The sequence below is a fragment of the Echiichthys vipera genome (genome assembly GCF_963691815.1).
Source record: "Echiichthys vipera genome assembly, chromosome: 20".
Taxonomy (NCBI): domain Eukaryota; kingdom Metazoa; phylum Chordata; class Actinopteri; order Perciformes; family Trachinidae; genus Echiichthys; species Echiichthys vipera.
The window spans coordinates 14,628,474-14,700,242 of record NC_139845.1 but is presented as its reverse complement, the minus strand read 5'-3'; the positions used below and the strand labels follow the sequence as shown (position 1 = coordinate 14,700,242).

The 71,769-nt window shown below is 41.2% G+C and overlaps 4 protein-coding genes across 7 annotated transcripts; 2 read left to right on the top strand and 2 right to left on the bottom strand.

Annotated features, from left to right (window-relative positions):
- Nucleotides 1-30,967: 30,967 nt before the first annotated feature.
- Nucleotides 30,968-46,089, bottom strand: brd1a (bromodomain containing 1a). 3 transcript variants are annotated; one of them, XM_083935331.1, is made up of 13 exons: nt 45,791-46,089; nt 42,440-43,850; nt 41,862-42,018; nt 41,409-41,540; nt 41,182-41,310; nt 39,259-39,571; nt 38,754-39,128; nt 36,635-37,219; nt 36,339-36,480; nt 36,009-36,142; nt 34,654-34,763; nt 34,086-34,240; nt 30,968-32,531 (listed from the first exon to the last, which is right to left on the bottom strand). In XM_083935331.1, exons 2-13 carry the CDS (start codon nt 43,831-43,833, stop codon nt 32,348-32,350), a joined length of 3,810 nt encoding a protein of 1,269 aa, XP_083791457.1. In that variant the 5' UTR covers nt 43,834-43,850; nt 45,791-46,089; the 3' UTR covers nt 30,968-32,347. The 3 variants fall into 3 exon arrangements, with proteins under 3 accessions (XP_083791457.1, XP_083791458.1, XP_083791459.1); XM_083935332.1 differs by having other exon boundaries at nt 36,635-37,216; XM_083935333.1 differs by having other exon boundaries at nt 32,356-32,527.
- Nucleotides 46,090-48,826: 2,737 nt separating this feature from the next.
- Nucleotides 48,827-56,912, top strand: zbed4 (zinc finger, BED-type containing 4). 2 transcript variants are annotated; one of them, XM_083934947.1, is made up of 3 exons: nt 48,827-48,941; nt 52,141-52,375; nt 52,574-56,912. In XM_083934947.1, the coding sequence occupies exons 2-3, from the start codon at nt 52,334-52,336 to the stop codon at nt 56,120-56,122; spliced, it is 3,591 nt and encodes a 1,196-aa protein (XP_083791073.1). In that variant the 5' UTR covers nt 48,827-48,941; nt 52,141-52,333; the 3' UTR covers nt 56,123-56,912. The 2 variants fall into 2 exon arrangements, with proteins under 2 accessions (XP_083791073.1, XP_083791072.1); XM_083934946.1 differs by having other exon boundaries at nt 52,141-56,912.
- A 153-nt stretch (nt 56,913-57,065) lies between these two features.
- Nucleotides 57,066-61,401, bottom strand: alg12 (ALG12 alpha-1,6-mannosyltransferase). The gene is made up of 9 exons (XM_083935340.1): nt 61,240-61,401; nt 59,981-60,113; nt 59,707-59,880; nt 59,423-59,617; nt 59,213-59,336; nt 58,888-59,109; nt 58,165-58,334; nt 57,767-57,842; nt 57,066-57,685 (listed from the first exon to the last, which is right to left on the bottom strand). Exons 1-9 carry the CDS (start codon nt 61,396-61,398, stop codon nt 57,442-57,444), a joined length of 1,497 nt encoding a protein of 498 aa, XP_083791466.1. The 5' UTR covers nt 61,399-61,401; the 3' UTR covers nt 57,066-57,441.
- A 418-nt stretch (nt 61,402-61,819) lies between these two features.
- On the top strand, nt 61,820-66,828 carry creld2 (cysteine-rich with EGF-like domains 2; the record flags this gene model as incomplete). Its single annotated transcript, XM_083934891.1, has 10 exons — nt 61,820-62,072; nt 63,186-63,268; nt 63,682-63,792; nt 63,984-64,075; nt 64,508-64,684; nt 64,809-64,907; nt 65,014-65,097; nt 65,230-65,325; nt 66,344-66,484; nt 66,770-66,828. The coding sequence occupies exons 1-10, from the start codon at nt 61,926-61,928 to the stop codon at nt 66,826-66,828; spliced, it is 1,089 nt and encodes a 362-aa protein (XP_083791017.1). The 5' UTR covers nt 61,820-61,925.
- Between the last annotated feature and the right edge of the window lie 4,941 nt (nt 66,829-71,769).

Genomic DNA, 71,769 nt, shown 5'->3' with positions numbered 1-71,769 from the left:
TATGGTGTTAAAATACAGTAAACACCCTGAAATACTAAGTAGGTGACCCAAAGTAAAAGTATTCATTATACAGACTGGCCCACTTCAGAACAGTATTGGATTATAATGATTGATGTATAAATCTGTTCATCATTTTAATGTTGCAGCTGGAACAAGATGGAGCTCCCTTGAACGTGTGCTGTCCCCATTAACCTATAATAATACATAGTAATGTATTTAATATGACTTACAGGGCAATCATTGCCAGAATTTTTTTTTTTATATATAGCAATTTAGACTAGAGCTGCTGCCCCCGCGACCCGACCCCGGATAAGAGGTTGAAGATGAGATGAGTAATTTAGACATAGGCTGTGGTATTTTTTAAATTATAACATAATTATTTACTATTGCAAGCTTTTTGGGAGTTATCTTTAGTAATAATGCAGTAAGATTGCATATCCCCTATAAGTGAAAACTACCCAGAATCCAAAGCAGTAAAGCTCCATAGGAACTATAGTGTGCACAGAAAGGGGACTGAGGCAGAGCTGTAGTGGACCAGAGAGAGAACTGAGTCCTCTTTCATATGAAGTGACAATGTGAACGTCAAAAATAAAAAACAAGTCCCTTTTCTGTCGGTCCACTTTTTGGTCCACTTTAACAGGACTGAGTACAGTTTGTTTACACTGAACTATGTGAAAACACCATAAGTTTCCTGCAGCAACTAATCCACGAACACGCTGAAATGACTTTCACTACATGTTTTGTTTTTTGTGGTATACCTGTTTTCTCCCGTGCCTTTCCTTTTCCTTGACCTTTCCTGTCTGCCTGATTGCTTTCCTTCCTGTATGCCATCGCTGCATTTCTGGTGCCATGTTGGGGCTTGCAGCTTAGTCGGTCAAACGGCAGGTGTGCAATCTCATCAGCTTCTCTTGTTGCGTTTCTCATCTTGTGCGTGTGAACCGATGTGCTTGTAAGCATGCGGTGGCACTCCTACGTCTATGTGCACCCCGGTTAGAGCGGCATTGATGTTCATTCGGGTCGACCAGTGGCTCCAGCCTTATTAGAGAAGCACTAGATTGAAGGACCCTGACCCAACCCCCGAGAGCGTGGAAAAGAGGAGAGGGAGGGGATGGAGGGTGCAGCCGGAGTAAGACCAGAGCGAACAGCCACATTATCACATTTCCTGCCGCTATTTTCCAATTAGCTCGCTATCGATCAGCTTGCAAACCTCTTGACGCGGTGTGCCTTTCACCGACTGGGCTTGAAGCCACTTTCTGTCCAAGTTCTGCCGGGGTTTCACCCTAAAGTGGAGCTGGACAAGCACACTCGCCTGGGAAACTATCCAGGTATGCTGGGAAAGAACCGAGTTGAATCTAGCTTTGAAAAGCGTTTTATCCATTACTACCTGTCTTAACGGAGAAACATTGGCAAACGGATTTTTAACGAAAGAAACCTTACTATTAAAAGTTTGTTGCTTGGAAACGATAAGGAATCAGCTCAAGGTGGAAGTGATCTTGAGCTGAGTGTATATGAAGGCGCTGCTTCCTACACGTCATCCCTGGCATTTCTTTTTCCTTTTATTAAGACTAATATTTTCATGGTCACAAAACAATTTCTCCTGATCCGATCTGTAAATGCTATATTTCTCTCAGATTGTACAGTACACGTTGCCTTAATGTAGATACTAATGAAATTGAAAGTTTATTTCAGGACAGTTTCTCTTGATGGGCTAATTTACATTTGAAAGTTGTAAAATATGGCAACAGCAAACACTCAGGTTCCTCTATTGTTTTCCAATATATTGAATCAATAATGTCTGAACTATTATTGTGATGGACAGACAAACAAAGGTATGAATGGAGCTCAATCGATGGTTCAACACACTCATACACAAAGTTACATGATGGGGAGGGCATTTATTATACCACATTAGTAAGATTTTCTACACCTGTTTTAAGGGAACGCAGGATTTGAAAGCAAGTGCTTAAATAAACAAATTAATCAGATGCTATCTTGTCGTTTCATGTTTTGTACCTTTTGTTATTTTGTTTTTTGCAGTGGTGTCACCTAGAGTGGCATAAAGCTCATGAGCATGGGAAACAAAAGCACCTGTCAGTGAGGATCTGGTTGTGTGTCCTGAGCGGGGCTGCGCCCTCTTATCTGAGCTCAGCAAAAGTTCCCATCGATCGGTCCGCTGATTGTGCGTCTGTCAGCCTACCTGTCCGGCCCTCAACCCCCACCACCACTCCATCTCCTCCCTCCATCCATCCCTCCCCCTTTCCCCTCTGCCCAAGGCCTCATTGATTAGCTGTGCCCTGGCTCCTGCCCGCTGATCAGTCAGCTTGATGTCTTTTGTGTCTGGGTGAAGTGAATAAACTATTGGGCCGATCGAACGGGAAGCGTGGGGCCAGGAGAGCCAGCGCTTGGCCCTTGAATGCCAGGAGGAGAAGGGCAGAAAAGATGGAAAAGGTAGGTAGGGAGGTGCGAGGGGAGGAGAGGAGAGATGAAACAGGGGGGTTTGAGAGGCGAAGAGAAGAGGATCAGGGCAACCAACTGCCTCAGTTCAAGATCAGAGACATGGCATACAAAAGGATGGAAAATGAAGAAATTGTAGTATAAGAGATGAAGGGACAGAAGGTGGCACCTCCCACTGGGCCCAAGTTCACAAAGCTCAGCAGGCCTCTCCTACCATGGCAAGGGCAAAACATCCATCTCTAATCCACACACTGATGACAAGCTCCTCGGATAAACACGAGACGCGGCATCCTATCTGTCTTGAGACTGTCAGAGTCCCTGCGCTTCTTCCTGACTGTGGACATAGGGAATAATTGCATCCATGAGGCTGCATAAATTAGCCAGTAGTTGTGGCAAATCCATAGGCAAGTGGATGAGGACTGCTCACAAGGATCAGCGCCTCTGAAATTTCTGTAGAGCTTCAAAGTCTCAGATGGGGCCAGATTGATGGGAAGAGGACAGGATAAACCATCATTTCCATTTCATCCCTGTCAATAAGCATTTGATAACGGGGGGTAAAATGGGAGGAGGGAATTTGTTATTATAATAAGCGGGGCTTTTATGATCATATTTTGTAGCAAGGTGACAGAAAATTGCACTGATGGATGATGCGATTGTGAAATGGGACAATTACTGGAGGAATATATTGGACGTTATCAAAATAGATGCTAACCCAAACTGTTACTGCAGGAATGCATTTATTCTGACAGATCCAAAAGCATATAATGGTAAAAACAAGTAATGCAACAATTGTTTTACTGTTGATATTCCCTAATGAAAAAGTATTAAAATATTCAGGGTTAAGAGTCAAAGTTTAGAGGCCACCTCATTACCGTGATGTGCTATGACAGCTGATGTATTTCTAATCACGCCTATAAAAACTAAAAGACATAAACAAACATTTACCCTGTTTGGAAGCCCATAGTTTGCTTGGGGATTGGTGAATTTTCTTTCTGTCCTCCATGTTTTCAGTCAATCGGCCCTTAGATAAAAAGAGCTTAGAAAGATTATCCCCCTGGCTTGCATGCCATTATCATTAATCAGTGTGTTATTGACTGCTCTGTCCTTTCCTGTTTCAAGTTCAGGCCTCCCTTAATCCACACATTTTGCCCAGAAGACACACACTCGACTCCGGGAAGCTCAGTGCAGCTTGAACCATGCCCACCCTTGCAGGCACCAATCGATTTGCAAAGAGCCCTTTCCTCCCTACCTATCAAAATGCCCAAACATTGTGACTGGGGGTTACATTTTCCTCTTACAGTAACAAGACTTATTTTGGAGATATTTTTTGAAATACCAAAGCCAAAAGGACTAAGCTGCTTGTAAACTAGTGGTTGCCAGATGTACATGTACCCCAGGGGGTGGGGTGGGGGGTGCCTCTGTAGATGACAAGGGCTACATGGAAAGATTGCGAAGTTGCTCAGGTCATTTTGAAAAATAGAAGTATGGATTAGATTTTGCATATGTGATCGGGGGGTGCTGAGGTACATGACTTTTTTGAGTACTCATTGTGCTGTTGGAATATAGTGACAGTTTCAGCAAATATGAGGAGAAACTTATCTTTTATAGAAAGAATCTAGAATTGTCTAGACCTGCTCATGAGATAAATCTGTTGTGATTTGGCGTGATATAAATAAAAAATTGACTTGACTTCTACGAGATATACAAAAATGACATTAAAAGTTACCAGGAGCAACTGAAAAATATATAAAATGACAATCAACAACAGTAAACAAAGTGCTCTTGAGTGAGACACTGAACTTGTGGCAGATCACCTGCTGCGCGCTACTCTGCAGTTTAACCTTAAAGTGTAGAACACACAGTCACAGGCATTCCCGGGCGTTTATCAACCATACCGTGGGAATTGATGTTGCCAAGCATGTTTGTGCTGGAGTACAAATCATGCTGCCAGTTTCAGTGAGCCTGTCAAAGAAGCAAGACGTCAACACAGCCAGATGGGAACAACAGGAAGTGAACTGACAATGCATAAGTCAATGGGGAGGGAGGTAGCCTTGAGCGGTGGAGAAGCATGTGGGTTTGTGTATCACACAGCCTGTGAGCACGCATTCATATGACTACAACTGTGCGTGCATGCGGTGTGTGTATGTGTCTGTGTACACACATCACAGGGGTCGCGTATCCCTCGGTAAATATGAGCTGAGCCTGATCAATAATCTTAAGCGAAGAGAAGCTTATGGTTTTACCACATTAACTCGACGCTGTCAAAATCCATTGTCCCCACACTTTCCCCCTTGTGTTCCAGTGTGTGTGCTTGTGCGCGTTATGTGCACAAACATGTCTGCGTGAGCAGGTGTGTTTGTTTACAGGAATGGCATGTTAGCTTAACTGTGTCTGTGCGCACACGGCTGTTTAACATATGCTGGGTGAGGTTGCGCACGGTCCAGACTTGGGCTCGCTCCCCGCTATTGACTGCAGCTATTTACCAACTCTGCCTTACTGACACATGCAGCCTGGTCAAATAGATAGAGATAATCTATGCAAATGTAGCACGCTGTTTTCTCAATCAAAAGCTTTTTAGCTTCCTGTGTATCTTCCTGCACGTGTTCATTGAGACAGTTCCCAGAGGGCTTCCGGTGAAGCTGGTTTGATGATATGAGACTGATTAAAAACATTACAAAGTTGTTTGTTTAGCAGCGAGAAAAAAGCCAGACATATTTGTATTCTTTTAATGTACACTGAATTCAATATCACAAGGATATCAGAAGATGGATTTCTTCATTTCTTTTGTTAAACACTAAACACATGCCTGCAAAAATAATGGGTCTCTTATTTTTTTATCTTAAAAATAGAATTAACAGGAAGAGACAGAGTCAATTAATAAAGCAATAAACTGACAGTGAATGAGCTGCAGACTCAGTACCACAAAATCACAAGCAGGCAGAGAAAGGGTATGGAGAACAGTCGAACTGGTATGAATACATGGTTTGATTTTTACGTGACCTTGCAGAATATTCTGTGAAAGTGCTGCGCTAAGAGCTTTAACGTTTTAGAGCATCTTTCCGTTTTACTATCACAGCTCTCATCAAATGTGTCTCCAGCAATAGCAGGCACTAAAAAAGCTCTGTTAACTCAATGTACACTACCTGCCTGTCACAAAACGGCAGACATAGTGGCGCATTTAGCAGCTACTGTACAGTTCCAGATTTTTCAGGAAAAATTTTCAGGATCCAGGAATGATGAGTCAAATCATCCGCCGATGACCCCTCAGTCGCGTTGAAATTCTTCAAGTTGAGCCGTCTGTTTCGTTTTTTTTGACAGTGTGTGCATGACATTACATTTTTATATTCTAGCAGGGTAAGCGTGCTGGTGTGTTTCCCAAAGGTGGTATATAGATCTGAAAGTAGATAATACGGCAGGAAAGTGACAAGCACAAAACATGGTAAACGAGACGGGTTGGGTGGGTTGCCGATACTGCCGCAGACCCCTGATGCACTGAGGACAGTCTGCCCCGGGTTGACAGCCTCCCTTTCCAGGGTGAGAGAGGGCTCTGCGAGGCCAGAGCCGTGGAGGAATTGGGCCAGCCAGTGCTGGTGAGATGAGGAGACAGTCCCACGCCGAGCTGCTGTCCCTGACCCCATAGATACATATACCCGCCCGAGGGCATCAAAATGGTCTCAAATGTGTCAATACCCTGCCACATGTCCCTTTCTCTTCACGCTCACGCCATAGTCTCCCCTCTGACGGAAACCCATCAACACCATTCCTTTGTGCACGCCAAAAAAAGCATTTGTGCCCGTCCTACTTTTTATGCACATCCCCTCTCTTTAACACAAGCCTGAGCTCAGAGCCAAAAACCTGCCTCTCCCAACCACGCACACCTCCCTTCCCTCTGTTCTCATCTCCCCCCTCCATCTCCCTTCTATCTCTCCATCTCTCCAGCCCTCCTCTCCTCTCTCGCTCTCCCCCTCTCCTGTTATAAACTCCAAAGTCTCCTAATTCCTGTCATGCTAATTGGAGCTGACAGACACAGCTAATTATGCGCAGATAATCTGCTGCATCTGACTAATTATAATTCCCATTAGCTGCCGATAATGCTCATTAGATTAACTTTCTCCAGGAGAAATTGGAAATAATAGACCAGGCTCAACGCTGCATCTTTTTGGTAATCATGGGTAGGAGTGCGTTTGGCAGGAAGGGGCTGGTGTTTGTTTGGTGTCGGTGAAGGCAGGCTGGTTGCTCGCGATGGTCGCAGTGGAAATAGATACGCCGTCTGATCCAAATGATGTCTGATACTCTTGACTGCCAGCGCCAAAACTGAGAACGACAGGGAAGCTGCCAAGAGGGGAAACTGTGACATGTAGGTCTATGTCAGGTCAGAAATGAAAACATGTTTTATTATATTTTTTTCAATAAAAAGGTCTTCAAGGCACCACTAACCCCACTGATAGAAGACCATCCTTGATGAATTAAGCAGCTTTGAGTGTAAAAAAAAAAAAAAAAAACACTGCTGGAGTTGCTCTGGTAATAGCACTGCTCATGGCTATCAGTCATATTACCAGTACATATCTATAACGAACCATGAATGTTCAAACAGGAAACTTTAGCTGGCTGCAGTCCATTAGCCCACTCCGCGGCACTAAAAACTACCAATCACACACACTTTCCCCCTGAACAGAGCAAACGATGTATTTTGTCGCCCACTCAGTCTACCGCTGCGTGTTCTGCCCTTGCTCTCCTTTTTTTACTGCATGATACAACAATGTTGCTGCTTTGGCTCACCCACCACCGCCAATTACCACCGCCTTAGATATGCTTTTATCTGCTGCGGAGAGGGATGTATGCACCGGCGACTGCAGGGAGGACATAAAAGCAGATATATTCAGAGCTGTCATTTTAAAGTTGTGCTACAATCTCATCTTATTTGGTAAAAATAATATTTTTTCAAGGCTTAAAAAGGGAACCATTATGCGTTTACTCTTTTCCTGTCATATATTTGATGTTACAATGAAAGTTGTCCATGTTAAACGTGGGTAAAGCTTCTAATAACGAGGTAAACACATGTAAGAATAACCCCTGATGGCTGCTCCAGGCACGTTACTGCAGTGTTAACATTTGACATACACTGCTGCTTGCTTATTTTGTTAATATTTCCCCAACTTCGGACCACATTCCTGCTGGAATTGTAGAATGTGAAATATTATACTCAATTACAGTCAGACCCTGGATGACTGCACGGTTCAAAGAGGACTACAGCAGAACGGAGATTCGGAAGCCCGGAAAATATGACCAATCAGAGCAGACTGGGCTTCTTCGGCTTAAAGAAACAGGCGCTACGACAGAGCGTCTCAGATAGAAGGAGAAGACAGGTGCAGCAGCCATGAGCAACAACAACTTATTTTGAACTTTCAAGCATGTAAACATGTTCCAGTAGAAACACAAAATACATTTATGAGCCTGAAAAAGAATATAATAGGTCCCCTTTAAAATCCTCACATCTAGCATGGCTGCGCTAAGTGAGGTGGTGCAATAATAAAAAGATCAAACGCAGCTATAACTATTAAAACTGATGAAAGAAACAAGAGGAAGTCATTGATTAAGCATCAAGGCCGTTTGAGTGCAAGAAATAAAGAAATCCTCTGTTATTGTTGCCAAAGCTTGGAGAGCAATTGGACACAGAAACCAAATGTAATTTATTGATGCAGTGTGGGACCGAGGAGCTCAAAGCCTGAGGAACACACAGGCCCTAAACCCACAAATGGGATATTGATCGCTTTGACAGGGTGGGGGCAAGAAAAAAGTTATATTTAACCATGAAGTGCCTCACTTACTCTATCGAGTGGTTAACATTCTCTCTTTCTCTCCCACAGCCACTTACACACACACACACACACACACACGCACGTGTGTGTGCAAGCACGCACAAGCACGCATGCACACTACATTCAACAGCTCTGTGGTATTCAACAGTGTATGTTCCTATGACAACCCATCAAATTGCCCATTGGGAGCATGGCTGACAGCACCTCAGGGTGTTTAAATGGAAAGACTGTGATCTGAACAATACAAGATTCTATAGTGTATGTGCCCTATGCTATATATACTGTACTTTACTCTGTGATAGGACAAAAAGAAAAAGCTCAGTATTCTTTGCTGCAGTTAAGTGTATTCATCTTTTTATTCTGCCCCTGGGGCCAGCCGTAATCCAGTGTGTGTGTGTGTGTGTGTGTGTGTGTGTGTGTGTGTGTGTGTGTGTGTGTGTGTGTGTGTGTGTGTGTGTGCGCGCGTGTGTGCCTGCTCGTGTACATGTGTACCCCCAAAAGCAACGTCCTGAATTTGATCATTGTAACCAGCACGTCTCGTAAACAATAAGTACCAGGCAGGGAGAAAAGGAACATCCACTCTGTGAGAGATGGATCCAGCTACAAACAAGATATGTTGGCTTATCGCAAGCAAAAAGAGCTTTGCTGCAATATTCGCTGGCATGTATTTTAGAAACACAAGTCAGGGCTGAAACCATAGCAACCAATGTTTTAGCGAAGAAGGAAACAAAAGCGCAGTTATCGCCTGCATGAAAATGTTCAAGCCCACCTAAATTCAGCTGCACACGTGCAGAAGAAAATGCCTCTGAGTGATGCTTTCCAAAAAAGAAAAAAACAAGGAAACATATAGGTATCATCACAGGAACACTCAATCACTGCAAACAAATACAAAGTTTGATGTGATTCATATTTGAGTAGCTTCAGGCTTTCTGATTTTCTCAGGTAAAGCAAAACAGATCTTGTGTTTCTGCAGCTGGCTGCAACTGGAAAGAGAGAGAGAGAGAGAGAGAGAGAGAGAGAGGGAGAACAACAAACAAAGCAAACTTCAAAAATGATTCACCTTAACATGGCACGTAGTCATGACAAGGTTATTTTGCTGAGAAAAAAACTATAAAACTATAAACTATATTGTGCTACCTACCGGGAAACCCTAACCCAGACCGAAACAATTCGCAATTATCTATCATATCATCATCTATCATCACGTAACTCGGAAAAAAACTCTAAAATGTTCAGCAGTTCTTCAAAAATGAAGGAGGGGCGGCAGTAGTGTCAATAATTTCCTAAAGCAACACAGAAAACAAATTGAGGTGAATGATGAATATGGAAACAGATATCCCAATAAGGAAGTGTGGTTTTAGTGCATCTAATAGTAAAGCCATTTCTTAACCTTTGTAACCTTCAGCCATCTTCCTGTTTCAGAGGGCGAGAGGTAAACTTTAGAAGAATCAAGAGTGAAATAAGTCTGAATTCTCCTTTCTCAACACATCAGGGGCACTATGTTTAACAGAGCAAGCAGCTCATTTTCTGATGGAAGTAGCCAGTAAATGAAATGCATCACCAGCATCAAGTGTCTTAACAAGCCCTCAGAAGTTTATTCTGTTGATTTGTCATTTAATCCTCTGTATTTTCACCAGAAGCAAGAAAAACTAAATGACTGCCTTTGCGGTTTTAAGCGCCGGCCGACCAGTCAAGTTACAATAATGTATGGAGTGAAGAGTCAAAAGAATTTAATAAAAAAGGTATTGAGTGTATTCTTGTGTGAAATGGAAATTATCACTATATTGACATTTGTTTCCAGTGACTAATTTCCAGTGAGAAGCACCCGGCAGTTTGGTCTCTGGGGAACAACGTGGTTGAACTACAACTGCGGGTTGACCACTCATAAATTATGGTCTGCGATATCATGATGTTCACAGAAACATGGTTCGACACCAGGCGTTTATGATAGTGTCACTGAGCTAACGGGACGCTGCGTCCTCCAGGTGGATAGAACAGCTGATGACTCCGGAAAAATCAGAAAGGGTGACTTTGCAATTTAGTAAAAAGGGCTTGATGTACGGGCACCACTTGTAAAAGACAGCAAGCCTGAGTGTTCAAAGAGCTGCTGCAGACCTGTGGATAAAAACATTTCATTACCTACATAATAAAAGTCTCCCGTTATTTTGTAATTTCAAAATGATATGACTGATACAGCTGAAAGCAAACATGAAACATAAGGGAGATATCTGAAAGTAGGAGAGAAACTTTAAACTACAGAGATTCAGAAGCTTCAGAAGTACTGAAAGCTAAGACTTTGAAAAATGTCTTTGTCTCTGCGGTCTTACTGAAAAGACATGAGTTGAGTCTGGCAAGACAACTTTTTTTTGAGGGGGAGAAGGGGGATCATCATGGGTTGACTGCAGTCGGTGTCACCTCTCCCTTTGGCACCGAGCCAAAGTCCAAAGTGGCTCGGTGCAGCACGGCTTGGCACGCTAAGACTGGTAATGGAAACACAAATCCGTCGTTTGACCTGGTGTGGCCAAAAGGGCCAATGACAGTAAACAAATGTGGATTTTGCTGCAAAGAAGCTTCAAATTCGAAAACATGGATACTTCACACATATCTTAAACTGGAAGCACAGGAAATCTTTACAAACACCACAGTCTAAAGGTCTGCACCCAAGATTAGTGTCAATAATTCAGGATATTTTCCCCTTCTGTTCCTGAGCGTGGAATAATGACCAGAAAAGTACTTTGTTTTTGTTTTTTTGCAGAACACTGTCACACTTAAGTTTGAAGAAAATGTCATTTAAAATGTCATAACTTCATTATTATATCCTATTGGACAATAATCTAAAAATGCTGTGGAATTCTTGAGTAAACAGGTTTTGTGAGGTCACATTGACTTTGACTTCTGACCTCAAAATCTAATCAGTTCATCCTTGTGTCCAAGTGGACATTTGAAGAAATTTCCTTCAGGCTATAGTGAGATGTCAAGCCATAAAAATACATGACTGGTTGAAAAGACTGTTTAATATAAAGATTAACATTAAAATATTGTTTGATGAAGAAAAACACTGGTGTGATAAGCGTTTACTGTTACTGTTTAATGTGAGTTCTTCTCGATAAGGAGGAAGGCTAAGTGCATAAAATGTAAATCAATAGGACAGACTTGTGAAAATCCTTTATAGAGTGTTGGATCACTTAAGCAACATCAATGAAGCTCAGTACGGATATGAAAATGTGTTTGAGAGGCAGAAATACTGTACCAACTCCTAAAAAAATAATCATGTTTTGTGTTTTGTTTTACAAACACACTGTGATCCAATATCCAGACTGATTAGAGCACAAGAGGAGGTGAGGATTTAGTGTAGTTAAGGGCGGTTTGATGGGACATGTGACGCATTTGTCCGTTTTCTGTGAAAACTGCTAAACTCTCCTGGGTTTTTGTGTGTGTGTGTTGGTGAGTGAGTGAGTTAGTGAGAGAGTGAGAGAGAGAGGGAGAGAGAGAGCGAGAGAAAGAGAGAGAGAGACAGAAAGTAAGAGATTAGGAAGGAATTCCATTATTTTTTGCTTTGTTGATCGTACAAAAAAAAGAACTCAAAGAGAGCAACTTGTGTTTAAATGGGTGGAGGTCTGCTGCCTGAGATAACCGCTGCACTGAGTTTGTTTTGTTTTCATCTTCATCAAACCAGCCAGTTATGCCCTGGGGATGTGGGTACTGAGCTCCCGCAACAAGGAAAAATAAATACATATGCTTCCTTCTTCAGGTCTTATTCTTCTTATGTCCCTCCTATAAGCAGCTCTGATCATTCACGGATCAAGGGCACTATTGCTCTGAAGGCCACTTTTAATGAAGTTGATCCAGGAGGTTTAATCTGTTGTCGTTTGAAGTTTACTTAGAAGAAATAATTGGTATATAAAACATCAGTAAAATGTATAGCGTCATTTCCTAAACGCTCAAGTTGACGTCTTCATCTCTCACTGATACATTATCTTTGTGTGGTAATGCAGAATACGTGCAAATTCATTTGGAAAGACTGCACTCCATTACCTCATGACAATACTGTAACGTCTACAAAAAATACAGGAGACTTGAAGACATGAGGACAACACAAGCAAGAGAGTCTCTCTTAATTGTATATTAAAAAAAAACAATGGATACATGGAATGGTACACTAAATACATTCAAGATAGAGATAGATTAAAAAAAAATAATTAAAAAAAACAAGGCAATGAAATCTGGTCAGGGGATCAGCAGTCACATTCACACACTACTTATGCAGCATTTCCATTCCCATAACTGCCAAATTAGAGGCCTTTAACAACTGTGTATCTCATTGTGTCTGCCGTTACAAGCAACACAGCAACACTTTAAAGGGCAGCTGTCATTTTTATGTGCCCTTATAGAGCGGGGCATGAATACGACTTTTATGTGCAACACCGCAAGCTCTTATCATTGGTCATTGCAGGGGTGGGGTTTGTGCTAGTGGTTGAGGGGGGAGTGCTAATGAGGATCTTTGCGGGTCCTTTAGCCAGAAGGCAGACGGGAGGGCCCTGTGTAAAGATGTCAATTCACACTTGATTCACATCTGATGATTATTGCCGTCCCTGCCTGGCTTTCGTATCCGCTGCCGCTGCCCAATCGGCGCACTGAGCTGATGAGAGGTACAATAACCAACTTAAGAGGTGCTTAGCCGCTGTAAAGATGAGACTGAGAGAGTGGCACAATAAGAGGATGGGGAACTAGCTCTAGGAGAGAAGGTCTCTAGCCATCAAAACTAAGTACACCCCTGACCCCCTTTGTGTTGTGCGGTAGTACATTTCCTGTCAAACGTGCACACACATGAACACAAGTGCAAACAGAGCAACACTCAAAGTTGCTCTTCAACATGCAGTCCATGTTATTGTTCTCGGTTTCTACTTCTGTGCTTTCTCATAATTACTCTCTCCACACCTCCATTTCCTTATCCTCAAGTGAAATGTGACAATAATTGACCCACACTATCAGGTCATTCTGTCTCTTTTCTCCAGTTCCCCTTCTATTTGCCTTTTCTCCTGACCTGGATCCCAAGGCAAATTGCTGCAGGATTTCTATAAGAGGAAACACAACATGGATATTTTCAAAAGGGAGCTCAACTGTCTAAAACAAGCTTCCAGCAACAGAGGAAAGGACTATAGTGTCCTATTTGCATGAGCAGACAGAAGGTTAATAACACAAGCCCTGCTGTGACAAAAGGAGAAAAGGAACATAGTGTGGGTAGGAGGGATGGAAAGTGCTGATCCTCCACTTCTGACTCCTGAGAATCCATCTAAGACACAAGGGAGGGGCATGGAAGTAATTAGAGCCCTGGATATATGATGGGTTTCATGTACAGCACTACCTCCCCTTTTTGTCTGCAGCACCTCATTTCCCAGAATGCATGGTGATACGGGATAACAGCAACAGCACCAGCTGCCTCAATCTGAAACTGTGTGTGTGTGTTTAACATCAGTATCAGTCAGAGGTACTTGTACCCATGGGGGTACTTCTATAGTTGCCAGAGGGTACATGGATAGAATGTCGAGTAGCTCAACTAAATAGAAATTTTGATTTTACTGAAAAAAATAATAGTTTAGGAGGACAACACAAATAGGGTTATAAATTGGTGTTGAACATTACATGCAACACCACATGCAAGCAAGCAGAAATTGCCATGGGAAAATGGTTGAAATAGTTAGCAAAATAATTGGCTTATTGGCTCAAATAGTTAGCTACAGTAATAGCTAAATGGTTAAAACAGCAAAAGTAATGGATAAATGGTTGAAATTGTTAGCTAATAATGAATGGGAAAATGGTTACAATAGTTAACTTAAGTAATGGATACATGGCTAAATAGATGAAACGTCCAGCTTCTGCCACTCCAACTGCTGGTAATGCAAGTGTAGATTTGACCAAAGCAACCTAAACATTTACAATTCAATTGTAAAAATATATGTAGTATTTTCACTTTTACAGACCAGCACCGTCTCCAGCGCTGCCCGCCATTTAGCCTCCTTCTCAATAGACGCGGGATCGTCATCTCCTCCATCATAGCCATGTTTGTTGTTGTCATAAACTTTATGACAACAACTTTTTTTCAAACTTTATTGGAGTAACTTTTGAATCTGAGCAACGCCCTCTAGAGGATGTTTTGCTCAACAACCATTCCAACGTAGAGGACACATGCAAGCATGAGGGCAATGACAATTACAACATAACGTATGTCTCTATTTACGCAAAAAATGGGAGCATAAATGAGCCTTTAAAGAACATCCAGTTTTAATCCTATTCATTACAACATATACAGAATATAACGTATGGTGTTCAACGAGAGGTTTTTTTTTAGCTTTTCTGAAAGGGCTGAGTACTAGCTGAGTTGGGAACCATGGTTTTACATGATGCAGGGAAAACTGATGAAAGCTGTTTGTGGTGGCTGGAAAAAGAGGGTTGAGTGTGACAGGAAGACAGTTCTGTGTGGGAAGCGACATTAAATCAAATGTCTTTCCTTTTTCTCTTGCTATTTGTTTTACTGAGGATACTGAATTACTTCCTGACAACAAAGCGTCTCGGAGTCAAACAGATGCACAGGCAGTCAAGTACAGTTTAAAAAAGAGGAAAACAAACTAAAGCATGTCATCAGTCTGATATCTGTTTGTGCAAAATAAACAGTGAACGCAGCTTTCCTCGCAGAAGTTGAGAGAGCTTCTTTTAGCTATCCTCACTTTTCTTGCCTCGTGGCTGAAGAGAGCAGTTCAGAAGTCACCAGAGGGAATTGATTATCAAGAGGCAGGGGCTGAATCCTTCCCTACTCTGGTATAATGAAGCTCTCTATTTTGGGACCATCAGGTGTTTTTTAGGCATCTTGTCACTATTCCTAGGCTCTCCTGCTTCTTCTCTGTTTCCTTGGATCATACCAGCCTAGATATAAGTGCACTGGGAATACAGCATGAATATATTTTTTTTAAGTCTGATTTAAAGTTACAAAGCTTTTTTCTTTGTCTAGCAACATTGGGGCACAACTAAATCCGCAATGCGATAGTTTGACTGTGACAGTATTTCAACTGCATGATGGCAACAAACAAAGGGGGGGGGGGGGGGGGACTTATATGCAAACACATCCACAAGCTCCAACAATTAGACACACACATGCAGGTGCACGGGTAGCAAACACAACCAAAGACACACAAACAACCTATAAATAGCGGAGATCCATGGCAACCTGAGATTTGTTGTTTGCCGTCACATGCTGCTGAGAGCGAGAGAAGAGCGGGGACTTAAATAACACTGGGAGATTGGTTTGTGTGAGAGGCAAAGTCAAAACAAATTACGCCTTTTCTATCACTTTGGGCCCACCGGTAAAGCATCTGAAATAGCTTTGCGCCTGGGGACATTTTACCACTGAAAGAATACGGCAGCAATATCCTCTGAGGACCTTAAAAAACAAAGGGATGAGAAGAGGAGAGGATGGGGAATGCGAGGGTTCAGTTTTACTGCGGATCACAGGTGGCTCCTTGACCACCTAACTATGTCTTTTTATTTTATTCTCTCTCATCCCTTCTTTCTTCGCCCATCTCATGACCACAGTGCTCACACAGAGGTCTCTTCTACGGAAAATGATGAAATACCATTACACTGAATGCTTGCTTTTCTTTATATATTCATAAAGGGGGGGTCCAAAACGGTCCACACCATTCAAACAAAATGAATATGGAATTCATACTCTTGAGAGGTAGCCCTGAAGGTTTTATCCAATTTCTATCAACTCCAGCTTGTTGATTTAACTTGTTTTCTCAGCAAACAAGTCAAGAAGAATTGTCTGCCTTTTTCCATTTAGACTGACCTTCAGCAGACCTTTTACTCTCCTCTCTCCTTCTCATGCAAATAACAACCTGGAAAAACCCTGCCATTTGTTTCTATTTGAAACATGAGCACTGTAGCACCATGAAATATATATCAGTGTTTAATTGATTTTTGTTGTGCGAGATAAAGTAATTTGGTGCAATTGTTTCTGTTTGGCGGCATATTTGCACTCGCTTCCATATGCTGTTCATTAATTTGCTGCTAGTGGGTGATTTATCAACCTATTACACTTGGGCTTGTGTCCTAGACACACACAGACACACGTGCAGCCGCCCGCAGTTTGTTCCCCCTGGTATCTTGAGGAGGCATACATGTGGCACCGCTTTGGTGGCTGGTGCTGTAATGGCTGTGCTAAAGGGCTGGGAGCAGGCCAGGGCCTGTCAGAATGCAGATGGATGGACCCATGGGCTGCACACACAGGCTGTTTGCCCTGGCCCAGCCCGGAATAGACTGGACCGGACTGGCCTTCTTGTGAGCCACAGCGAGGCCAGGACTAAATTTAAAATGCTAATACCAAAAGATAATTAAATTAATCAAGTAATTACCTTAATAAAGGTAATTACTTGATTCAACAGCACAAAGAACGTGCACCGATGTTTCTGTTGCATTAATTATTGAGCCATGAATAGGCATAATAAGAAAATGCATGAATAAGCATCTCAGGACACAGACTGGAGCACTTAAAGAGCCTAAAAATCGCTGGCTTCTCGAGGACTGCAAAACAAATCAATGATATAAAAGAGTAGAAAATATGAAGGCCGCCTAATCTCTCATTGAAATAAAAAGACTAATAGCATCCACAAGAAAGCTTTTGCTCTCACCTCTTTATGCATAAATATGACGCAGAGGAGAGCAAAACAACACTTTGTTGAGTCAGAGACGATTGAAAGCCAGTTGAAATTGGATGATGCAGCTCAATTACAGGAATGTGGTTTTAATATCACATTGTCTTCATAATATTTCTAAATATGTTTAATCAGTGGTGACGTGTGGCATTACATTGTCCTAACTACTGTGCTAAATCCCATGCTATTGTTTGTGAGAGGCACTGATAAGGGAGAGAGAAAACATTTCTGCTGTAATGATTGCTTCAGAGAGCCAGCAAAATGGATTTGTTTTTGGTTTGTCTGTTTTTTTTACAAGAGGCAGTTACAAAATTACAAACCCGACAATAAATGTGTCTCTGGCTGTGATGACTTTCACGGGTTTTTCCTCTGCTTCAAAATGCAACGTACAATGGATTTTAGTGGACTTGAAGAGAGTACAACACAGCAGACATGTTTGTTGGACTGGATATCAATGCCAACTGCCAACTGTTTGCAATGATTTTGTTAGAATTCAAGAAACTGGAAGGAAAATATCATGTGACAGAAATGGCACACCATCTCTGTATTATTGATTTTAGTCTAAAAAGCCTGAAGTCTCTCATTCTGAAGGTTTGCGGAACATCTAGTCAAAGTCTCACCTATTCTCTACCACAACATGTGAATGGTTCACAGCAAAAAACGGCAGTGAAAAGGTGTTTTGACAGTCATATTGATACCATAACAGCACGCTCAGTTCCTAAGTGTATGCGTGTAGAATATTTCTCGGATTTGAATGAAATGTACATATCAGTGTTTCCTCTAGGACTTTTTTCAGCAGTGGGTGCAGGATGTGTGTGAAGATACAGTATATGAATGTACAGCTACAGTTTTCAGGCCCGCAGGGCCTCGTGTCTTGGTCTGCTGAGTGGAGTGACGGAGGTTAGCTCCGGACTCCGGCCAGGAAACAAAATAAAAGCCTTTCCTCAAGTGATTTCTGACGACAGTCAGGAAGCTGAAGCAGGAAAAGCTAACACTTTTCTACTGTAAGGTATTTTATTGTTTCCTTTTAGTAGAATGCTCTGAATGAGTTTGAGTTCCCTCTAGTAAATGATTAACTGTGCAGTGTGTGTGTGTGTGTGTGTGTGTGTGGGTGTGGGTGTGTGTGTGTGTGTGTGTGTGTGTAGCTTTTATTGTAAAAAGTAAGAACAGAAGAATGGAAGTTATCTACTCTGCCTTTGTCCCGGTTGAAGTAGAGAAAAGGTTTTCCTTCTCGGGTCTAGTAGCAGACCTCTGTGGTGTTCTCCTATAATCCTCTTAAGTTAACAACACAACATGATTGGTTGATGTCTTTATTCGTGGCGCTAAAGCCCAGAAAAACCGACCTTGACTTCGCCGTGTAACAATCACGTTCTGAACGTAGTCGTAAAAAAACAACTGTTTGAAAAACTATGTTGACGGGAGAAATAATCTCATGGAAAACCGGCCCCCGGTGTGTAAAGGCCTGATTCTAGAGCGCTGCACTGATATGTCGTCCCTGTTCTGCCAAATTAAACTCTCGCAGACTCATGCAATTGCGACTTCATGACTTTTAATACTATTCTGAAGCAGCACCTAGAATCTTGCACAGTCGGGGGAAACGTAGGGAATATGTAGAGGAAACCCTGTATTTATATTTAACTCAACACCTTCTGTTTTAATTTCGTTTCTTTGAACAGAACCTTTGTTTCCTTCGAAAACAAATATACATTACTAATGATAAATTAATAATGATATGAAATTACATACTCTATTATTCATGGCCATGATCATAGGCGAACTCAATGTAGAAAAGCAGGCAGGGCTCCAGCAACAATGTTGCCTGTGTGAACACCCCACGCATGCGAACCTCAGAGGAAGTGTTGAGAGCAGTTTCTGCGAGGTAGCCGCTATACGCTGCTCATGCGGGATGTATGCGTGGCTTGGGCGTGAGTTGGCTGATTCTTCCACAGCTGCTCCGCTCCTTTACAGCATATAACCACGTCAAAACTGAACAGTCTTTAACCACAAAGAGAAACGTTCTGTTTTTTTAAAGTTTAACTTCCTAACTTCTTAACGTACATACATTTTTTAAAAAGGGCTGTACTTCACATCGCCAATAGAGGAATTACAATTTGCACTGTTTCCACTTGAGTCTCATATGAATTCTGGACAAATTACAACGATTCAGGTCAATTGTTCAATTGTTGTTTTGCCCTTACATAGATGTAGCACACAGGAGATTGTCCGGCTGACACAGCTACGCCACGTAAGGTCTAGAAAATTTCAGGTTTGCAGTGCGTGAAAGGGGCTTCTCTGCTCGCTCACTGCTTCGTTTTCAAGGACCGTCAATCCTATCACGCTTGGTACCATAGATTTAAAACTCTTTCGGTGGGCATTTGGAAATCAAATGTAAATTCGGCTGTCATTGGCCCTTACCTTAGATGCTGAATATTAACATTGAATTAAATTAGAAATCTGTGCCTCTGCCACCTTAAACCCAGCCAATCCAATTCATACAACCGCACATAACACCAGAAATCCAAAGCAAAGAGACCTGCAAGCCGAGAGTGCTTTCATTCCTTTTTGTGCAAAGTACTACTTTAGTTTAATTAACATTAATTAATCTCATGAAAGTATTTCTACTTAATGAGCATGCAAAACCACTATCTTCCCCCCCTCTTAAGGAATCAATATTTCCACTAAAGAATTTTCATTAACTTTTAGGATGGCCTTGCTCTTCCTTTTAAACAGGATGTAATGATGAATAATATTGATGCTTATCTTATGCCCAAATACAGATTCCCTAGCTGGATAATACTTCCTGTTTCCTGTGGGCTAAAGTGACAAGAGCGTCACATTGCTTTGCTAATGCTGCTAATGCATTACACAAAGCAGGGTTAAGCCTCTGCACGCACGCACACACACACACACACACACGCACATGCACACGCGCACAAGCGACAAAACTCATAGCTGACATTAACAGGTAAACACACCAAGTAAATAAAGTCCATTTAAAAAACTGACATGTTTAATTTAGCTGAGCTTTTTTGCCTTATTGGCTCAGCCTGTTTTTTTATTTAACAGAGAGAGGGTGAAGGGATGCGAGGAGAGAGCAGAGAGAGAGCACTGCAGGTAATTATACTCCATACTCTTGTAATGTGGGGGGTCAGCCCGAGTCCCTCCCCTTTGTTCTACAATCAATAGACTCAGAGGAGGTGTTGAGAGGAAGTAAGAGAGAAGGGAGGAAGTGAAGGGAAGAGACAGGGAGGAAGGGAAGAGACAGCCAGAAAGTTGTTGGGTCCTTATATTCAGCATTAATCATTTAAGAGCATGAGCGTGGGCAGGCGGGAGTGCAAAAACACAGTACAACACAAACACTTAAGTAGTCGGGTGCAACAGGGAAATATCTGGTGGCATTAACAGGCCCCTACAGGAAAAAACAGGGTCTATACCCTGCGAAGGGATTGGTTAAGGTAGAAGGCACAATAAAAGATCTAAAGAGGGCTAGGGAAAGAGAAATGATCACTTTTACTTAATCCAGCGATCTGTGGGGAAAGAAACAGCAGTGACTTTATTGTCGCCATCCAGCAAGATAACTTAGTGAGTTTATTTGGCAGGAGAACAGCACCAGACCCAGTAGTAAAAGAAAAAAGCAGCAGAGCAAGGAAGAAAGTACATAACTATTTCTCTTCTACCCTGTTAGACAGACCGCCCTTAATGTTTTCTTTACAATCGCCAACCTGAGCACTTCATTCCCCTGCAGTTGGAGCACTGACCACAGAGGAACGTTATACTGTATGCCCTTCCCAAAATAAGGGCCTTTATGTGTAACCCTCTGTACATACAATACATACAGTTTTGGCGATTTTCCTGCCAATTATTTTCTCAATTGACTGGTTTATAAAATCGTGATGTCCTCAAATTACAAATACAATCAATCTACCATCGTAGAAGACAAAGAAAACCCAGCTAATATTTGTGGAGCTGATATTAGTGAATTCGTTGGTTTGCTTCTGCTAACTTTAAAGAGTGAGACATTTTGTTGGAGCAACACATAACCTTGGGAAAAGTTTCCACTGAAGGCCAAGAAATGTTTCTTTGGAGAGAGTAAAGCTTCATTTCCATTGGACCTTGGCTCAAAAAAGGGAATCTGTTATGTATTAGAACTCCACAGTTTTTCATGTTTCTAATCCCGAATTGAAGAGGTCACAACAAAGTACTGTGATTTGGGTTGGGTTCTGGCCTTTTTTTCAGTGTAAGCTTCAGGCTAGGGTCTGGTTTGGTTATTTTTAGGACTGTGGCAAAAAAACTGGTGATAGGATAAGCATCATGATGCAGGGGTTACGATTCAATATTTGCAATACTTTAAGCAAAGCGATATTTTGCAATTTTTTAAACTACATTTTAGGAAAACTGTCATCGTATAAAGGACCCACCATATATTGTTATATTGGAGCTGAAGGTACATTACATCACTGATATCTAAGCAGTCAGGGGTTTAAACAACACAAACTTTGGAACTCTAGTTTACCAATGGATGCCTTAAGTTGTCTTAAGTTGTATAGTTTCATATAATACCAAAACCTTCACTCCAGCTTTAAAACGGAGCCCACTAATGCCTCTCAAAGACAATAATGTGTGCAGATTGCCACCAGTCCTTAGAGGGTTAATTAAAAATCTATAATGTTTTTGAGATTTGATTTGATATCACAAAACATAATATCGCAATATTAAGTGTATGGATATTTTCTTACACCCCTTTGTAATACCCAGTGGGAAGAGGAAGAGTGCGGCTAATTTAACCTGGCAAGCCAAGCGAAGGTCAGTAATGCATTAAATGAAGGTTGGGTTTGGGTCTCAGTTTTAGACCTGAGCAGAACATTACTGTGGTGAATGTAAGAACTAGCAAATATTCTTCCAGTTTTTTGTGGAAAAATTAAAGGTGGGGGGGGGGGGGGATTATATATATATCTCTCAAATATTCCAGATGATGGTCGAGTTGAATAAATTATGCAATTGCAAGATTGCAAAGGACTCCCAGACGGGCTAATATATGGTCAAGCAATGTCAGTTATTTATGGAGAATTTGTAATATACAAGCTGATAACAAAGAGGCTACAGGACACAAACACAGATTAAACCCAGCCCCACACTGTTTGTTTGTATGAATGGATAAAGGACATCACTTCAGCAGGGCCTCTACATGGAGCAAAGATAGAAATTCATTTGTTTCCTTCTGAGCCGAAATAGGAATCTGTCTTGGTGTGCATTTGCTTCCACAGCCTCAGAAACAGACAGAGATGAAGAGGGACGCTATTGCGGTAATGTCAGTCTTCAGCCAGATGGATAAACCTGGATGCCAGGTTTTTCGCCTGCGATAAGCATGTTACTGCCACAGATCTGTGGGAGACAAGATTCAGTTATCTGAAAGCCGGAGAGAATGAGGCCCTGCTCGTATGCCCACAGCTTCACAACATGAAGCATGGTGAACTGATGCTACAGTTTTCAAAGATCTGAACAGCTGAATGGTATCGCATTAACGACAAGCTTGAGGTATCTTTATTCTGGGATTGATGGTAGCTTGGTATAAAATGCAGCCTCTTTATGTAGGCGCAGACAGCTAATGTCACTGTGGAGAGGCACCATGCTGCCATTTACGGACGTGATTAGGCCTTGATGTATGCGGGGTGGGAAAAGTTTTGCCTGTTATGCAACGAGGACTTGCCATGCCACCTCACCCCAAACAGAGCGGGGTGTGGCGTTTCTGACAAGCCCGCCACAAATCATTGTTTTGTTTCATCTCATCAGTGCTTTGAAGCGTGAGGAGCCAGCAGGGGAAGTGCGATTATTCAGCTAAATTCTGCGAGGGAAATTATAGCTCTGTGGCAGCAGGTGCATCTCTTATCCTCGGGCATAAACAGGCAGGCAAACATGGTACACATATGCCACAACGCACACCTGTACATAAAATACACACGCATGCAAGCTCCCACAGTCGCACCTGTTCATTTTTTCGTCTGTCTTTCACATGCACAAATTCCTCCCCTGCATCCTTGCCCTTCCTGGTAAAAGCGGCGCAATCACCCAGCGACACAGATCCGCATTTCGCCACAATGCAGCAAGCGGGCAGACAGGAGCTGCTCCAGAAGAGGTAATTCTGCTTCTGTTTGTTCGACAGCGAAAAGGGAGGGGAAGATAGGAGTAGAGGGGGGGGGGAGTGTAAATCTAACACAGGAGCCCCATGGCAGAGCCCACAGGATCAAATCCAATTCTGGCAAGATACACATTAAGCCCCGTCAATCACAACAGTGTCCTTAAAATGCAGCAGAATGGTGATGAGAACGGCGGGGGAGTCTCTTTTCCACGAGAGCTGAGAAGAAGCCACTTAAGACACACATCTGTGCAGGCACATACAAAAACTAACACCACCCTGAGGGTCCTCTATATTTAAACCCACTCATACGCATATGCACCTGTAGGACATGATCCACAAGTCTACGTCTCAACTCAAGCATTCTTACGCTCAGTGGATTTGTTTCACTACCTTTAGGCCACCAGAAAAAGAAGCAAGTTATGGATTTAGGTGTGGAGAAGGCTTTGTAACATTTAGACCTTTGAGTAGGGAAATCACATTTACAAAAAATTATTGAAATAATATATTGTAATAATTATAATATTTAAAAAGAAATTATACGAATACTTAAAAACAATTAGACAATTCACAGACTTTACTTATGGTGTCTGGCTACAGTCAGACTATAGAATGACCAATACTAACTGTTGCTATTTGATTTGGTTTTTTAAAATCTGATAACGATATACCAGTCAATAACTCTGTTTTTTTTTTTTGTTGCATGAAATGTGCTATATAAAGTTTCATTATTGTTGTTCTTATTAAAAGAGTTCTCCACTGATATAGCATTGCACTCCTATACGGCTGCCACTTACACCTACTTTCCTATTGATTTATCTATCAACTATTTACTGGCAACTCCAACATCATAAAAAAAAGAAAAAAGAAAAAGAGGGCCTGTTCTTTACTAAATGACTGGTTTCATCAATGGAGGTAGTAAATTTGATGAGAGCATAGAGATCCCCTGACGGCGAGGTGAAGTAGTAAAGATATTCTGAATATAGCGTACACTTAAACCAATGTTGATGTTTATTTTAGGGCCTTTTTTGGGTGACATTTCTGTGCTTCTGTGCCGGTACAGCTTCTCCAAACTGGGGGCATGCCGACCACCAACTACTGTAGGTAATACACTGACTATGGATATCTACCTCATACAACCACACTTCAAAATAACCAAACTATCCCTTTAAAAAATTGCAGAAATACTATGAACCGAGTTGGACTCTGCTGTAGATGTAATTTCCTAATAACTGGGCCTTAACTGGAGTCAAGGATCAAAATAGATGCACAATAATCCACACATTATTTATCCTTGTCAAAACCTGGCACCTACATTGCCCACCATGCAACTCAACCACAGACAGATTAGTCGAAGATTCAAGTGACATCACATGAGGCAATTTATCAGACTTCACTGCACACAGCTCAAACCTTTCTTCACAATGCAGTAGCACTCTCCAAAAACAAACAGAATGTGAAGGAATGTATAAAAACGGGTGGCCTTCTCCTTTAACTGTACCCCAATATGCATCCACGAAGCAAACACATTCATATAGATGTAACATATGCCAAACTTGTGATAAATGCGCATCCTAAATCTAATCCAACTCTCAGCAAAGATGAAAATCACATGCTGTGAGCTCATTCAGGCTACAGTGGAAGCCGCAGTTAGCCTATTTACTTTAATTCTGGACTTTTGCTAATTATCTTAACTACACAAGTAATTATCTTTCACATCAAAGGGCCGCGCTCTGAGCCCTGCTGGTACCCCCCCAACCAACTAGCCACTCCCCAACACACACACACACACACACACACACTATCATCACATTTCCGGAGCCAGCTGAATCATGACATTAGCAGATAATTAGGTGGTCGCCTGGCTGCGTCTGATGGGGGCACATGTGACGAGCAGTCGTCTATGAGTCGAGTTACTGACTGAGAATCCGGAGACATAACATGCAGATTAAATGTACTATTTGGTCGCAGGTGTTAAGCGGAGTCAAAGCCGATACAGTTTGTTATGGATTATCAGTAAATAAATGACACCCCAAGGGACCATTGATCATGTTTTTCTTTTTCATCCTTGCTGAGCAGCTCTTTCATCTCGTCCATTAGCGGCACTTTTTTTTCCTGATCACAGTCAACTCTAATCAATGCATGATGCTGGTTTGATTGCTGCCCAAAAGCCACGATTTAATGGCAGGACCTCATGACTGTGACTGCAGTATATGCCACATATTTGTGCGCATATGCTTTAATTCATCTCATCTACTTCATTCACCAATGCCTCTGGGCTCCAGTTTCTGCAAACAGACAATAATCAGGTCATCTGGCAGGAATCTTGCGTTAACAATCTAATGATAATCTCTGCAGAAACATGTGACTGTGGGAGAGAAAATTTACATGAATTGCATTTAAATTCCTTTGAAGTTGTTTGTTTTGCTCACCTTGGAAACACACTATTTCTACTTCTCCTCTGTGGTAAGAAGTAAACGCACCCCATAAATATTTATCTACCTAGGGCCCGTGCTATTCTGGCCCAGTGTTTTGAACATGGCCACTGGAGATCGGGCCTATCAGGGACCCTGGAAGAAAGAGAGAGAGAGAGAGAGAGAGACAGAGAGAGGAAAGAGGAGTGGAAGAAAGTGGCGGAGGATAATATTTTTGTGTTTGTTCCAAAAAGAAATGGTTTGCATGATGTTTAATGCAGAAGGATGGGGGCAGAGTGTTTCCTTAACGAGTCACCTCACCCACCTTCCAACTTTCAGTCACAAATCAGATGAGTCTCTGCAGTATTTTATTTTATAAAGAGTTCTTATGCTGGTGGGAAACTGCTTTTTGACTTAAATTCAAAATAAAAACATGTTGTACTCTCCAACCCCACTTACTCATTGACAGTCAATACAAACTTGATCTTTGTTTAAACCAACAGAACTTCATTTTAAACTCAAGCGGAGGTCTCCAAAGATACCAAATCTGTCAGGATGAAATTGGAGGAAATGGGTAGAAAATAAATGTAGAGAGGTCTACATTACTATTCAAAAAAAAACCTCATGGGTTTGAATATATCAAGTTTAAACTACATTAAGCTTCAATGAAGAGCAAGTAAAAACTGAAATAAAATATATAGGTCAGATAGAGGCAGAGATAAAATAACGTTGCAACCTTAAAAGGTCCCATTTTGTAAAAAGTGAGTTTTTATTATAAAGCAGGTCGAATGCTTTATCAATACTGTGAACATATCAAAATGGCCAATCCATGGAGAAATGCACACAGCCTGTATTCAGAAACTCTGCCTTTAAAATAAGCCAAGTAGAAAGTGCCGCAACAGTGCCGATGCGAGAGACCCGGACCCACTGACTAATCAGAGCAGACCGGACTTTTTCAGAACGGGGGTTTAAAGAGAAAGGCGCTAAAATGGAGTGTTTCAGACAGAGAGTGAATACAGTTATATTAAGATAGACAGTATGAGAAAAACAGTGAGTTTTCTGATCATTAAAGAATGTAAACAAGTTAGTAAAGACCCAAAATACAAGTATGTTCATGGAAATTAGCCTAATATGGGGCCTTTAGAGCTACTTAGAAATATAAGGTCTAGAGTCCATAAAATGTCAACAAATCCTCATTGTGAATTCACAAACTTCAAAGCAATGTTTTAAATTCTCTGGTTTTGCCTGACCAAAAGTCCAAAACCCAAAGATATTCCATTAACAATGATATATAACAAAGAAAAGATGCAACCCCCATTTCAGAAGCTGAAACTAGAGAGAGTGCCATTATTTTAACTGTTTTTCCATCTTTGCTTTGGTTTTGTTGTCAGAAAACCGACAATGGCTCTGATGTAAACTAAAAGCAGCCTCATGACTTCCAATCCGCCTTGAATTATTCTGGTGAGAAAAGTCAAAAAATACCAAGAAAATCTAAGAAAAGCACCAATCGCCAAAATCTTGGGAGGAAAAGTTATCAGGAATTAGTTGCCAGGTTTGACACCAGTGTGAAACCCAGGCAATTCTCACTGTCACTTCCTGACGTGGGAGCAAAAAGAAGTGCTGGTGGCGCAAGTTTATAATAATCAGATGCATGAATATGGAACATACCGACACATTTGCAGCTATGTGGCTCCATGTGCCGGCCGGCTCATTGTGAATACGTGCAGAGGAGTGAATCTGTTTGTGACATTTCATCCCTGAACCCTGGTGACACCTCAGTGTAGGTGGATGGATTATACATCTATGGCCCTGTCACTCACACACACACACACACACACACACACACACACACACACACACACACACACACACACACACACACACACACACACACACACACACACACACACACACACACACACACACACACACACACACACACACACACACACCTGTTAACTGGTGAGCTCTGCAGGCTTCCATAACTTCTGAGCCCTCCTCCTGGATGTTATTGCGGCCTGCAGCACCCAGCTCCACCGCCCTAATGAGCCCGCCTCAACTCAGTCAAAGTCATCTGATGACACTGATGTGGGGAGATTGATATTCACGCTTGACTTGCCGTCCTCTCCACTTGACTGCTGTGTTTACCTCCCCACACAATTAGTATCTGTGAAGACAGACAGACAAAAGGAGGAGAGAGGGATGGAGTCTGACTCTGCTGTGTCTGCGTGCTCCTACATTAGCCTCAATTGTTTAGAAAGATGGGAGATGTCTTTCAATGTGGCTTGAAGGTGGCTTTCTATACCACAGGGCCATTACTAGCTCATTTAATCCCCATAGCGCTTCTTTCCTCTCTGAATGTCGGTAGCTTGAAATAACAACAGATGGATTAGTTTAAGTCAAAAATGCATATTTCAACAGTTTCCATTCAAATTTGCATCTAAGACGTGTCTCGCTTTGGCCCTTTTTATGACGCACTTATGAATGAACCCACTCCACAAGTGTGAAGCCACGGGTTCAACTCACAGCCTGTTTACACCTCTAGCCCTCCATCTCTGTTAGCTGACTTTCATCTGAATATTAGCATATAAACAAATAAAACACTTAAGTGGCAAATTGCATGCCCACTCTCTGTGCAAAATAATAAAACAAAATAGAAGAGGAGGGGAGGCGGCCAGTTATTGGTCTTAGCAGACTTTGAGCTGAGCTCGAGGAGAAAGAAGAGAGGCACCAAAGCAGCAGCCATGTCTTCAAACTGATTTAGCATTAATTGACATTCTCTCTAATCGGTGCATTCACCATGTGAACACAGTGATGGAAACGCTTTATATGCTGAATACTGATGCATGCCGTAGTGGGGGCGGGATGAGCAGAGCTGAGCTGAGCAGGTGGACGCTCAGGTACTGCAGGGTTTGGAAATGACGTCTCGGTCACACGGAGGTTTTGTTGTGGAGCCACGGCGCCTCTCTGTGGACACACTCAAAATGGCCGCCTGTATTTTTCTGCTGAGTTCACACCATAGACTGTATACAGGTTCAAACCAAAGTTGTGCCTCTCAGTTAACTTGAGCAGGAGGGATACTAGCTGTATTTATTTACTATATACTTCTACCCCACTACATTTCAGAGGGGAATATTATAGCCCCCCCCCCCCACACATTTAGGTTGGGTGTTATTCTTCACTTGTAAGATTTTACATGTTTATATAGCATAGACATACAGTAGGCTACAGCAGTGGTGGAATGTAACTATATTTACTCATGTACTGTACTTAACTATAATTTTTTTTAATGCTACTTTATAGACCTTCACCAGAATTCCATTGCTAGGCAACAGCCTCGGTCCTTGTTAACTTCCTGTCAGTTGATGTCATTCACATGAACTGCAACAGGAACTAAACTAGGACACGTTTAGAATGTTTATGTTTACATATTTGAAAAGATCCATACTTCTACATGGAAATGTTGTACTTATTTGTACTACATTTATTTGGTAACTTTAGTTGATGGTCACTTTACATATTCCGATTATTAATACAACATATCAACAAATAAAATAGGATGGGCTACATTGTGATGGATTAAGCTACATGGCAGTCTATATAGTAATTACAATTAGTTCATCTTCATCAGCTGCAACATTAGATATTTACATTCATTTCTCAATAATCGTAAGCCAATAATATATTATTCTGAATCAGGGAACTCTGCATAATGAGTACTTTAAGTACATCTTGAATAAAGGACTGTTACTACTTGCAACAGAGTATTTCTACAGTGTGGAAAAACTACTCTCACTTTAGTAAAAGCTCTGAGTACTCTGAGTTCATCTCAGGTGTCTGAGTTGACATTTTCCCCTGTAACTTTTCAGACAGTTATCTCACAAAAAGAACAAAGATCAAATAAATGTCCTAAAAATGAATACACGTTTGTGTAGGAGAACTTGTTTTTCACCATTCCTTCCCCGTTAACGAGCTCACGACCCCTTAGATTTACCTTGTAAGGGTTTGTAGCGATTAGTGCAAACTGGACTGATCAACCAATATGTATAAAAAAGTAGTTCAAAGCTTGCTTGATGTGCATTGTGTTTTACTGATAATACATACTTTTACTATAGAGGTTTCATTGCAGGACTTTTACTTGTAATTTTTGCATTGGTCGTTTTGTTTCAGTAAAGGACCACAGGTGTAGGTTGTTTGTGATCTTCTCAACTCATGGGGGAATTGTTGGGTCTCTGTAAATCATGGTGTGGTCTAGACCTACTCTATAGGAAAGTGTCCTGACTCCAGATAACGTCTATTATTATTTGACACTATAAATAAGATGCAAGTGAAATAGTGTAGCTAGAGGTTTGTACAATCAGTGCTGAAATATTTCCTGGAAAAAATAAAAAAGATATAGCTTGGGAACTGGAGACGGGGAACTCTAATGATTTCATTAGACTCCTGACATATTTACTAGTACATCCATTAATTTCCCAGCTGGAGCCTAATTTGGAATTCGGACTATATAGAAGATGCATTAAAAGTAACTGGAGAAGGCTCTTCCTAGAAGAGAAAGCCTGCAGCGTATACAGTACAGAAGCAAATTAATGCATCACAGTGCTCTACCTATTGATTAAGGTTTAGATCTAAACAACTCGTGGTTATCTTGTCCAATCAACCATTTTCACTGATAAGAGCAGTGGTGTGGTGAGCCCTTAGCAGGAATCGAACTTAAAACCTTATGACCAGAGTACTAATTGTTCTGATTAGGATTGTGGCCACATTTTAGTTAAGTATGTGCTTGTGAGACTAACAGTTTTCTGATGTAGAAAAAAAAAGTTCAACATCAAAATTTGGATTCTGTACCTCTACGTATGTCAGCAGCTCACTTTCAAAGTTGAATCTAATCCTCCCTTTTACAGACTTGCTTTATTCAATTCTGATCTTCAAAAATTAACATGAGGTCGCTGAAATATAGCAGACCATATTACATAGCTGGCAACCTATTTGACACAATTTGCTATTTAAGTGGACAATCATGAGCTGAGTAGATGAGCAGGGTAGTGCCATATGGCAGGTAGAAGGCTGAATAAGTGTCTGCTCTCTGCCAACCATGAAGTTCAGTTCTTTTAAGTGACATTGAGGAGAATTTGAGTCCCTCTTGTGACGCGAATAAGGCCAAAAAGAATGTAAATTCAATAACAAATTGGATTCGATTAGGTTTGTTGGCCTGTTACTTTTGCAGTGAGTTTGTGGATGTCTGAAACATTCATCTGATCAATAATGGGGAAGGTAACACAAAAGAAAAACAAAGCTTGTTCATATTTGTATTTATTATTGGCTAGAAACAAAAACAGTCCCAGCAATATTTCATATGACCTGATTAAAAAAACTACTACAGTTAAGTACAAAATGAAATATACCAAAACTACCCAATGCTACCCAGAAAAAAAGGCAATAGTATAAAATGAAATGTCTTGAAGTTTACAACTACAAAAAAAAGTTAGAAAAGGTTACTTAAAAAGAAGGCAAGTATCCACCACAAAATGTGCCACTTTACCACAATCAGTTTGCACGTCTCTCCTTGGATATAAAGTAATGCAAATACTTTACAATAAGTTAACGCAGGCACATCTCTCTACATCTACAGCAAAACCAAGTAACAGTCAAATGTATCACGTAAAAATACACTTTACTTTTTTGTCTTTTTTTGGCAACAAGTTCACACATCAGACTGAAAAGTAAATCAGCAAAAAAACTTCTGGGTAGCAACATTTTTGGTTTCTTAAGAACAATATTCGTTCTGGGTCCACAACATCAGACGGCCTGTATGAGCTTCAGAGACTTACATTTTTATTACCGTGTATTCAAATCATATAAATATATATGAACAAAAATATACTAAAACTATTTTTTAATACAAAGAGGATTAATGCCAAATGGAAGCTTACGATTATAAACTTCAATAACTTAAAAAGGGAATACTTTCATACTTTTCAGAAACGTAACATTTTAGCCCTAATCTCCTTAATACTAAGGCTTTTGTACTTTTTTCCCCCATTCCACTTGTTCATACAGCACTTCCAAAATAGCACTCACGTCTTAGAATGCCTCAAGTATAAATACCAAGAAAACTCCTGTACAGTACCCATTGATGTCAAAACTACAAAATAAGTTAGTGTCAGGCAACTGTACAGAATATTTACAGTTTAAATACAAAGGAAGGTATTTGTAAATTAATGACAATGTAAATGTGACCTTGACTATAACTGAAAAGCAGGAAATTTCCACTTAAGCTCTTTTATCAGCCACTAGATGCTTCTTTTTTTAATAACTTGCAACGGAAATGAAAATTGGACCAATCAGCCACAACCAAAATGTAACGGTTGGTGTCCTGACACCACGGATGCGTTCGGTAAGGTGACCAAAATGTACAAAAATCAATCACAAACATTATTTTTTGCCTTGAAATGATGAATTAAAAAAATGACAGTCATGATTGGTGGGAGTGAGTGCGTGAGGGAGGGAGGGAGAGGGGTTGGTGGACATAAAAAAAGCAGTATCAACGTTGTAAAGTACAGTTTCAACCCTAGAGGTGGAGAGGATAGACACATTCATTTCAGCAGCAGCCGTATGCCATCGGCACATGGTAGGAGTGTGTGCGAGTAGGAATGGATGAGGAAGAGACACCACCTGTTACGGCGGGTGCCCAGTAAACATTTGAGTCTCCTGCAGAGACAGAAAGTGTGGGGTGTGTGGGAGGGAGAAGGTATTTGGTACAGGAGAGGTACAAGTTTGTGTTTGCGTGAGGAGGGAGAGAGGGAGAGAGAGAGAGAGTCAGTCCACGTCGCTGAGGTCACTGACTGGCTCGTCCTGCACTATGCTCAGGTGGTTCATGGCGCGACTGAAGGCGATCTGGACAGCCTTGCGGACGCTGGACGTGCGTCCCTCCATCATTTTGATTTTGTCTATGGTCTTGTCCATTCCCAGAGGAACCATCTTGGACCTAGGAAGCCACTGCCTAAGGGGGCGAAGAGAGAGACCGCATCTTTAATACAACACCTGAACAGTAGCTAGGGTTGAATGTTTTTTTTTTTTCCATGAAGTATCACTTCCCAGGAATATCTCACTCTTCTCACAAGAAAACTGCGATTTCTTGCAATGACTAAGTTTGATTGGAAACAAAGAGCTACAGCTCGTTTGAGGCGAGAAAACACGACCACCCTCCAATGTGTCACAATCTTGCTGACAGATTTTGAGCTCAGTTTTGTTTTAGCCACACAATCATTTTTCGCATAAAACTTAACAGGAAGAAATCACTCGCAAATTTTTATTGTATTTTCTGCACTTGATGTTAATGTGTTATTTTATCTTGTGATGTGTTGATGGCTTTATTATGTTTCATCCTTGATGAGTTTTAATGTACGTTATGACGACTGTGCAGTGGTGTCTGTTTTTATCATCAAATCAAATTAAGTATATCACCTAGTCCTGCTTTAAAAATCAAATAAAGAAGGGGTATCTCACATTTTACAATATGGGACCATAAATACTTAAACAATATCCTAGCAGTAACAGTTGTGTGCAACATTATTTTTATTATTGTTAAAACTGTCAGTAAGTTTTTGAGTTTAGTCAACGAATGTCAGAAAATAGCCAAAAGGCGATGTCTTACAAATGTTTGTTTTGTCCAAAACTCAAATAAATTACATTTACAAAATAAGACAGAGAAAAGCAATTAATCCTCACATTTGAAAAAGTCGAATCAGCAAATATTTGTATTTTTTTCCCCCATAAAAGACAAACAAATACTAAATGTTCTGTCAAATGACTACTTGTTTTATCACTTTATTTGGAGAGGGGTCCTTGTTATGTGTGAACACAGGTGTTTTCTGCAGGTATTTACGCAGGGAAATGGGAAAAAACTGGGGCCAAACTCACCGTAAATGCCGCAACATCAGTTTGTGATACTCAACCTTAGGAATAGCTAAAGTAACAATAGTCCTGAAATACTACTAATGATTCTGTGACGGCTACATGTGAGTGTGCAGTGCTTTATGGGAAAGAAAGGAAAATGTTACTTAAAATGTTACTTATAAATGATGTGCCGGGAAAAAAATAGAACTACGGAGTATGGAATCAACTGAAGGACAAAGTAAAAACTTGTTTTACTTTTCTTTTCTTTTTTAATGTAACAAACGGTATTTAGTATTTATTTTATTATTGTTATTTATTAAACTTTATTTACATTATTTATTGTATGAGTTGTCTGATGCCCTTTTATTACACTTGTTGTTAGCTCCAAAGCTGTCACTCCTGGATGATGAATATTCTTTCCCAGGGGCAAATAAAACATTAGAGTGACACAAAGGCCAAAGTACCACTGTCACTGTTTAAGCCTGCAAAACATTTTCCCAGTGATGGAAGTCCAGGTGAAATTTTCAATTTGTTGTCTCTTGACAATTGATGTGATGCAGCCACAAGACAATAATGCTCAGCTGACTGACAAGTTGACAGATGTAGCCTTGTAGAAACCTACGTCAGGTTAAATCATCCCCACAGAGAGCACACTCACCAGCTGCGCTTGTTGTCGAAGAACAGAACGAGGTAGAGTTTCTCTTCGGCTTTGTACTGCATCTGTTCTCCAATGCGGAGCACGTCCATGGGGGGCATGGGGATGGACACCCCGTTGTGCTGGCAGCCCACACGTGGCATGTGGGGGTCGATGATCTACACACAGCGGGAGAGGGCGAGAGGGGAGGCCGTTAGACACAGATGCTCATGAATGCAAACACATGGCAAACATGCATCCACCCACAGAATCACTCAAGCGTATAGTTAAGATGTCTACCCTGTATACACACAAAAACGCATGCACACTGCCAGCTTGTGGCAATAAGATTCTTTTCCACATTTGTCCTTTCATGCTAAGGTCAAATTAAACCACAGTGAAAGGCTGCCACCTAGAGGAAAAAACAGGACTCTTTTATCCCCCCCAATTGTCAAAGAGCAGCTGTAGTAAAAATCTTGCTTCATCCTGCGTGACAGGAGTGAGGTTCCAATGTGAAGAGATGACAAGAAAATGTCAGAGTATAAAAAATTTAGACAGAGATTGTCATGCATTCTTTCCCACAAACACTCACCAAGGCAGGGTAGGAAGGGTATCCACTACATTTGGCCCAAACTAGCTTTAAGGGTTCCAATGCAACTGTTGCAGCACTAGCGGGCATCCAAATATTGCTGTTGCCAACCTCTATGGAAGCAGGAACAACACCAAACAAGTCATGTGTGAGTTTAAACACAGAAACACATTCTTTTTTAAAGCCGTGCTGTCAGAGCTGAGTACACAGCAAAATCAGGGTGGCAAATTAACTTTTCCCTTTAAGAGTCACAGCGAAAGACAGATATTAAAATTTACCAGCCACTTTTGGCATTTTTTTAGCCAAATATGAATTTTAGATGAGGGAAGAGTCTCCAGCTGCTGACTGGATTACATGCCATGATGACAGGCAGAGCATAAAGACTCGCTGGTCACTGCCAGAAGTCACAAGAAGTTGGCTGGTAGCTGCTGTCAATTTCCAACCCTGCTTTTCCTGTGTGTATCAATACCAGGTGGCTGCAGGTTTTTATTAAGGTAAAGGTTCAAATATTAAAGGCCAGCTCTTCAATTCAACAGGATGAGTTTTAAGACAGTAGAATTTAAGACATCGTGAGATTTTACAGCATCTGTAGACATCTGAAAATATACACAACTACTTAATATAATGCTTAGTTACCACTGATTACTGCACAAGACTGAGTAAAACAGGCTACAATAAATGTTGTTTTATTTTAAATGCATAGATACTCAAGCGTGACTTGTTTATCAACAAGTCATTATTACCTATTGGCAATGGCTAAGCGCCACTCCCGGATAAAGCCTGAGTCTGCTCAGATTGGTCAGTCTTTCCGGGTCTGCCACATCTATACTCTGTACCGTCTGTCATCCGGCGCAGCCGAGAGACTGAGTATAGCGGCACTATCTACCGTGAAAAATGAACAATAAAAGCTTCTGAATCAAACACTACACAACCGGACATATTCCAGGGGCACCCAAGATTACAGCTTTTCCTGGCTAGCATGTAGCTATACTGTAATGTTGGCACTGCGTGTCGAGAGTGGATGACCGTATAGGGTTAGAGTTAAGAAATCCAACATGAGTTGACAGAGAACATCTGACATTGTAAGATATGACAGAAAATAAGGAAAAGTGTTATAGGCTATTATAACATTATTTGATTCGGTTCTGATTCGGTTTCTGTTCATTGAAAGGCACAACACCTGTGCAGAGTGTAGTACTGAAGTACAGAATTTCAGATCCATCAAATATCAATATTTCACTGGAAAAAGCCTGTGTATTTATTAGAAATGGTGAACCAAATAGCTGTTCTATATACATGATGTTAGGACTAACCCTCACACATGCATGCAGATTCTTTTCATAATGCAGCCCATTTACCAGCAGCGATTCGTGCAGCTTTTGCAAAATTCCCGGTTTCGATGCAGGCAATTAATTCGCTCTTATCGTCCACAGTGTTTCTCCGGACCAAGGCAGGTTTCCCTTTCCCACATTTTGGAAGACTTAGGATAGTGCTAGTAACAAAGAAAAAGAGACACTAGAGTCAACGTTTGGAACAAATCATCGGGTGCTGATAATGGCTTGCTCTGAGTTAATTGAGCAATTAAAGATCTGCAGAACAGACAGCGACTGACATCTTCAAGCCCTGCTTTTAAGACAAATCTAAATAGAATCACAAGACTGGACACCAGCTCATATCTGGCGGATCACCTGGTGCTCCCTGGCAGACTGCTACATGAGGAGATGGAGGACTCCGAGGCACAGCGTCTTCGTGGCTCAACAGGTCTACTGGCTCTAATCGAGTCTTCTAGCTCCTTCCCCTCTTCCACATCCAGAAAACCGCTTGACAAGCCTGAGAGGAGACACAACCCAATAGCATGTGTAGTGAGTAATGAAATGTCCCTCCTGGGCTACCGTAGGGCTAGACAGTTCTTAGAACGACTAGCCCTACTTCTGTGTTCCTAATTTGTTTTGTTTAATATATAAGCTGTACCAACCACGCTTACCAGTATCAAGTCTTTTCACAGGGGACTCTCCCTCCTTTTCATGCTCTCCCTCTCCTCTGTCCTCCTCCCCGTCTCTGCTGCCACTGTGCTTCCTCTTCTTGCTGTGAAGTAGGGTCTCCAGTCTGGGTATAACCACCGACAAGAAGGACTTGGATCCCAGCTGTGCGCCGTCATCATCTTCTTCCTCCTCCTCGCCCTCTATTCTGTCAACTCTGGTGGCTCCCTTGTCTCCGCTCCTCTGGGGCTTGTTAGGACTGGCGGTCTTCGATTTGCGGAAGAGCACGGCCGTCCGGCGGTTAACTGTGCCCGTCGGCTCTGCGAGGGTCGACGTGGCCACCACGCTCACATCTCCGTCAAACAACGAGTTCTGGAGGCTGTCGTGGGAATGGCCGTTGAGGAGTGGAGCGGAGGAGAGCAGCACTGGTATTTCCCCATCGAACTTGATGCGCTTGCTGAGATGCTTGTCTTCACAGTCTGGGGCGGCGTCGATTGGTTTGAGGGTCGGGGGCTCGGGATCTGTTTCTGAGTGGATGAGGGGAGGGATGGAGTCTGAATGCTCTAGTTTAGGAGGAAGAGACTTGTCTGCTGTAGAGAAAAAGAACAGACAAACTGTTTATAGTTGTAATTTGGATTATACAGCCATTGATCAACTGCAACCACTAAGCACAACACATATTATTCATGTTATGGCACACAGGCTGCCAAGTTTTGGATAATTATGCACTGCAATTTGTTTTCTTATGGTTTTGGGTGCAGTGCATCAGGTTGTTATTTTCAGTTGTATCATTTATATTAATGTATTTTTCCTTTTTCCTCCTCATTACCATTTCCTCATGGTGTTATGGATATAAAATATAATACATGTTATTGTGGTGAAGGATTAGCTATGCAGAATAGCATAATGAAATCTCTGGCAAACAATTTTGGAAGAACAACAACAAGCTATTCATAAAATTAAAAACATAAACAATACAACATTATTCCAATCATGGCATGGGACAAAAAATATGACCTATTGTATAGTATAAGGCTATTACAGTAAAGCGCTCACGCTTTGTCCTTGTGTTTATAGAAATGCTGACACTGCAGATTCTCATATGGCTTTTAGGTTTATCATAAAAGTGAAGCAAGGCGCTATTTAACATAACACTGAGGTACTTTTATGAATAAAAAATGAGTTAAATTACTTTTCCCCTTTCTTTTCCCCCCGCCTAGCTCAAAACAAAACTCTCTTCACCAGAATGAATGTGACTCAGCCCGTGTGCTGTGAGTATAAGCTTTAAGAAGCTGCTGCAGTGACATGGTGTGATAATACAGTAACACTGTGTTATGACCTCGTTTACACATTTTTCGTAGTGATGGGGACAATGTTGGTTCTAGGCCCTGGTCGCATTCCCATTGAGACAGAATGTGAAGAAGAATGTTGTTTTGCTTCACCAATAACACTCTGCTGCTGACATCCAAGTAATCCTAAAGTTCTTACTGTCTGGTTCTGTGATTTGGAATTGGAAGTTTACAAAAGACTTTGAACAATTTTGAACAATCTGTTATATTGAAACTGTATGAATGATCTAGAAGTGTTTCCTTTTTCCTCTATTTGGACACAAAACCTGCAGTTGCTTGACTGACAATGGATTCCAGATTTTTATGACCCATTCTCTGTCAAAAAGATGGAATTTATTGGTGCAATAAATATCCTTAAGTGTGTGCCAGTGTCAGTGAAAAATCTTATTACACATCACCACACAACATTATCACTAATTATCCTAGAAACATTGACATATTTTATCAGTTTATTATAAAATTAAGATGGTTGGGAAATTAAGGTTTGTGATTACAACCATAGCCTTCGCTTTCCAAAAAAAACATGAGCATCTTTAGTGTTTTAGCAGCAGAGGGATGCTCACCTCAACACAAACAGAGCTGTGTTTAAAATAATTGTGTTGTAGTAGCCTGATAATTACCAGACTAGATTGTCATCTTGTTCTCTTCGAATCGTTAAAGAGCTAAGCAATGCACTGCTGTTGACGGGTGCGACGCAGGGGTTTGGGGTGACATTTGGGTTTGAAGGGGTTAATTCAGATTAACCAAAGTCACACAACTCTAGATCCATACATACCTTCATCATCTGTAAAATGTCCGTTGGTCTGCAATTCCTCTTCTTTAGGTCTACTCAACTCTGAGTGGAAAGCAGTTGATGAAGATGATGCTGATGTGGAGGGAGTTGTGGTGGAAGAAGAGTGGTTATGGTGGTGGTGGTGGTGATGATGATGATGATGGTGGTGGTGATGGTGGTGGTGGGAGGAGGGTAGGACTCTTTTTAGGCTCATTTCGTTGCGCACATCGTTGATGGTCTTTTTGAGCAGCTTTAGGCGCTTGCTGCGGGAGGGACTGGACTTCATGGCACAGGTCAGATCAAACTTCTCCAGTAGCTGCTGTAGCTGCTTGTCCGGAGACAGATGCTCCCGGTTGGCTGGCACTAGTACTCGGTCCACTAAGGCGAGAATTAAATAAAATAAGTAGCAGGTTGAAACATGAACAACACATAATATGATTATTTTTCATTCACTTGCACTGGCATGCAAACACACAGAGACATGCGTCATCACCGCTGCTGCCCTTACCATCTTCCCAAGAAAAGGATGTTGGTGCTTTGATTTCAGGAGCTTCAGCCAGATGCGTACCACTTTCTGTGTCAAAACCGATTTTCTCCACGTCTCGCCTGGCCTTTCTGAGCAGGGACCCGCCCTGGTCTCGGAGGCGAACGGCAGCTCGATGGAAATAGGTGTCCTTTGAGTTATATTTCATGCAGTTATCAATAATGAGGTTGAAGTCATTCTCAAACTGGTCAAAGTTGTTGTAGGCCTGTGCATCGATACGCTGCCGCATGGTAGAGAAGTCCATTGGGTGCTTGATGTGGTCGAGGTAGTCAGGCACCTACAGAAAACAGCATAGATCATTTTATTTTAATATAAATTTTATATTTTCTTAAATAGAAATGAAATATCAATGTATGTTTCATGTAAAACCAACAGTCTTAACAAACTATGATTATTTTAAATACAACATCTAAAGTCATTCATGTCAGTATGACAGTAAATGTTACTGGGGTTTATTATCTTTTACACCAACGTCTTAAAAAGGAAACACCATCAATTCTATTCCATATTAGAAAGTCTTACAACTCAAATGCTTCAATGCCAGTAAAATAATTTAAACATGCTCAGCTAACCAAGAAAACCTATCATTAATGACTCCAGAGTCAAAATGATGCGCCCAACGTGGGGCTCGAACCCACGACCCTGAGATTAAGAGTCTCATGCTCTACCGACTGAGCTAGCCGGGCATGCAGAGAGGGGAACCTTTCACCTTTTTCAGATGTCGCCATCTGCTTGTGCCTCACTCTCAACTTACATATACCACCTGCCAGGAAGTCACATTGCTCGACACAAGGACAGGGAGTGTGGATTTATAACTGAAGTCAGGATCAGAACCTGTGCCATGGAGGGAGCAGTTGTCTGCTGTCTGTAGTCTTTGGACTGTGTTTAAGTGCAACTTTTTAACAGTAGTGGCGATGCAGGAGAAGCAAAGGCTGTGGTTACTCTCCCTTTAAGAGGTTATTTTGTGAGGTCTACTTGTTTGTGTCAGGGTTCATAGGAATGTTTTAATATTTAACAAAATCACATTGAGTTGTCTTCCCCTGGACTCATGTGTATAATTTGCTTTGGTAAAACACAAAAGTAGTGAAGTTTAAGTAAATGCTTGTGAGGCTTGCCTTTATTTAAACTTTTATGGAGCAGTTATCTGGCGATCAGGCAGCAAAACAGGTAAAACAGACCTGCTGTTTTGCCGTTAGTGGGCCTTCATCCTGACAAGCACAATGGCAAAGTGCTGCGTTGAAATATGAACCTGCAGGTCCAGTTTGGGGCCTTCTTAAAGAGGAAGTCGCTTGATAGAAATGCTAGTCATTGTACTGGTTAAAAACTGGATTGTACAGATCTTAAAACTTTTGCTATGGTGAGTTTCTTCTCCAGTGCCAGAATCAGACTTTTCCAGAAATGCAAGAAATATGATTGCTTGCAGCATATTTTACTCATAGTATTTACAAGGCTTGTAGAGCTTTTAAATAGTACAATTTAAGCACTTTCAAAAGGGTACTTAAACCATTTTTGTTTTAAATTCAAATTCTAATTAGCTACTATAAATACAACTGTGAAAAATACAGTTAAAAGAATCCCTTTGGCCACGGCACTCTATGTCTATTTTACCAGCTGTCCAGCTTTGTAGTATTGTATGTTTTTGTCTGGTGTGACACGCCATGAGACAGCAAATTTCTAATTTTTAAAAGATGAAATGCCAGATTATGTTGATAATAAAGCATTTCACTTCAAACGTCACTTTATAAGCCTTTTCAAAACTTTAAAGACTTTGTATAAACCCTGCATTCATGTGCTTCCATCGCCAAATTGTTATGGTCAATTGGTGGCAACTGAAGGAAGAAAACAATATACCTTATAAAACAAATTCATGTATATACTGGAGTTCACCTCATTGAGATCAACCGGCTGGGTGAAGATCTTGGCCTGGTCTTTTGTCTGGAGCTGGTCCAAGAGGGCTCTGAGCAAAATACTGAAGGGACTCAACTGCATCTCCAGGAGGGTCTCTTGCAGTTTAATCTAAACATCACGGCACAGAAAAAGAAACCATTAGAAGATCAGATTGTTTAATTTATTTAGCAGAATTTAACTGACCACATTGATTCCTCCAGTCCTACCTCTTCCCTCTTAAGCTTCTCCCTCTTGCGGATTAGCTCCAGCAGCAGCCGGGCTCTTTCCAGGTCATGTCGGAGACGATGCCACTCCTTCAACTGGTCCTTCAGTGCCCTGCTCTCCTCCTCACTCTGCCTCTGCAGGAGAAATGTACATTTAAAAAAAACATATGTTAAAAGAACAAAATAGAAAATGATCAACTATAACAATAGGTACATGTCCAGACTCCATATAATGATGTTTTTTTTTTTTTGTTTTTTTTTTTAAATAGCACAGAGCTCCACATTAAGCCATAAATTAGCTTGTAAACACACATCATTGTAGCAAGTGTTGAAAAATATACAAGGCAAATGGAAGGAAAATGAAAATCATTACACATTTCAACTTCTAAAAGCTAATGGTACTTTAAGGCAAAATAAAGACAGGGTCTTCTGTTGTTGACTGACAGATGAACAAACCGGTTGCGCATTCTTCTGAGACTGTAAGCTTGTCTGAAGGCGTCTGATGAGGGGAAGCCCATTCCTGGATTGCCTCTTTAGTGTCCAGTAATTTAGGACCAGCTCCACAAATGCTTTCTTCTTCTGAACCGACACCTGGTTCAGAATGGTTTGTAACCTAGAGGAGCCGGGAAGATGGGTATTAGAAGGACACAGCCGGAGAAAGACACCAACAACTACGTCTCAAAAGCCCCCGGCAGCATGCAGGACTATTTAAATCAAGTATATTTCCAGACTATGGAGACAACTTGTGGTTTTCAGAACAATATTCAAATGAAACAAACTTCAAATAGCATTTGAAGGGCACTCGATACACACCAAATGTATACAAACAGATTGCTGAGGCTTCAATTTGTGAAGGCTTTAGTGGCACATTCCCAAACCCTGTAACTGTAATGCCCTATCAGTGTCCTTGGGAAAGACAGAAAAGCCCTCTCTGTACAACTACTTGCACACCAAGCATCAATGTTTTAAAAGTACATGTAACTGTTGCCATCCCAGCCAATTACAACACACGCCATTATGAACACAACTCATACCTGTGAGCGGGAAACGTAGGCACAGGAGCAGGAGGTGCAGTTTCGCCTTCGGGTTCAGGTTCAGGCTTCTTACTCTTACTCTTCTTCTTTCCTTTTGACTGTCCTTTACCAACACCTCTCCCTTTGTCCCCTTTCCTACATAGTCCATTTTTGGGTTTGGCATCCTCATATACTATAAGAGGCCTCCTTACACACCCGTTAGGTGTGTGAGCTCCACAGTACGCTGTCTTCTTCACAGAGAATGTGGGCTCTCCGGTGTCAGTTACTTCTTTGATTGGCTCCATCTTCATAAAGAGACCAGCCTTTTGGGCACAGCTGACATGGAAAGCTGTGTAACAGTTGGCTCTGTGACACTGGATGCATGCCCCGACACCTCTCTCCTTGCAGAGGTAGCAGGTGAGCTTCCAGCGGGCTGGAGGAATGTGGCTTACACCATCAATGGGTTCGATAAAGGTGGTGTTGGAGAAGCCGACCTCGGGGACCCAGAGGGCGCACACCACGTGGCCCCAGCGGTCATCATCTGTCTTTTTGACCGCTCCACCCTTGTTAGGACAGAGGATGCAGTCTGCGGGCTGGGTGGGTAATTCAAGGCAGTGTCTACAAAGCCATTGGCCCTCAGGAATGTAGGGCACGCCGTAACATTCCTGGTGTACAGCCACATTGCACATATCACAAAAAAGGATAGCATTGCTGTTGTGACACTCTCCGTCCATGCAGATGCAGCAGGCAGCGTCCTCATCAATGGGAGCTTGCTTTACACTGCCTTGATCCAGACTCTCCAAGTGCAACTCCTTCTCAAAGCGGTCAACAAGGAACTCAAAGACGTTGTAAGAGACCTGACTGACCCCTTCGCTTCTCCGTTTTTCATTCACCAAGTCCAACCAGGCATAATCCTCCTCATCCATGTCATACTCCGTTTCCTCATCCAGCTCTTCCTCCGTCTTCTCTGTGTATTTGTAAAAGGCAGCTGACCGCCTCGGAACTGCTGGAAGATTATGTTCCACTGTACGAAATTTAGGCTCTTGAAGCTTCGGACCGGTATTACCAGTGGCCTGATGTCCACCTCCTTCTCCATGACCAGTGATTCCCAGCGCAGCGTTTCTCTTCTCCTGATTGTTTTTTAGTCTGACTGACCTCACGAGGACCTGCTGCGGTTTGTCAGCATTCTCTTTATTGCTGGTGCACTCCATCATCTCCTGCACCATGGGGTCATCGTCCGAGATCACGTCCAGCTGGTCATATATGCTGATTCGATGGAGGCGGCCATCAACGTCAAACTCCACAATGCGCTGCGCCTGGGCGTAAGTCAGGATCTGCTTGTTGGGGGAAGGCTTGATGGGAGACGGAGGCCTCTGCGGCACCACAACACGGTGCTGCCGAGCTTTCTTCTTCATCTTGACGCTCCGTGTTGCTGAGGAAACACAGAGTGGGGAGAAACCATTAGAGATCTGCATTTCATTTGGGTTAAATCAAGGTCAGCGAAGATGGATTGAGCAGCTGCCTTGCAGAGATCAGGAAAGATAAAGACCATGACAATTCACTGATGCAATATTCTGTGTTGTACTGCACACTTATTTATGATTGACGTAGGCTCTATCTTTTCACAGTACAAAACTAACAGCAGTATACACTCACCGGCCACTTTATTAGGTTCACCTGGCGCTTAATTAAGTGTCAGTGTGGTCTTCTGCTGCCGTTACCTATCTGCTAGAAAGTAGGTGGTGTGTGTGTTCACAGATGCTCTCCTGCATTCCTCTGTTGGAACCAGTGATATTTGAGTTCCTGTTGCCTTTCTATCAGCTCCAACCAGTCTGGCCATTCTCCTCTGACCTCTGGCATCAACAAGGCATTTGCGCCAACAGAACTGCCGCTCACGGGATCTTTTCTCTTTTTGGGACCATTCTCTGTAAACCCTAGAGATGGTTGTGCGTGAAAATCCCAGTAGATCAGCAGTTTCTGAAATAGTCAGACCAGCCCGACTGGCACCAACAACCATGTCACGTTCAAAGTCTCTTAAATCACCTTTCTTCCCCATTCTGATGCTCGGTTTGAACTGCAGCAGCACATCTTGACCATGTCTACATGCCTATATACATTGAGTTGCTGCCATGTGATTGTCTGATTGGAAATTTGCGTTAACGAGCAGTTGGACAGGTGCACCTAATAAAGTGGCCTGTGAGTGTAATTGACAATTATTCCAATTAATCACTGAGTGCAGTATTTCCCTTGACACATGCTCTATGTTATACACTTTTTATATTTACTGTAGATATTTTTGTACTCAGTGTTCGTGTATTGTGTGATTTTCTCGCTCTTTTAATATGACATCTCAGGTTTGCTCCAAACTAACTTTCGTTGTACTTGTGTGCATTGACAAGTGAATTATCTATCGATCTAGAGCTTAAATTGTTTTCAACAGGTACGTTTTCTGCGACGGCATGAGATAATGCTTTGAATATTTTGTGTATCCTGCAAATAATATGTAAAGATATATTTGCAAGAAGTAATATCCATTATAACTGATTGGTATGATGAAGTGCCTGTTTTAAGCAGAGCAATTAGGTATTTAATTCAATTCAAAGAACTCTATCTGGGAACATTCAATGGCACATAGGGTAGTTGTGCATTAAACAGACTCAAAACAAAAACAACAAAAACAGTGAAAAAGAAAGATAACTGTACAGACTAAAGTGATGCCAGCATCGGTGGACAATATATACAGTAAATGTAATGTAAGGCGCATTGTGGAAATATACAGTATATATACATACACACTAGAAATCTATTCTAATGTAATCCAATGTCCCCTGGACCAAAACACAGAAGAAGTTTGACATTGTGAGATTTGAATACATTATACTTTAACAACCATAAACTGAACGAGCAAAATACTACTAATACTACTACTATTATTATTATTATCTTGGTTGTGCACTGATATGTAACGTTAGTAGCCAGCTGTACGTTACAGTTTAGTCAATGTGCTGAGGCATTTAAATGCGGTGGGAGGCGGCCACACACACAGGTCACTTTCGCCATGACTGCGCAGGAGTTGTAGCACTTACCCATTTGGTGGAGAGATGAAATTGCCCTTTTATAACTAACAACTCACTGCCAAAGTGGCCAAGTTGCTAACAATAACATTAGCTCGGCCGCTAACTAGCTTAGAGTAACTAGCCACCCTGTAAAACGGAGCAAATGGCGTCAAACAAAACAAGAGCTCTTCCAAACAACGTAGGATAATTCCTACATCATGTGTAACATTAAACACACATTTAGCAGATGCATTAACTGCCTCCTCGTCGTCACCACACAAAGCATAGAAAAAGCATATAAAGCAAAAGAACATACCTCAGCTTTGCTAGTAGAGGAAGACGGTAGCTAGCCCGCAGCCTTACAAAGCAATGGCGACACGGCCTGCTAAGTGGCTCTAATTCCGCACACAGTGTTCTCATCCAACGGGCGATACTGGGGTCTTTTTAGTAACTAATAAAAAAGGAAAGAGGCATGACTTGGTGCCCCGTGACGTTTCGATTTTAAATTCTACAGAAAACACCCAATTATTTTGCTTTGTGTGGACCATTCATAGGCTAGAATCAGTCGCTAGCCACAGTCGAGCAGGAGCGAATAAGAACAGCAGCACGGACGGCTCATCCCCCAACACAACAATGCGTTTGGTTTCACCAGACAACTCCCACCCGCACGCAGCGCTACTCCAGGCGGCTACGTGTGACGCTGGAGGTCATGTTGGTGGTGAGTCGTTAGATTTCACACAAAAGCCCATCTGTCACACAATCAATGCATTGCCCTTTTGTCGATCCTTACTAAGCTATACACACGGGCAAAGCTCCATACAAAGCACTGACTGAGTAATAGCTAAGACATATATCCCTGTTTCTGCTCTCCGGACCGCACTGTGAAGTAATAATGACTGGTACTTCTCTCTATCTGTCATACTCTGGGCCAGAGACATTCAACAGGGGGAAAGGGGCCCCCAGGGGGTCCTCGGAGTTACTGCAGGGGGTCTGTCAAATTATATGAAAATCTTTCCAACATTTTCTTTTTTCAAAAATATGTCTGAAAATATGTATTAACGTGTGTGCAAGGTATTATTAGCAAATATACATTTGTGGGGGAAAATAACATTTACACAACAACATTGAAGATAGGCTTACTGGGTTATAGACAGTTTCAAAGTTGTAAACATAAACATTCTAAATGTGTCCTAGTATATTTCCTGATGCAGTGAATGTGAATGGCATCAACTGGCAGGAAGTTAACAAGGACCCAGGCTGCACTGAGGTAGCAATGCACATATATAATTGATCTGAAGGTTTCAATGTGCCTCCAAATGTGTGTTTAACATAAACATTTGATGCATAAAATATATGAATATGTCAGGCACCATGAAAAGCTGTGTGTATAGGCTTTAGGCCACCCTAGCTGTTAGGCCCTGTTCAATATGCAAATCAATTTAATACAATATATGTAGTAGGGCGTCCCTGCTTCGTCTCTCTTTCAGCTAATATAAGGGTCCTTGGCCTAAGAAACGCTGAAGACCCCTGCTCTGGGCTATTGATTCTGCATTTTTCTGTAGCCACAGAGGACAGGCAAGATACAGTCTACGGTCATCCTGGTGACCAGTTCAGCCCAAACACGTCCTTGAGGTCAAAAAGAGCTTGTTGGTAGAGATGTAATAACGTATTCTGGTGATAAGAATCACATATTCAGTATGTTCTATTTGAAATCCCAGGTGATACAAGATGGCCGTGAATGCAACACACAGCAGCAGTAGTAAGATTCATTCAGTATTCATAAGCAGTAATTATTTCGCAGTAACAAGCTGTGGTTGATTTTTTCTCTACATTATTATTACAGTGCAATGTTACTTTTAAAGTCAAATGTTAATAAGTAAAATAAGTTAATTGTTACCTTGTTCTCATTTGTTATAATAATAATAATAATAATAATAATACTAATACTAAATTAACTTCCTTTATAGAGCACCTTTCAAACAAAAACATGCAGCTCAAAATGCTTTACATTAGTAAAGTAGAAGCAGACAAAGTGATTGAGCAAATCATACAATAAAATACCGAAATGTAATTTTAAAAAATGCCATAAAAGGAATTAAATGTCTTACTTTATATATAAAGTAACACATCACAATATGCCCCTCAACTATTTTTTTTATTTTAACAATTAAATACTTATTTTAATGAGTTAAATGTAAAGGTAATACACATTTTATTGTCACATGTATGTAAATTAAATGTATGACCCCCCCATCCTTTTTTCTTTATTCAAATATTACATTTATACAGAAAGTGTCAAACACTAAAATATAACACAACACACGAGAGAAAAACAATGAATATAAAATAAAGTAAATATAGAAATTATCTCATAAAATAATGAATAAATAAACATAAGTCAATACATAGATGTATGTAATAATCTTTGTTATCGTAAATTTCATTAAATACCAGGGGGTATATCAAATATATTTTTTATAGTTGTCTAAAAATGTTGTATTCTTTTTGTTTTTGACTAAGGAATTATGAAGTGAATTGAATTCAATTACAAATTGAGAAAAGGTTGGTTTGAAGGCTGAACATTTTTGCTTGTGAATACAATATTTACCACATAAAATGACAGAATTAACTAAATACTAAAGACACTATACTAAAATACTATTATTTTCATAATAACATATAACATCTTTAAGGGCATGGGGGAAGATATAAGAACACAAGTCCGACCAGAATTGTATTGTGACATTACATTAAATAACAAAAAAAACAGATGGTTTAAACTTTAAAATGTCATCACATCATGCCCACAAAAACACAAGAGCTGTCGACATCCATACATTTTGAAATGAGTCAGTTAACAGGATGTTTTTAGTGAAGAATTTTGAAATGAGTTTCTTTTTCTTTATGAATACAGTATTTTGTGAGGTAAAAAACGTGCTTTTTTCCCAGTCTATCTTCTTAATGAGAGTGCCAATAAAACGTTCCTCGTGGATAAAACCTCTTTTTATCTTGAATTTTTTTGTCTTGTATGTTGATACCATTCACTGGTCACGTGTCATTTCATTAAACTAAGTAAGCCAGGCGGGGCTGCTTTTATCACATAGTTGTTTTCTTGGGAAGGTACAGGAACATGATGACGCGATAAGAAACTCTCATAGGAGAGGACAGCACCATGTTCATCCAAAACAAACAAAATATAAAAAAAATAAATAAATAAAAAAATTGGAATAAAAAAAGAGACATATTCCGTATGACCCCCTCCTCTTCTGAAGACCCTACGCCCGGTGACATCATTAAAAACATGTTCCTTCCGTCCGACGCTGTGTGGAGCTCGAGCTGCTTCGGCCGAACGTGAACTGCTCGCAGACAAAAGCAACAAAGTGAACCCCCCTCTCCGGATCAATCAAATGTGTCATATTTAACTGTTTAGGAGCCGAAACCCAGTGATAACACCGCCGCACTTCACAGTGAGTATTCTGGGCGCATATACGTGTCTGTGGAGGGTTTAATGTGGTTAGGACGTCGTGGTGAGGAGCTGGTCTGATTCGGATCCCGTGTGGTTCGTGTGTTGCCACCACGGCTGGGTTCTGCCTCGCCAGGTTAGCTAGTGTGTCCTGAGTGTGGCCTAGCTGGCAGCTAACCAGCTAGCAGCCGTACTGGGGTCCGGCATGTTACTAAACAGGACCATTACAACTTTAATAAGGTAGTTGTAGATATTGTCTCTAATATTTGGGCTACACTTCCACTTGACGGAAGAAGTGTTGAACCTGTTGTTTTTGTCTGTTTATTAGCCTCGTCGCTAACCTTGTTAGCGTCCGGATAGCCACCGTGGTGTTTACTGATGATGTAGCGTAACTGCCAACAACGTTTATTATAACGTCACATATTGATTGTAAGCATTGTCGGTTCGAGGAATGTGTTTCTGTTGTTCACTGAGGGTACAGCGAACGCCGGTATATGTAGATGAGCCTTTTACAAGTTGGTGTATTATGTGAAGATGAGAGCTAGTCAGCGTTGGCTATTATCTGTCCTCTCGCATCTTCCTGACTAACGTTAGCACGTAAGCCCAACCCGGAAGAACGGTTGTCCCTGCTCTCTTCGGAAATGGCGTAACCATACTTGTTTTTGAAATGCCTACTTAGATAAAATGCAGATACATTTGGTTATGTTGACCATGTTCATGGGGTTAGACTTAAATGAATGAACGATTATTTATATTATGACAGATTATTAGTACATGTTAGACTGCATTCGGGTGATACGTGTGTACTTTGGCACATTCTGTAAGAGTTTGATTCAATTAAATTTTATTTAAAGTGCCAAATCATAGTAAACGTATCTCAAGACACTTTACAAATACAGTCGGTCTAGTCCACACTGACTTATTATTGATTTATAGCGACCTAACAATTCCTGCATGTGCAGAAGCAAGTCGCACTATCGACAATCATAATAATGATAATAATATAGCTTGTGTACTTGGACAAATGTTCTCAGAGCTTCTGTACCTTTTTCCATTCATTCATTCATTCATTCATTCATTCCTAAAACAATTTGTTTATAATCGGGAGATCATTGGGAGACAGCCCTCAGTTACAAAGACATAGAAAACTACACAGAAAGTGAAGCGACACCATCATAAGAATATAGAAAAGGTACTAAACTTTTCTGAAAAAAGAAAAACAAACTGATAAATAGAGTTTGGCTAAAATGTCCAAAATGCACAAGTGAGTAGATTATAAGAAAGTGTTGTATTTTGTTCCACGAGTCAGGTGCACTAGAACTAAAAGCAGTTTTTCCAAGTTCAGACCCAGCCCCGTGGAACATGAAGTAAAAGCCAGTCAGCAGAGCGAGTCTGATAGTGTCCCATCTGAATGACAGAGTAGTTTTGAAAGGTAGGATGGTAGTTTTCTTACATGTAAGTGCATCTTGTGCAGTGTTAACCCTCTCTTCTAGGTCTTGTCTGTATTGTTTGCTCATATATTGTAAAGGTTAAACACATTTTTTGTTAATATATTCCCTTATTTTATGCCATATGTACACTATACTTGATCTTCATGGCATTGGTCTTTAGAAAGTAACACAAAACCTTCTGACATTAGGAAAATAATGGTATTACACACTCTCGGATTCAGTGCAAAGTAAGGCAGAGGTCGTTTAGACCACATTTGACCTGATCCCACAGAAATGTGGTGTACCTGCGATCAAGGTACAGAGAGGTTTGTTAACAAAATACACATCGTATTCACCTAGTTACCAGGTTAGGAAAACCTAGCTTAAATTAATGCAGTCTAATACAACGGCGATGCAATAAAGACTTCTTTTATGAAGATAATTGTATTTTTTTGTTGTTGAACAGTGGTATTTATTCAATTCAATGATCAATCTGAATGATGCAGATCGTGATACTGCTGTATTGTACCAAGAAATGTTGTTTAATATTTTGACCACCCCATTCATATAAATGAGGGAAGACAAAAAAGAATAAGAAACATCTCTCAAGAGAGTATTCTAACCTTCAAAGTAGTCTGTATTGTAGACCTGTTTTAACGGAGTGCATTCATTTTAGGTGGATTGATAAATGTCATACTCTTACATAGTGGGTTTTTTTTGCACACCTGTGCTTTATTATAGGTTTATAGTAGCTTATCTTAATGCCAGCAGCACATAGAATATAAAAAACATGCTGTTCGGCAGTGTCAATGTTTTTAAATATACAATTATTAGTGTTACAAATTGGTATTTGAAAATTCATATCATACAGGAAATTAAAACTCAAAGACTGCTTAGCACTACTCTTACTACCTGCATTATGACAGGATCATCTTTTTGACAGTGTGGTGTGGATATAGTTTTTATAATCTTGTAAGATTGTTTGGGGAAAAATAGTAGTCTGTCTCTACTAACATGAGTCACTAAGTTGGTTCTATTGCAACCAGATAATACCGCCGAGCTGATTTAAGTTATTAGTTTAAAGTTTAACATTTTCAGTTGTGAATAGATCTACTGTACCATGAGGCGGTCATACATAATTAATTGTGATAAGAGAAAAAGGGAGGTGTTGCAGAGCATACAGATACAGACCCAAAACTGAAAATTCTAACTTGTTTTTTGTGGTAAGCACAATGATTCTATTACATAGGAAAATATTTCAAGAAAGAGTTCTACATTTGCGGGGATGAGTAAGTACAGTAGCGTTAACTCAGTTGAGCAATAGTTCTGTGGAAGAAGCTTGGAGAGGGGTTCCTGCTCCTGATTTGCATATGTAAGCTGCACCAGGATCCTGAAAGGGGGGGGCAGGCAGGCTGAAACTGCACATCTAAATGAGACAGTTTAGCCTCACAGCAACTACTTAATACTATGTTCATGCGGTGATTGTCAACTTGCAATTACAGACATTTCCATGTTATTACCACAAATATGCTTTCAAAGGAAAATCAGAGGTCAATACTCGCTATTTATAAAACTTGTTGTTTTTAGGGTTGGGATTTTAACATCTTTTGCTGCCAAACCTTGTGTAAAGAGCCCGTTCAGTCAGTTTTAGAGATAAGAATGAAGGTAAAATGTGATTTCCAGGACTTCTGTGTTATTGCAGTACACCTGTATTACCTGCTGTTTTGGAGTCTTGTTATTTCTGAAGAATTGATATATTTTCTCTCTCTCTAGGCTGTGTGCGGAGAGGTGGGACTACTTCACTCATAAATGGAGGGGGGCAAGCAGGCACAAAGTGTCCCGGACAGCCACACTCACATTACAACACCTGCTTGAGAGTTGCAGTGTTGATGACTACACCTGAAAAGATTGATTACATTTGACAACGCAGACCTGACTAGTCTACAGAAACCCTTGGGCTGCTGCCATGGATGGGGAGGAAGAGGTGTCTCTCACGAGTGATGATATGGTCAGTGAACCTAATGGCTCCATGGAAAGTAAAAAAAGAGAGGCCAAAGGGACCTGCCTGAAAATTGAGGGACAGGATGGTTATGTGTTCAAATCCTACAGCATTACCCCTCATGACGCTGCGGATGCAACGTCACCTGCTTGTTCCTCAATAACACTGGATAAAGACTCTCCCTCTTCTCCCCATTTTTCTCCTCAGGATGACAAACAGTTGCTGACAGAGTCAGACAAAGCAAGTGAGACTGATCCATCTTCTCCCACTCCTTCAAACAAATGCCTAAACACTGATACTGAGGAAACTATGGAGAATGACAACTATGAAAATGGGAATGAAGCAACTCAACATATCAAAGAAGAGCCTGGGGATGCAAATGGAATGGAGGATGAAAGCCAGGATGATGAAAGGCTAGGATTTGGTAGCTCTGTTGGCCCCTTTGTAACTCGAGATGGCGACGAGTATAGTAATTTACTAAGTGGATACACAAGCACCCTTTATGATGTTGCCATGGACGCTGTCACTCAGAGCCTTCTGTCATCCATGAGGAGCAATTCCAACCCAAGGAAAAAATCTCCCGCATGGAATCATTTCTGCATATCACCACGAGACAGTACCAAAGCAATCTGTTTATACTGCATGAAAGAGTTCAGTCGGGGTAAGAATGAGAAAGACCTCAGTACAAGTTGTTTAATGAGGCACGTAAGAAGGGCTCACCCGACTGTGCTTTTACAAGACGGAGCAGACGTATCCTCAAATAATCTGACTAGCTCCCTTGCCTCATCTTTGATACCTCCATCCCCAAACTCACCAAAAAACGGAGACTTGACAAACAATGTTATTTCTTCTGCCTCAAAGAACACTTCACCGTCCACTTCCTCAGCTGAAAATTCAGATCTGTCATCCAAAGAAGTGTTACCCAAAGTCGAACCAAAACTAGAACTGTATGCCAACACTGACACCGTTTGCAGCATGCTCTCATCCTCACATTCCAATGACAACAACCTTGAAGACGTGTCAGACAGTGGGCCCGAGCGCCTCCCTGGGACCCCGAAAAGCTCAAGTTCCCGCCGGAGATCAGCCGTATGGAAACACTTCTACCTGTCTCCTGCTGACAATTCCAAAGCAGTATGTATCCATTGCATGAATGAATTTAGTAGGGGTAAAAATGGGAAGGATCTAGGGACAAGCTGTCTTATTCGTCATATGTGGAGGGCCCACAAAGAGGTTGTCATTGAAGAAAATGGACAGGGCAACCACATTCCCCCACCATATACAAACCCGCCCTCACTACTGTCCCGTGTACAACTACAGGATCCACTGGAAGTAAAAAAAGAATCACCACTTCTTCCATCTTCACCAGAAACCATATCAGATGAATTACCCCAAAGTATGGAGGAAAGCATGGGCATAAAGGTGGAATCTGATGAGGTGATGCACCTGTCAGGGCAGGAATGCTCTCTCAATCTCTCCTTCAAAACTCAGGGGGTGACTACACCCCTAACTTCCTCACCATGTGACCTCTCTGAAGGCCCCAGCCTCAATCAGGATCATTCAGTTTTCCAGCAAAACAAGAAGATCATGAAACGGGTGAAATCTGAAGTGTGGCACCATTTCATAGTGTCGCCAGTTGACCAGTTAAAAGCACTGTGCCGTTACTGTCCATGTGTCATCAGTCGGGGGAAACGGGGCGACTTTGGTACAAGCTGCCTGATGAGGCATCTAATGAGACGCCACCCAGACGTCCTCAAAAACCAAAAAAGCACAGAGGAGAAGGAATCCTTCCCTCATCCCTACACCAATCTCACCACAACAGACGCAGTTTCAACCAAAGAAACTGAGAGCCCTGCCAGTGAGAAAAAGCCACAAACGCTGCCTGTTTTCAGTAAAAAGACGTCAAAACTGTGGAACCATTTCTCCATTTCACCCACTGACCCCACAAAGGTGGTTTGTTTGCACTGTGGCCGCACAATTAGCAGAGGCAAAAAGACTACAAACCTCGGCACAAGCTGCCTCTTTAGGCACATGCAGAGGTTTCATGGACATGTTCTTGAAAGAAACAATAATATCTCAGGTGATGTGCCGTCTGCTGAAATACATGTTAAACAAGAGCTCATGGACACTTCTGTTTATGAAACGGAACAGATTTGTGAGAGGTTTGATGAACACCACCCGGTTGCCAAAAAAATCACCAAACTTATCGCAGAAATGCTCGCATTGGATCTTCAGCCATCAGCTATGGTGGAGAATGCTGGACTTAACAGACTACTAGAGTTCCTCCAGCCTCAGTATTCTCTACCACCTTCTTCTTACTTTACCAGCACTGCCATACCAGATATGTACGAAAGGGTGAAGGACGTTGTGCTGACCCACCTTAAAGAGGCTGAAGGTGGTGTTGTTCACTTCACAACTAGTATTTGGGTCAGTAGCCAGACAAGGGAATACCTGACCCTTACTGCTCACTGGGCAACATACGAGTCAAGTGTCAGACCCCAGGGTCAGGACTTTCACTGCTCTGCTCTCCTAAGTGTCTCTCAAATAGACTGTGATCACGATATGCATGACATCCCAAAGCAGCTCGAGTATCTGTGGGAGTCTTGGATCACTTCATCAGGGCTGAAAAAGGGGTTCACTGTAACTGATAACACCAACATCGGAAACACCTTGGAGGACCACGGCCATGTCACCATGCAGTGTTTTGGACACACGATAGACCTCATTGTTAGCGAAGCCATAAAGAGCCAGAGAATGGTTCAGAACCTTTTGAGTATTGCACGAAAGATCTGTGAACGTGTGCACCGCTCAGCAAAGGCCAAGGAGAAGCTGGCTGAGCTCCAGAGGGTCCACCAGCTGCCAGAGAACCCACTGATCCAGGATGTTCCTTCCAAATGGAGAACTTCCTTTTTCATGCTGGAGCGGCTGGTGGAACAGCAGAAAGCCATCGACGAGATGTCGATTGAGTGCAATTTCAGGGAAATTATCAGCTGCGATCAGTGGGAGGTGATGCTGTCGGTCTGCAATGCACTGAAACCTTTTGAAGTGGCCTGCAGGGAGATGAGCAACCGCACTGCCACTCTTGGACAAGTGATACCACTCATTCACATCCTCAATAGAAAGATAGACCTGCTGTTTGACGAAACTGTGGGTATAGACACGATGCTCAAGTCTCTAAAGGAAGCCATGGTGAGCAAAATGTCCATGACGCTGCACGACCCACGATACACCTGGGCGACCATGCTGGACCCACGATACAAGACTTCGTTGTTCACAGAGGAAGAAGCTGAGCGATGTAAGCAAGATCTGATCCAGGAGCTAGACTTGTCCTCTTCTACCTCAGTTGCAGTTAAGCCTCCACTCCCCAATGGCTGCAACGAGGCCCCCGGTTCAGCCAACACCTCCCACCCAAACAAGGACAACCTCTGGTCCCTAATGGCTGACATCCGACAAAAGATAAAACACGAGGAGAAGCCAAAGTCCTCAGAGCTGGCAGTGCTGGAGTACCTTGAGGAAGACATACTTGATCAAAGCTGTGACCCCCTCGACTATTGGAACCTGAAAAAGTTCCTGTGGCCTGACCTTGCCAAAGCAGCCGCCCGTTACGTGGGCTGCCCTCCCAGCATCGTTCCAGCAGAGACACTGTTCAGCACGGCAAGTGTCAACTGTGCCCTAAATCAGTCCCGGCCTTTACTGGAAAACATGGAGGGTCTGCTGTTCCTCAAGGTCAACCTCCCTCTGATCTATTTTCAGTACTGATTATTGTTGAGCATTAACTTGCAAACCCTTTATCAAGGACCAAGTTGCATAGCTGTGAAATGTTTGTTTGTTTTTTCTCGGTTGGGCAAAATGTAAAATATCGATTTATACACTGATTGATTCTCACTGAAAAGGCCAGATTTGGAGGTTTTATTTTATTCCGTGTACTACTGTTAAACACTTTGGAGCTGTTGTGATGAAAAGTCTCAGTCAAAAGTGTATCAGGGAGGGAGGGTTTTTCTAGCTGTAGGGGTTGGTGATTATGTGTTTGCTTGTAAATCAATGTTTTTTTTTATTTTCATTTTCTGTGTCTACTCTCTCCTTGTGCCTTATCCAAAACTACTTCAGGTCAAAATGCTGTAAATATTTTTTGTTAAATTGCGCAGATCACGTCAGGATGCTTTCTGATCATTGTGTATTAAAGATAGATGCCGAGTTGTCTGCTGAATGGAAAAGCATGGCCCAAAAATAAATGCTGTGACTGAGAGATGTTTTAAGTTAATGTTATTTAATTTTCATTGTGAATTTGTGGCTCATGGTACTGTCATTTAGAAGTAGATCCTTTTTTTTTTGTACTTCCTGAAATTGTTTTTTAATAAGATCATGTATAATATTACTGTATTTTCAGAATAAGCAGTTTGTTTGGAATATACGATTTGTCTCTTAAGCACAATTTAAGTTTATGTCCAGGGGATTAAATTATGGGTTTTATTATTGAGTAAAACAATGTACTGTACATTTTTATATAAAATGACTTCTGAACCTAATTTGATAAATGTCTTAGCATTGAGACTGGAACCATGCAAATTTTGTGGTCATTTTTAAAATAAAGGTTTTCCTTATGCAATATCGCAGAGCTTTTTCTTTGGTTTGCAATCAAGAGAAATGTTTTGATGTAAAGACCACAGAGCTGTTATGTGCAGGCTTTAAACAAAAGTCCAATTTAGGAATCTGGTTTCTTTCACTAGTTTCAGCTTTATTCAATTATAAAATCTATCAAAACAAATAAGTAAAAAAAAAAAAAAATACAAAGCCGTCTGTAAATTGTGTCATAGTTTCTCCGCTACAAAAAAACAGTGAATTCTTTCATTGCTGCTCATGGAAAACTCAGAAGAGAAGAGAGAACTATTTTAAACCTCAAAAGATTTATGACTTTGGTAGCACATATCCGCAGATGATCTGTAAAGGATAGCTGGTAGATCTGTTCTTTTCCTACCAATAACAGTCCATTTTATGGATTATAACCTTTGAGATTTTTCGTTTTGGTCACACTTGGTCCTTTGGTCACGACGAAACATCTTAATCCAGTCCTGTTAGAGTCACTGTTTTCGTTGTTTGGTTGCAGTCTTTCTCTCCATGAGCACAGCTTTTCTCTGTAATCGCACACTGACGGGCGGAAAGTTAAACATGTTGAAGGCAATGTTGCTGTAACCTTCAATAAAGGCCAGAGGCTGATGGGTGTCCTGGAGTAGTTGTATTTTTGTGACATTAGCCTCCATCAGTAGGTGAGAGTACTTTTTAATGTCAGGATTCATAAGGCTCAGGTCTTCACGTTTGTCATATCTGTAAAAAAAAAATAGAATTGATTACATTATAATATTTGGTACATTATGTTTTGACTTTTCAGTTCAAAAATACACCAACCTCCAGTTTCTGTTCTGCTCTAAGAAGCGAGATACTCCAGTCTCAGCAGCATAGGTGTCAATATGAACAAAGACATCTGAGGGGACAAAGGCATTTTGTAACAATGTGAAACCAATGTTCTCTCCACAAAACCTTTTATTCATGCATTAAATAAATGATTATGTTAGCATACAGAGAAGGCAACGAAACCAATGAATCATATGGTTTGGATACATGTCCACATACATTTAGTTTAGCTGACTTGCACGGCATAAAAAAAAGTATACTACGTGCACATATGATCCACATTTTCAATAGATCTTAAATTCATGTCTCGTTTTTAGCCCTTATAGGTTACAAGAACTGATAGTGTTTCAGAAACTCCCTGCAAATAAAAATGTGCTGAAAGTGATTCCAACCTGCTGTGACTGGCAACAGTCTGTGTAGCTCCTGCATTCCTCTGCCCCCTGGGTAGTTATGGTAGGAAACATGGAGACTAATCCCGGAGTATGCTGCATTGGTCAACAGCTGGCCAACCACAACCGCAGAGCCCAGTTTATACATCCAGGATTTCTGGTAGTTGCACAAACTGAAGCACAGAGGAAAAAAAGAAGTCTCAACACTCTTACACTGTTGACCAAAGATGTCTTTCTTGTGATGTCACTAAGACAGATGTCCGTCCTCCACAGAGCTGGGTCTGTCTGACGTTCCTGCCTGTAATAGGGAAGGTTTTCGTTGCCACCGTACTGCTAATGTAAATTTGATCATTTAATTAAAACAAGAAATGACCATCGACAGCTTTTCCACTCAGCTTCTCTGTGGATTCTGCTCTCTCTCTGTGATCGCTGCAAGTCCTTTCTGCAGCAACCTATTTTAATGACTCACTATACTATTACTTTTTATTAACGGGGACCTTATGATTACCTTATTTAAGATTGTTTTTCACCAAACAATTATGTTGTCCATCCTATCTATGATGCAAAACTGTATTTGTTTCCTGACAAAATAATTCCAGTAACTTTCAATTAAAAAGTTTTAAGCATATTTCGATGAGCATCGGGATAATATCCTGAATCGCAATTATTTTGGCAAAGATAATATAGATACAGATAATAATTTTCATATCACACGTTCTGACTTACATGAAAGAACAGCCTCTGGCAGCCACCAAGTTGAACACAGCGAAAGTGTATATGATGAAGCGCAGCTCCTTGTGGGGCAGCAGCGAGTAGATGAGGATGAAGCCGACAGTGGGTAGCAGCAGCAGCCTCATCCGTCTGTCGAGGAGGCCGAGGGGGACGAAAAGCAGCGTGCAGCCCAGTGCGCGGGGTACGGCGGAGTAAAAGTACCACAGAAAGGGAGAGGTTTACTGGGGAGAAGAGAGTCAAGGAGAACTGCAGGGTGGAGATCGTCCTTGATAATTTTCATAAGGAAAAAGTAAGTGCACACATAAAAGTGGGAGTGTACTCGGGCAAATAAAAGGATATTCCCCAGTTTGAGCTTTTGTTGAGGAATGTGTTGTACCACAATACCTGACCTTCAGGCCACAACAACTTCCTCCAAAAGAAGGTGTCAATGGCCACCGTCATAGCTGTAAAAGACACAAGGAAGACAAAGAATAAGCTATTTATCATTTGTTGAGTGTGTACAATCATATACCGTACATTCACTACTCACCCAGTGACAAGACCCCAGCAGGAACAGCATAGTAAAGCAGCCGCAGCAGTCCCAGCTTCCTGCTCAACAGTGATATCAGTAACATGAGACCCAGGAAGATGCAGACCTCTGACCGGAACACAATGATGACTAAAGCAGAGAGGCTGATGAACCGGCCATATTTCTGTGCCATCCAGGATGTAAATGCTACCAGAACTGAGGAGGAAAAAAAAACACGGCCATCATGTAGATTTACTCACTTATTAAGGAATCCAGAGGTGTGATGATTATTACCCGTGTATTACCTATTGGCAGTGCAAATACATTAGGGAGCGTCCTGGTGCTGTAAAACATTAGGTGGAACTGAGAAGCGCACGTCAGACAGAAGAGCACCGCAACCGTGGAGCCAAACTGCCTCCTCACCTCCTTCTGCATGTGCCACAGAGCGCCGACACTACACAGTCCCAGGGAAGCTCGGACTGCACAGAACACGCCAAGAGAATGCATTTGTTGAAACTGCTTAAAACTACATCAGTGGATTGGAAAAAGTGTAAATTAGTTCCAAAATTAGTGTTTTACCCATCAGCTGTGTGTAGAATTTGGGTGCATCCAGCAGAGAGGACAGAAATACAACAGGGGAGCTGAGCACAGAGAGGAACAGGGGGCCAAGGAAGGTCCGTGGCACCACACCAGGGAACGCGTGATGGTCATACTGAAAGACAGCACAGGCTCTGGTCTAAATAACACTAATACAGCCAGACCTTCAAATGGCAGTTGGTAACTTATATAAAAAATATATGTTTTTGTCATATTTTGCTCAAGTTGTCACATGACATAATCTGTGAAAAAAGAAGAGGTAGAGGAACATTTTTCTCATATTATCTGTCTCATGTACGACTTTCAGGACCTATTGATAGTTTTATAAAATATGACAAAAAGCTAAGTTACCCACAGTAGCTTTTATACAGCTTAACTGGACTGGAGTTTGCCCAGTTGCTGTGGAACTGCAGATGTTAAAATGTGTATTGTTTTGTCATGAAAACAGCATTGGAGGCTACTCAATGAATCTCGCGCTGATTGTTTTCTCACTTCTTCTGATATTTTGATAATTATGTACAGTATATTACTCATCATTTGTACAAAATCAATATCACATACTGAAGGTACTGTAGTATGACTTAATGTAGGATTTAATATTAAAACTACTGAAGTGTATTTTTTGGGGCTATACACATTTTTGTTTCAAATATGAAATGTACATCTTAGATAATACAGTAATTATGCAGCATACTTTTTTTTTTTAAGCAGAACGACTGCATTTTATACTTATATTAATTATAGTTAATAGCAGAAATAATTCAGAATTAACCTCACCGGCTACACAATGCTTCTGTAAACAGTACAATCCTACTCGTGATGTATTGCATATGAATGTATCAAAAATCAATTCAATGAAACGTAACCCTCTTTGGGACTGTCAGGGATTGCTACATTATACTGCACTGTACCTTTTATTACCTGTCGTTCAAATTTTCTATTTTTTCATATTATTTTAACTGATTGTCATTTTATATCTACATGTTAATTTATATGTCTTTCTTTCTATGGCTTTTAATGCTACATGTAAAGCACTTTGAATCCTGTGCTGTACAAATAAACGTGCCCTGCCTTGCCTTACATTAAAACAATTGTTAAAACTGCGAAGCTCTGAAATACAAACTGTGCTGTCTGTATGGTTTGTGTAACGTATTCTTAATAATAATGTTATTCCCTGGTGCTGTGCATAGTCAGCTTGTAAGCACAGTTAGTACCAGCATCACCTGATGACACCTTCTTACCTTGTCAAAGTCAAGTCTGTGATACAAGATGTCGTGCGCCGCCTGTAAATTAAAGCTCTCCTCGACTTTAGTGAACGGACACACTAATAAATGCAAAAGGGCCACAGCTGTTAACAAAAACAGCAGTGGGAACCCTAAAACATCCCTCTTTTCAGCCATGACAGCTGAACCATATTCACTTCCGGTCAAGACAGGAAGTGAACTACGCATATCGCTAATAATGTTGACGTTTTTTTCTCTAATTATGGAGGGGGGGATTATGTTTTTATAACAAATCTCTATAACGTCACCCAGAAGGAAAAATAAATTATTTTAAATATTACTACTAAAAAAATCCAGAATTTTCCACGTGTGATATTAGCTTTTTTTTGTCCCGCGCGTGGCGGCCTGTGATTGGTTGTTCATTTGTTTGACAGCATATCCGAACCAATCAGCTCAAGCCACAATTCGAACCATGAAGCTGACGCGGAAATCTAAAAGCACATAGGTTTTTTTTTTTCTACAACCGGCATGTAAATACCACGAAATACCACTTTGTTGCGCTTTGCATAGATAACGCCAACTTCTATTTAATGTTAGGAACAGCTCATTTAGATTTGTCCGAACCGTGCAGCAATTTAATATTAGCGGAAAGCTTAAGCGTGTGTCCTGATATGAAACTGTGTCTGAATTGATCTGCTGCTGAGATGCTGTCCACCGGTCCACAACTGCGGCTGCTGCGACGTCTATTGTTTATTGTAACTCTTGTTTTATTGTTCCAAGTTACCGACGCCAAGAGAGATTTCAAAAGCGCCTGTTCTACATGTCAGAAAATCACTGATAACTTCAGCAAGGTAATAGAACATTATGAAACCTCTACTTTGTGTTGTTGTTGGTCATTCAGAGGCGATTCTAGAGTCTGTTGGGGCCCTTGGCAAGAATTCACAAGGGGGCCTCGAACCATAGCTCATCACCATTTTGTGTAATGTAAACATTTATTTTTTTTAAAGTGCATATCTTAGTTGTCATTAAAGGCTAAATATGTAGAATCTTTATCAAAAGCTATATTTAAGAAACAATAATACACCTACAGAATGAAAGTATTGCTTTTCCATTAAAAAAAATATTTAGTCTGATTTAACGAAATGTATATTTTTTACAGGTTTAAATTGTACCTGCCAACAGTGGCAGGCATTGCGGGGTCAGGGTTGCTACTGTAGGCTGGCACTGGGTCAAATGGAGTGTGCCAAACCTACGCTATTTGTCCCACTAGCTGAGTGATCAGAGACGGGCAAAAACGAGATACTGAGTTAAAGGAGTTCAAGTTGCATTAAAACACACGCCGAAATGGCTACGTTTCTCCCTGACCCTTTAGCTAACTTTCATGTTTACTTAGCTGTAACGGCTAACGGTAACTGTCAGTCATACTCCTCTGCAATACTTGTTTTTATGGCTCAATTTGCTGAAGGGGATGGGTTCAAACAAGCTCAAACAGACTCCGGCCCCCTGTAGGCTACTGGGCCGGGTCTGACGAACCTGGCAACGTGAGTGGTGGAATTATTTTCTGTTCTGCGATCTAATATCTAATGTTCAACCTTTTAAGCTTGTTTAAATCAAATCATGCACATCACTGGGGGGGGGGATAAATAATTTAAAAAAAAACTTCAACGAGAGTAGGTGGAGTCAGTTGTGGCCCCCCTTAGGGAGGTCAGGTCTCCAACTGTCATTTCAAACTTTGTGCACCGTCACTGCTGTAGTTTAAAGTTTGTCAGCCCTGGGGGGTGAGGTGGGGGGGTTGCCAAGCGGCACCGCCGTGGTTACTATTTTCATAACGTGCTCTTTTGTTTGTTGGTGTGAATGTTTCCTGCCATCCTAAATGGTGCCAAATGTCCGAGACGTCTTATTGCACACCCTTTCCTGTTTCTTTCTGTACAAACAGTGACACTATTTTATTTTTTGTATTTTAGGGCTTTGACAGAACAGCTAAGCAGAACTTTGGCGGAGGCAACACAGCCTGGGAGGAGAGAAAACTGTCTAAATATGAGACCAGGTAAGACCGAGCCAAAGAGCCATCCTGTCATGTCTAGGTCACCCTGCCACAGAATCCATTCATCAGAGCTGTTTGCTGTTCAAACAGGACTGCTGGCTGGTGTACTTGGCACAAGAAGCTTATCATAGTTCTCGATAAGCAGCACGCAGTTGAATTTATAGTTGACTTTGTGGCTAGGTGACTGGTAGCATATGCAAACTTTCAAACTTCAGCATTTGGCAGGTGTAGGGGTTTACTCTGACACTCTTGCGAGGCCTACCATAAGTGACACTTTGTTTTCCTGCATTTACACAAACCTACTCAACAAACACTTTCTGTTTTATCACACGGTTTATGTTGTGGCACATTCGTACCCCCACCCCCCTTTTTTTTTTTTTGTATTCTATCCATTGGTCTCGCTGCTTCCTTTACAGCGAAATCCGTCTGATGGAAATCGTGGAGGGTCTGTGTGATAGCAGCAGCTTCGAGTGCAACCACATGTTAGAGGAGCACGAAGACCATTTTGAGACTTGGTGGTTTAAGAGGTGGGTGTTTGTTGGCTAATGCAGATATTGTCAATGGCAAGTTGGTTGGATTTCAACTCAATTTCACAACACTACGATTAAATACAGCCACATAGACATATTGATGCCCTGCCAGCACGTTAGGCACATTTGTGCATTAAAAATTTGTTCACACCTCTTCTCTTCGTGTTTTGTTTCCTGTTGCAATACAGGAAAACAAAACATCCAGATCTGCATAAATGGTTCTGCATCGACACCATCAAAGTGTGCTGTCCAAAGGGAACATTTGGACTGGACTGCAATGGTGAGGAAATGGGACAGCACTTACGTGTATTGTGTAGATTGGTTCTGTGTCTGACAGGCTAGATATACTGTGGCTAAAAACAAACAAACATATTTAAAAAATAACCCTGAGAACTTACAATGGCGTATTAGCGCCAAGTATGAATGAAAAAAAATGGACCCAGGGGAGGGGGTAGATATTTCAAAAATAAAGTTGCAGATTTAGGAGATTAAAAAGTAGCAAATCTACGAGAAAAAAAGTTGCAGATTTAGGAGATTCAAAGTAGCAAATCTATGAGAAAAAAGTCACAGATATATGAGATTCAAAGTTGGAAAAAGACATTTAAAAAAATCTGTAATTATAATTTTTTTTTTCATACTTAGCCCTGATACGGCGTCATACGAACCTGATGTCAAAAGTGATCAAATATTTCTGATTTTTATTTTGTTGAAGCCTGTGTGGGAGGCTCTGACAGACCTTGTCATGGAAACGGAATGTGCGATGGCGACGGGACCCGCGGAGGGAACGGAAAGTGCAGCTGTGACCACGGTTACGAAGGGGAGTTCTGCCTGGACTGCATCGACGGCTACTTCAACGAAGTGAGGAACGACACATTCTCTCTGTGCACAGGTACACTTGAACACAGATGAAACAAACAAGCACCTGCTGTTGTATCACCATCTTCTTCCTGTGACACATAATTGATACATATCATCATATATATATATATTAAATCTTAAACCTCTTCCTGCAGAATGCGACTCCACCTGCAAAACCTGCAATGGAGCAACCAATCAGGACTGTGATGAGTGCAAAGAAGGCTGGGAGGAGGATGACCAGGAAGCATGTGTCGGTGAGATCCAGTAAAAAGTAACCGTGTAGCCACAGGGATAAAAGCAAATACTTGGTCTGCAAACACCAGTGTCTACCTCAAAATAAGCCCATCTCGTTTGTTGCAGATGTAAACGAGTGCTCCACAGACCCTTCTCCATGTGAAGAGGATCAATACTGCCTTAACACAGAAGGCTCCTACACCTGCAAGGGTAATTAGAGATTCGGACAAAATAACTACTGCATAGTATAATCTAGCGAGCGTAATGTGTACTTCTGCTATCACATATACAATTCCCAAACCCAGTGTTGCTTGTAAAAATGTTTCACTTTGTCCTTCGCAGACTGTGACAAAGTGTGCTCCGGCTGCACTGGAGCCGGACCTGACAAGTGCAAGGCTTGTGCTAGCGGGTACCAAGACACTGAGGGTACCTGCATAGGTATGATGTAAATCATTTACGATTCAAAGGGTTTCACTCCTTTTTTTAAATGTATATCAATTGTAGAGGAATGTGTGCGGAGAATACCAAAAACAGATGTACTATAAATTGTTATGCTGTTTTAAAAAAAAATCAGTATTTATTCAACTTGTTTTTGTAATTACACAGAAGTCCATAATACTATTTATTAAAACATTTAGCCAGTGTTGCTCAAACAACAGTTAAAGCACTTCACGGAGGGACTATTTTCGGTTGCGGACTGATTTATATGTGCTAGTAAGTATTTATGGCACCAGGATAGTACATGTGATCACACCAAGATAAACTGGAGGATATAATGAAGTCACCCAGTGCGACAGTTTACTTTGGACAAATGTGTGGCTGTGTGGCTTAGAGGAATAAGAAACTGTGCCTTTTTTAAATGAGCTGTTAGCACTTCTGTACTGTTGTGATGTCACAACTGTACTATCTATAGGTAGAAAGTGCTGCTACAGTGCTGTTACAGTCATTCTCCGGCTGCAATGACAGTGGAGAGACACAGAGAAGGAAGACCAAGAAACACCAATCAGAGCAGGCTTTTTCGGGATGCGGGACAGGCACTAAAACGTGTTCCAGACAGAGGGTGAATACAGGTATATTCAGACAGACCGTATGAGGGAGAAAAAAATTGTTTTTGAACATTAAAGTGTGCTAGTAGAAACCCAAAATACAAGTATAAATCTGAAAATGAACATACTGTAATATGGGACCTTCTAATGGAGTTAGAATATCATCAGACTTATCCTGTTAAATTTTGTTAGTTCGTCTTCTTCCTTCTGTATCCTGTTGGTGATTTTAACAGTGTGCGTGTCCAGAAGGAGAAATCTCTGCCTTTCATATTTTTTGCTTTTATGACATTGTCTTCGTCACAGTAAACATGTTGCCACATATTGGTGATGAAAGCTTTCTGTCAGGGGGTGACACCATCAGAAGAGAGAACTTTGTTTCAGTCAAGTTCAGCCAGTGTTGTGTTTTCCAGATATCGACGAGTGTTCCCAACCCGAGTCCGTATGCACCAAGGAGCACGAGCAGTGTGTCAACACTGAAGGCAGCCACGAGTGCATCTGCTCGAGTGGATATGAGGAACAAGATGGAGAGTGTGTCCAAACGCAACAGCCAGGTAAGGGTTAGTGTTGGATTAAGCGCTGGTTTCATATGATTTGGGTCTCTACAGATTATGTTTATTAGCTGTAGCCCTTTTTATATTTCATCAACAGAAAGTTTACATTGCCCACTACAAAGTTAAGTGATTCTGCGTCCTATAAAACCCATTAAAGTATCATTTGGCTGTACTCCATTACGATTAGGTTTCACAATAATATTAACAATATTGGATGGGAATGTATAAGACTATTCCTTTTTGACAGTATTATTTATTATTTTTTCATGTTTTCATTCTTATCAGAAAAAGAGGAGGAGTCAGAGGCATCTGAGACAACCACAAGTCTACGCGGTGAGCTTTGATGTAGAAACCAATGGGAGCGAAGAACGGTTGAAATTTCTGCACATCTGAAGCTGCCCATATTTTTTAAATCATCAATGACATGCACTTAATGTACCAGCTGCACTTTAAACCAACAAAAGCTGGGAAGACAGTGTTTTCCAGCGCTGGAACGTGGATTAAAGGACAAAAAACAGAGACATTTTATGCTCTCGCCCGTTTCTCTGGCGCGCTCAAATTACCACTTGTCGTCTTTATTTGTTGTACGGTTTTAAAACTGAAGGTGTTAAATAAAGGTGAATTATGTTGAATTTAAGAAACACTAAATGTGTGTATTGTCTTGTACAGTTTGTCTGTTTTTATTTTTGAGGAGCAAATGTAGTGAAGTGGATTCAAATTAGGTTAAGTTATTGTGTTGCAGTGATCAAAGATGACCACACGGTGGCAGTCTAGCCATATAAAATATATAAGCCCACTAAAGAGGAGTGCCCTTACAATGATCTAGAAAGGCCTAGATAATGTGGCTTACTATTTTTACTCATCCTCCTATCTCACAGCCATTTTGATTCATGATGATATTATTAAGTGTCTTTTATCACAGGGAATCAAATATATGTATATACACATACAGCTCTTTGGTGTGTATACAGTATATTCTACTGTATATCTTCATGCCTACATGTTCATATATTCTCAGTATTTCCATACATGAATCCACACTTTTCCTATGTGGCCTGGACTTCACAAAAGCAATTCTATCACCGACTTGAAAGCCTGCAGCACCGTCACCACTCAGGTGTTAGGAAGCCTTGTGGAACGACCTTCCTGTGGCCCCGTTTGGATCACAGCGTATTTTTCTAACCCAGGTCTCACCTTGCAATAAGGCTTTCTGGATGATGTCAGCTGTTTGGACTCGACAGGCTTGCCAAGGCGGAGGAGCCGCCAGTTGAGACCTGTCTGAGCTGGTAGTGAGGGAGCAGAGACGCAATCACACCACAGACCCCCTCCCTTTCCAGCCACCCATCTACTTTTCACCTCTGGATGTTAACTCCACTAAATGCAAAGGTTTCTTCAGAGAGGATGGGAAACGGATCTTCCGCAGATGCGCAGCACACATTATTAATTTAGGGGTGCAGATGTGAAACCCAGGACTGAAAATCTATGCCCAATTAAAAACATTTATTCTCCCTTTATTTTTTGGCAGGAATCAAGATAAAATTTCTGCCAAGATACAACTGTATGTTTTTTTACAGGTGCATGAAACCATACGGAGGAAGAAGCACGCTTATTCGATTTCTTTCTGCATGTTAGACAAGAAGATTGATACCACCTCATACACTAGATAAGAAGGGATTATCCCTATGTCCTCATTGTAAGAGACTGATAAGGACTATCTTCACAGTTAAAACTGCAAAAGAACGAAGGGAGATGGAGTTTGAATGGTAAAAATCTATTCGGCCACTGTGGAGAAGATACTGACCTGTGGAACACAGATAGCCAACCAAAAATCTACAGTGATTAGCGTAGCTTAGCATAAAGAGAAATGAAACAGAGAAACAGCTAGTCTGGCTCTGTCCAAAGGTAACAGAATCCGCGTACCAACGCCTTTAACGCAGCTATACTTTCATATTCAGATACATAAAGGTGGTATTAATCTTCTTATCGTACGCTCAGAAAGAAAGCAAAAAACCATTTCTCCCAAAAAAAATAGCAAACCATTTCTTTAAAATTTCTTCATCACCACAATTGAAGCAACAATGTAACAAGGGCAAGAGACAGAGCAACAGCGCCAATGCAGAAAAATAAACAAAAAAGGTCCCCTGTAAAGTTCATGCATCATCAGTTGCTCGAGAGAGAAAGTGATTGTCTTTAAAGAGGAGATGAAGGCCCAAATAGCAGAGAAAGAGAGAGGATGACTCAGCATCCTGACTAACACATGAGTCAGACTGTAGGTGAATTTCGCCTGTATTAGAGCACTGACAGAGGAGAAATATCCGATGGGATGCTTCTCAACCAGGAGAGTATGTGATCATGTCGCAGCAAACTAATGCTGAGTGACAGTGGGTATGAGTAATAGCTTCACATTCACTTAAAAAAGGACTTTTCTTTTTTGCTTCCAACCCGAGCATTGCAGCAACAGAGATTTGATGATTCAAGCTGGAGTTAAGAGAAGATACTCCGCCCGAATTATCAGCCTAAACCACAAAGTGGAGCTGCAGTAGTGCTCTACCTTATCTGGAGATTCACTCTGCATGCCTATTTGACTTAGTGCACTTGCATTTTAGTCTCTTTTTTTGTTGTGCATTTTAAATTAACTCATGGATCAAAAGATTATTTCATGAGAAATATAAACCTGGATTGTACTTTCACCATTCTGATCTGTCCACTTTAACTTTGCTTAGCATGACGCATATTTAAAACGGACGCAATTATGAAAATAAGACCCAGATTGAAAACTACCATCAAACTACTACAACTGCCTGTTACATCTTTGGTGTCTCTCATCAGTTTGGTCAACACATCAACACCTGACACTTGTAGGAAATTATGAAAGGGCTTTTTATTTGAGCTATAAAGCCACAAACATTATTTAGCTTGGTGCCATTTGAAAAACGTAAGATTTGATCCATGATTCGATTGATTCTTTTTGTGTGTCAGCTCGATCATAAACAAAATATTCTGTAACATAAAATATAATACTATATAATATTTCACCAAAAAATCCACATTATAGCTTTTCTTCATGAGGCAATAAGTTATATAAGTTATATATCTCAAGAGCATTTTTCTCTTTAGATGAGAATCACATCACAAAATAAGCTGTTCTGGAAAATGAATGACAAATTGTTAAAATAAAATAAGAATTTCAACTCATTAGCCCAGGGATGACCATGCAAAATATCCCAATGAAATAAGCTTTTAGTTAGCCTCTGATCAGACGACTTCACAAGTGTATTCCAAAGCGTTTGACAATTCTGAAAGAAGATTTCACATTCGACTCAAAGCAACAGAAACTCTAGGTTCAAGATACAGGCAGGTATGTCCTGGGGATCTTATTTTAAACTTTCAAAAATGTTGAACTCGTGACCTTTCTGAGACAGCTCTTCTAACCACTGGGCTTGCCTGCTGTTGTAATTAGAGTATTGTTTATTCCACATGCTGGCGTCCTTTCGTGCAGCATAGTGAATCCCTGGTCGGATTCCATAAAACGTGCACCAAGCGGATGGTGTTTGTGTGTCGCATGCGTGTGTTTACACACACTGGGGCAGCATGTGCACGAAAAACTCTGTGGTTGGAGGGGCACCCTGCTCTTTTTCTCTTTACTTTGCGGTGGTTTTCTTTTGCCAGTAAATCCCAGCTGTGGAGCACATGGTCCAGCTGTAGTGGGGTGACTACGAGGACACTGACAGGGCTACCGAGGACTAGGAGGAACTCTGGAGCATGCAGAGCGAGAAAATGGCACTGAGCTGATGGCATCGTAATCTTCTCCCTTCAAAGATGCTTTTTATTCTAGCAGGCCAGGACACCCTGATATCTACTGCCTTGCATCAAATTGTGACTCTAATTCTCCCCATCCTGTCTCAGGGCTGCTGTTTCCCAAGCCTATCCTTAGACAACAATCCTCTTTGTTCCATTATAAGGCGGTGGGGCAGCGATAATCATAGTGCTGAGGTACACTGAGGGAAACTGCATGCTAAACTAGAAGCCAGATGTGGCACCATGTGCTTTTGTTCAGCTGTCAGTGGCCTGCACCGCCTCTGATGTCAGGCACTCCTTAAACTTGCTGCCCTCTCTGATGCGGTTGTGTCTGCCTTCCCTTCACCCATCTGGATGCTCAACCGCCAAACGATTAAGCCAGACAAATTGAAAACTCTGGAGAGCAGTGGAACTCAAATATAGTTTCTAAAGGTGCTGTTTGGGAATTTTTTCCTTTCAGGGCACTGCAAGGATCAGGGAGCATCTGTGAATGAACTGAAACCATGCACTCCTGCTCCAAGATGCTTTAAAAAACACAGACTTTGGCAGTAAGTAAAAGCATTAGATTGAAAACAGAGGAGCATCTGGGGCTGCATGTGTAGCTGTAGCCGCCTGCCTGAGGTTAAGGAAGGGAAATTGGACATTTGTGATGTGTGCGAAAGAGATCTAACACAATAACTTGAAGCCAATGTGACTCCTTAAACAGAGATGAACCCAACCTAATAACCTGTCAACACAACACTGATGTAACTATCAACAAAATAAGGCAATTTTGCGAATGTGTTACACATAGCATTCAGTTTCAATTGTGTTTCTGGTCACCCAATAAATGGCTAATATATAATACACTCTCCCTTTAGCTCTATTTTGGTCTCCACCAACTTTTGAAGAATATCTGGCTCTTCAGCTGCTAAATGTTCTACTATTTTTAACAGCTAGCTATAGCTTTGACGTCTGCCATTTGGTGTTGGACAGGTAGCATAGTACAGTATATTACAGAGATGAAAACTAATTACACAGGGTTGAAAAGAGCAGTGAAAATGAACAAAAACTTTGACATTGTGGGACAGAAAACCCAAACACTGAGCTAAAAGATGCTAAAATGCTTTGAGTAAGATTATAATTCTGTGTGGGTCAATGGCTGCAACCAAAGCCTTCATATTACATATAGTTGAAGTATTTGTTACTATATAAAATATTGATTAATGCAGCTTGAAATTACATTTGGATGAATTACAAATTGGGTTTAATATGGTTGAAGGATATTTTGCATGTGTCTTGTCCATAAAATCATCATAGCGGTTATTAGGGAGAAGAGATGGGCATGGAGGTAGGTTATCACATTTAAAGGGTAACTTTACCCATTTTAACCTAGGTCTGTGTCATGGCAATGTGCTCAGATGATGAAGTATTTTTGGTCTGTCTCCGTGGTGGTAGTCCTCAGACATAGACTTTTCTCGTGACAACAAGATCATTTCGATCCGTTT

What these genes read in the sequence shown, in the direction of transcription:
- brd1a (XM_083935331.1), bottom strand. Translation starts at nt 43,833, where the DNA reads ATGAAGAAGAAAGCTCGGCAGCACCGTGTTGTGGTGCCGCAGAGGCCT. An exon ending in AGCCGGTTGATCTCAATGAG is followed by an intron (nt 39,572 to 41,181) that starts GTGAACTCCAGT and finishes TGTTTTCTGTAG; the next exon opens with GTGCCTGACTACCTCGACCA. An exon ending in TTCGACAACAAGCGCAGCTG is followed by an intron (nt 32,532 to 34,085) that starts GTGAGTGTGCTC and finishes TCGCCCCCTTAG; the next exon opens with GCAGTGGCTTCCTAGGTCCA.
- zbed4 (XM_083934946.1), top strand. Translation starts at nt 52,334, where the DNA reads ATGGATGGGGAGGAAGAGGTGTCTCTCACGAGTGATGATATGGTCAGT.
- alg12 (XM_083935340.1), bottom strand. Translation starts at nt 61,398, where the DNA reads ATGGCTGAAAAGAGGGATGTTTTAGGGTTCCCACTGCTGTTTTTGTTA. An exon ending in ATTCTACACACAGCTGATGG is followed by an intron (nt 59,881 to 59,980) that starts GTAAAACACTAA and finishes TGTTCTGTGCAG; the next exon opens with TCCGAGCTTCCCTGGGACTG. An exon ending in TGCTGGGGTCTTGTCACTGG is followed by an intron (nt 59,337 to 59,422) that starts GTGAGTAGTGAA and finishes TGTCTTTTACAG; the next exon opens with CTATGACGGTGGCCATTGAC.